Here is a 72,089-nt window from a genome sequence, read left to right on the forward strand (position 1 = left end):
AAGAGTGAAAGAAAGAAACTAGATGGTGATTTCGCTCCGGGTCTTCAAGAAAGCTTCCTCTCCTCCTTCATTCACTTTTCGGGGCCGATTTCTGATGCCCTTGGCAATCTGAGTCGAGTCCCTTATATAGGAATTAGGATTGTGCCTCAAATTGGAAAAATATCGGAATTAGGTCAAAAATCCAGTTTTCCGTACATGGTCGCGACCCACTAAATGGCTGGTCGCGACTACAGGCAAAACTCAAAAAATAGGCATTCTGCCAAATTCCTCAAGTCGCGACCAGATAAAAGGGTCGCGACTAGGCCTTGCCTTGGTCGCGACCACTGATCAAGTTTTGGCAGCTCCAGCCGATTTTTCACCAAATTGTCCCGTCTTTTCGCCAATTGACTGAATTTGAACTCCAATGCACCGGGAACCTGAAACAAGAAAAATCAAGCATAAAACCGCTCCAAAAAGGCTACAATACTGAGAAAATGCTTATTAATGTGACCCGGAACTTAAGCTAAAAATAGCCTAACAGTGACTTACATGAGGAAGTCTACATGGTTCCTCCTCATGGTATTCCTCATAAGCAAGGCGAGATTTGCAAGCTAAAAAAACCTTGTATGGTCTTAAATAAGCTCCCCGAGCATGGTTTCAAAAGTTCTCTAATGTTATTTTGTCTCTTAATTTTGTTTCAAGTGATCATAATTCGACATTATTTGTCAAGTGCACATCTTCAAGTCGTAATCTGCTTTCCTTATATGTTGATGATATGATTATTACAGGGGTTGATTTACAGGAAATTAAAATGTTAAAGTCAGAATTAGCTTCTCAGTTTGAGATGAAGGATTTGGGTTCTTTGTGCTATTTTCTGGGTATTGAAGTTGCCTTTTCTCTAAAAGGTTATCTTCTTTCTCAGTCAAAGTACGCTACCGACATTATTGAGCGTGCTCGCCTTACTAATACTAGAGTAGTTAACACTCTCTCTGAGTTGAATGTTCAATATTCTCCTTCTGATGGCTCTCCTTTGGAGGATCCTACTTTGTATTGCACCATTATTGGTAATCTGGTTTATCTGAGTTGAATGTTCAATATTCTCCAACATATGCACCAAACATTGTATATGTTGTTCATATTGTTAGTTAGTTTGCTGCTTCTTCTAATACTGTTCACTGGGCTGTTGTTCTTTGCATTCTACGGTATCTTCGGGGTATCATCTTTCAGAGCCTACTGCTGTCTTCCACCTCCTCTCTGGAGTTGCGAGCTTACTGTAATGCAGATCATGGTCATGATCCCACAAATCAAAAATCTGTCACTGGTTTCTGTATCTTTTTTGAAGATTCCTTATTTCTTAGAAGAGCAAGAAGTAGTCCATTGTTTCTAAATCTTCGACGAAAGCTGAGTATTGTGTCATAGCGTCTACTACTAAAGAGATTGTTTGGTTGAGATGGTGACTTGCAGATATGGGTTTTACTCACTCTTGTCCTACTCCTATGTATTGTGACAATCAAAGTGCAATTCAGATTGCCCATAACTCGGTTTTTATGAACGCACCAAGCATATGAGATTGATTGCTATTTTACTCGTCACAATCTGAAGTTGGGCACTATTACTTTGCCTTTTGTTCCTTTTTCGTTGTAGCTTGCTGACTTTTTTACTAAGTCGTATACGATTTCTCATTTTTGTTTTCTTTTAGACAAATTCTCGATGCTTCTTACAGCATCATTATGAGTTTGAGAGAATGTGTTAAATAGTTATTTAGGGTTATTTAGTCTTTTTTTTTTACTCTTTTATGTTAGTTGTTTATATAAGAATTTTTTATTAGTTGTATTCTTTTACTTTTTACTTTGCAATTGAATGAAACCTTAATTTTTCTGTATCTCTTTTATTCTTTTCTATGCACAAATAATTATCACCTAATTCCTCCTTATTATCACATTACATAACATAAGAAATGGAGGATGATAAATTTATGCAAAGCTTCATCTCTAGGTTTTCTTCTTTACAATTACTATAAAAGAACAACTTCTTTTTGTAATTGTGACCCTAAAAAATAATTAATTTAACAACTACCCATTTATCTTTTCTTTATATTATTTCACGTTACACCACTTTTTCTAGATCAATTGGAAATTAGTGTAATCAATATCTTGGCTTGGATATTCGATTTTTTTTTTTCTTAGATCAAAACTACTTTTGCAATCCTGGTAATAATATCAAGGTAGTTATTGTGGTTCTCAAAAGAAGAAAACGAAGGGTAAAAGGAATTATGTTTCTTTTACCACTAAATTTGACTAATTCACCTACTTTCCTACCCATTTTCCATTTTTTTTATGACTTGGATGTTAGATGCCAACATTAATTAAATTTTGTAACAGAAAAATAACTATTTTGGTTCGATCACTAAATGAGGTATGTTGGATAGATATGCATGTAAATTGTATAATTTAACTTTTTAATGTGTATGAACTGCATCTGCCTCACCATAATTGCAGGTTTCAAGAAAAACCCATGATCCAAATTCATGGAGCAAGACAGAAACCATAATTAAATGTCGACTTTTTTTTATTAATAATACAACTAATAAAATGTAGGTAATGAATGAAGCAGAATCTAAAATGTTTAAACCATGGTGAAAGAAACTTCGCATGTTTATAAACTATTGATGTTGTATGCCAATCAATACATGAATCTAAATTGGGGTCAATAAAATATGAATCTAAATCAAAACTCCAAAAGGGTACAACTACAACCCCAAAGGAACCAATCTTGATGTATTCCTACACATGTACGTAGCAAGCTGAATTCCAGGTACCCAATAAAAAAAAATTACAATCAAATAAGTAAACCTGCCAGTGCCACCACCCTCCACTCAAAGCTGGTTTTACTTTGCCGCGGTTCTAGCGCTCATGGATGAATGGTAATTGGTGCTTCTTTGTTTCCTGTAAGAAGTATAAACATCATCGTACTGACTTACTTCATTAGGATTAGCTGCAGCACCGAGCCCTAACCTTCCCGAGCTACCAAATCCAGGTTTACGATCTACACTTCCATCAGCATATGTCCCTGTCTCAGGGTCCAATTGCAGGTTTGGTGGTGGGGGAATGCAAGCCCCTCCCTTCCGTGAAGAAGCTTCTCTTTCGTACTCTCTCTCATACTCCTCATCAAAATCACCAGCATCAGATTTAAGGGGCCCTTCAGAAGGGTTAACTTCTCCAATCTCTTTAAAGAATTTGGACACTCTTTCAAGAACTTCTGATTGTGTAATACTGGATGGAGGTATGACAGTTGGGATGTCCAAAGGACTCATCGAAGAGTAAGGCACTCCACTGCCAATCTGCATCTTTCTGACCATTCCTGGAATTAGACCAGGCGGGAACAAAGGATATGGTGGTACCTTTTCACCGCTGTTAGCAGCTTGGCATGGCAATAAAGGGCCTGCAGCATGTTGACTTGCTGCTTGAATAGAGGTTGGTATGGGGATGGAGCCTGCAAAAGCACCAGGAGGGACTGAATTTGGAAGAAATTGCTGGGATGCAACCAATGATGGCATGTTTTGACCAGGGGCTGCATGTTTATCGTGCTCTTGGTCTCCTAAACCAGTAACGGAACCTGGCCGTTCAGGCTGCCATTGAGACAAGTTATGATTTGCCATCTGCTGTGGTAATCCTGTATCAGAAGTAAGAGACTAATCAGCATTTAATAACTAGATGTTACGATTCTAAAAAAGCCTCGAAAAAAATATGATAACACATTATGCTATAGAAAAACCCAAACCCACAGTAACCCTATCCAGAGCAGTCAGACAAATACCGGCCTGAATAATGCAAATACTTGCACCTTGATATAATAAGGACATGCATAATTCCACACAAACACTAGCAAAAGAACAATCAGTAGCCTACCAGAAGCTAAATCTGCAGCACTTGAGGATCCAGCAAAAGAATTGGCCGACTCTCCACCAATCATCTCATTTCGTAAGGCATTAATAGTATCTGGATCATAAATGTTATTGGACGCCCATAACTGTAAAAGCTGTTGTAACTTTGACTGGTTTTCCTCTTGAATTTGAGGATTATGGAAGATCCTTGCAAGCATGGGACCTAAGACAGGCTTGAATGCAAGTGCCTCATTATCAAGTTCATCACCAGTTCTTCGGTGCACACTGTTAATTTAAAAGAAAAAATGTCTTGTAAAGATCACACTAGTACTAAGAATAATTGAGCATCAAAGAATGCAAACACAACCAAGAAATGAACCTTCAGTTAATCTATCACCAATTATTAAAATATATCATAGACATAACAACTAAGCAGGAGAGAAAAGTGCCATGAGAAAAATTAAAATCAACTAGTAGACAAACAATCATCAAGTCCATTTCCAATGAGGTTCATCCTACAGCAAATAAGGCTAGTTATTTTATACAAAACAAGAACACCACCAATATATAATTTCTTTTACCCACATTTTTCATTACACTAACTAACATGTTTAAATTGAATATCAATTTGAAAACAGCTGCATTGATCAACAGAAGAATTGGTACTGTAAGTCTAAACATCAAAGAATACATACAGCAGGGTTGACGGAAACAAGTATTAATCAGTTGATGGGTGGCGTGGATAATAAAAGTAAAAGATTAAGACGGGTTTGCACATCTAAGCGAAACAACTGTAGCACACTACACAAATTCAAATACCTTAGAGAAATATAGTGCGGCATTGCAGATAGCTTTATAATGCATATGAATTTCTACTTACAACTTAGGCTAAGACTTTCCAATGGTCTAAAAAATACTTCCAGAGAGAGAGTTCTTCTAAACTAACCCTAACCCCCTTCCCCAAAAACTAAAAATCAGAAAATCATGTAGGTTTCTCTTCAGAGGTTATAAAAATAAATTTTAGGTTAGAAGCAAGCTAACTGCAAATGAATGAGGAAAATAATGGGGCATCTGAAATGGGGAAAAAAGGGAATCAAACTGTACTAGCTCTAGAAAGTTGAGCTTGAGTACTAGCAGTAAAGCCCCGTTTTGTCATTGTTAGTTGGTCCCTTGACCATAATATCCTTGATACTACTCTGCTCCTATCAACACACCAAAGCTCAAACTATCTATTCTTGAATCAACTAGTAACAATTTTTTAGTGTCTTGTAGTAGCACACTTTGAAGAGATGGTATATAGTATAATGCAAGAGAAACAAGTACGTATTAACTAGCAAAACTATTTTCAATCTCAAAGAATTCACCCAATTAAGTGCTAAAAAATGAAAAACAGATGACTGTATCAGCAAAAGGAATAAAGAGACATAGACAAATTAACATAATAATGACAAACAAAGTTTCAAGGAACAACCACATAGTAGCATTCAGATTTATAAGTTTTGCCCAGTTGAATAACATCGGAATAGTATTAGAAGAAGAGTGATTTAAAGAGTGTACCTTTCGAAAAGAATGTCATTAGCAAGGTAAATTATATGGAGTTGCCTTTCGGAATCGTCCACAGAGAATACTCTGTCTCTAAGTGCCTCAGCCAAAGCCGGTGCAAATATAGACCTCTGCATGAACCAAAACTTGGCACCTTTGATAGACTCTTTGGTGCCATTAAGAGTAATAAGCACATTACTTAACTCCACCGCAACATCGGAGGGTAGCGGACCCGAAAGCCCTTTAAAAGACTTGGAAGACTGATCATAGTCTGGTCTACCGTAAGAGCCAAAAGGCTGAGGATGTTGATGCTCATAGAAATACGGTGGTTGATGCATTTGGGGACCACCCATTATTGGAGGAGGTGCACTCAAGTGAGACGGGCTCAACATGGGATTCGGAGGAGGACGCATCATATGTATAGACGAAGGAGGAAACGGCGGATTGAATGACCCACCACCTGCGCCTCTTGTACATAGCCAAAGCTTATAACGGTAGTAACCATGGCCATCCCCACCAAACAGGAAACCGTAATCAGGATTATCTTGCTGCTTTTCCCGTATCATGGCTTCAAATTCAGGCCCATTCTTCGCAGCATACTCAGCCAATTTATCGATTCGCTTATGAAGCTCTGGGTCCGAAGGAGGAGCAGCTGGTAATGGTGGAGGCGGTGCACCCGCCCCGGCATCGTAAGAAGCGTGGAAAGGCGGAGGCACAAGCGGAGGGCCCATGAGGGAGGGATAAGCGGACGGGGGCTGCTGTTGGAGATGATGAAGGTGGGGATGGACTTGGTAAGGGAATTGCTGCATCGACGGGTGCGGGGGAATGAAAGGAGGGAACTGCTGCTGTTGTTGTTGCTGCTGCTGCTGAGGAGGAGGAGGGTATCCAAACCCTTGCTGTTGCTGCTGTGGATTTACCCCACGCTGCTGCTGGGCATAAGCCATGGCAGAGGCGGCGGCGTAATCGTGTGCTTGCCGATCCATCTCCGGCGTTACTCAGAGACGAATTGATCTGCAAAATCTCTGGTGCTTCACTGGGTTGGGTTTACAGACCTTTTTTATATCCCAAACCCAAAAGTAGCTACCATTGTTCCCTTTCTTAATTTTTTTGAAAAAAATAAATTAAATAATATTGGTTTTTTTATTTATACATTTTTTTAAAATATACTCTACAAATCACCAATAACATAAATGGCAACCTAATTTAAACCATAATCAATATAACAATTCAAATCATAACCTAATTTTTTATTTTGAAGATTGTCATTCTAATATAATTTTATTTTTTAGTTTGGTGTTGCAATATTTTTTTAAATTTGGCGACAACTATTATTAATGGGAAGGTATTCTTTCAATTTGATGAGACTCTATTTAAAGATGTTATATCTTTATTGTCTATATTTCTGAGGGTAGTTTTGTCTCATGTAGCTCGCGATTAGATTTTTGCAGCTCATAATTTGGCAAAACATACCTTTCAGTTAAACAATGAGCTATCTTGGTTCGAGGAGGTTCCACCGCCGATTGTAATTTGATGCATTGTTAATCATGTGTGACTCTGTTCACCACGTCAAAAAAAAAAATCACAACCAACAAAACAACCCAATAATATATGGAGTGATTTTCTAAATAATAATGGACTATTTTCTTTTTTTTTTATGAAAGAAATAATGGTCTATTTTCTAATTTACCTATTAATAAAAATTATCATTTTTTCTCTATAACATTTCAAATTAATTTAAAATAAATAATAAGATACATGTAGAATTAATTCAGGTAATAATTCTTATTATGAAAAAATAGCTCCAAACTATTTTATTGACCTCGCTTTTTTTTTTTTTTTTTTTTTTTGAAAAGCTTCAATCCATTAAACTGCCGAATCGGCAAGAATAAGAGTTTGAAGAGCAGCAGGCGCTGTCCCTTCTACAAAATTACAACCTGACCAAAAACAAGAGTTGCGGGCAATACAATGTGCAACTCATAGCGATCGCTTAACGAAACAAATTTTAACATTGACAAGAGAAAGTAAAAGAGTTTGACACTCAACAACCATTAAACCAAACACCGAAGGCATTCGAATAGAACTTTCCAACGCTTGGATCGAAAGTAGGCTATCCGATTCAATGACAACATTTTGAATACCTTTCCTCTTGACCCAACTTAGTGCTTCCTTGATTCCCATAATCTCGGCCAATTCCGGTTGAGTACCCCCAATCACGAAGCTAGCAGTAGCCTCAATAAACCGTCCACCATCATCACGAACAACCATCCCTGAACCATAAGCATTTTCGAAGAAACACGGCCCGTCGACGTTAATCTTAGTCATATTTGCATCCGGTTTCGACCAACGCTCGCTTCCTTCAAAAGTACCAGCCGGCACATGAAGGGGATCAAACTTCCTTGATTGAGCGTACTTCCATTGAGCAAGAATTAACTTCGCGGTACATACTACATCAGCTGCAGAACAATTTTTTTGGTTCCAAACGACATCGTTGCGGGACTTCCAAATAGACCAACACATCATTACTCCCTCTTCAATGATTTCTGGTGTTTGCCGACTGATTAGAGCATTAAACCAGTCCACAAAACTGACGTGTTGAGCTGGTGCGCTTCCCCACCCAGACCGAATCCAACAAGAAATGCTGAAATTGCAGAACAAGAGCACATGCTCAATTGTCTCTGCTGCATTATTACAAAATGGACACTCCAGCCCCACTAAAACATGTTTAGATTGTAATTGTGATTTAGTTGGTAAGCACCCAGAGAGAGCCTTCCAAATAAGGTGTAGAACCTTAGGTGGAACTTTGATTTTCCAAAGAGTCTTCCAAGCTAAATCCTCAGCTTCCAATCCCCACGCACCTTTAACTTCCTGTAGATACTGATATGCACTTTTAACAGTATAGAAACCAGTGGCATTCTTTTTCCAATACCACGTATCCTCCTCAGCATTATTACTAAGAGGGACACTTAAAATGAGGGCCTGATCCCTGGTATCAAAGAGATCCGAGACAACCTCCAAGTCCCACTCACGGCTAGAAATTTGCATTAGGCTTTGAACTTTAAAATTATTCAAACCTGGGTGTGTAGAAGCCACATACGGACTTGAATCATGAGGTAGCCAGGGAGTGTGCAGAATATCAGTCTTCATACCAACAATAGTAAGTTAAATTAAAGTGATTGAGAATAACTAAATAACATAAAGTAAATAATATAAAGTTAAGAAAATACCAGATTTTATAGAGGTTCGACCCTTTATAGATGGTAATAGCCTACTCCCATTATTGTTATATTAACTTATAAGAAAATGAATAAGAATGACTTATTCTCTCTCGAAAACTCTTACAATAATCTCTGATTATTTTACTCTTAGATTGAGATTTCTCTCTCTAAATAAATTTCACGTCTCTAAATAGTGAGATGAGTCCACTATTTATAGGGATTAATCACATGAAATTAGTTTCCCTAAATCAATAATCAATAAAATGGGAAACTAGTTTATTTTCATAATTACAATGAGGATAATAGGAAATATAGGTTGATTGCCTTTATTCTCTGACATGAATCTATCCCATGAATGTAGGGATTGTGTCGTGGCTTGCAAGCTTGGAGATATACGAGATATATCTAAAAAATTGCTAACTTGCATCCCCTGATCGGTGTATGCAAACTACCTTCTCGATGAAAGTTGGTCGGATGTTTATGCACACTCTGCTCGGATGCCAAAACTTCTGTTTGTGACTTTGAGAATCAATCCTTCCTATTCGGCTTACCAGGAGTAGAATCATCCGCCCATGTTATGAAATATGTTACAGGTGTCACCTAGATGGATGTCACGTCAAAGTACAAAAATTTAGATAACATTTGCCCATCAAGTCTCCGCGGGATCTTCTTGGTCGCGCGTGGACTTATCCGTATCTGGCCACAAAGCTGATCGGATGGGTGACGCGTGTCTAATTATCACCTTTGATCCGACAACGTGACCTGATCGAACGTCTTTTAAATGTCTGAGATATTTAATACATCTTGAACGTTGTACATCGAATCACGTACTAACGGTTATATGGTACAACATGCGTGATGTTTGGATTGTTGTAATGAGTGTTAATATTCCTTTTAAGGGGGAAACCCAAAAAATTTAAATTTTAAATCAATTAATTACCCCCATCAATTACCTATAAAAGGGGTTTAAACCTTTAGAGAGTCTCTTTTAGCCATTTTAGTTTTCAGAAAACCAGAGCAAAAAAAAATTTCTTTTCTCATTCTTGAATTTTTGAAGAAACCTTGCTAGAATCTCCATTGCTGAAACCCTCCGAGCACGTTCAAAAAGCTTCAAACAATGAGTAAGTTATCTTTCCCTTTTCTTTATGCAATTTATGTTGAATTCATGCATTATTTCTTGAATTTCTTGATGCAAAATTTATGTATTATTGAACTATTCTTGATTGATCATAGGGTAGAAGACATTAGAACTTTTAATTTCGACTAACATATGCTTAGGTCATCTAATTCTTTAATCTCGTCCCATTTTTGGCTTGAGATTATTCATATTCACCCATTCATTGGTTTCTAAAAATTTCCAGATATTCTTCATGACTTTGAATTTTTGGGTTTGAGAATTCCATTTTGAAATTAAATTCCTTCTTTTTCTATTTAAATTGGTGAGTCGACATATCAAACATGTTTTTCTCCTTTTCCCCCATCAAACTCTCACCCTTTGTCTCCCACCTCTGGTAGATGAACCCTGGTGAGTACTGGGGAGGTGATCATCATACCGACCAGGATCTTCTTCAACTCCTCTATGAGAATCATACTCAGCTAGGTGGGAACTCATCTTCGTCTAGTGATAGCCTTTCAAATTCCACTTTTGAAGATTGGAAGGTCATCAGCAATCATACAGAGTCCTCGAAGTCCGTGGTGTAACACTATCAATGACCAAATACATGGAGAGGGGTACGATCGTTTTATCTGTGAGCTGAAAAAAGGTTGGAGGCATTATCTTCCTGCTTCATGGATGTATAAGGTCCATCCTAGTGTTGTTGATACACTTCTATAAGGTTGAGCAACTTCGTCTACGAGTAACACTGTTGTAGCTAATATTGTTGTTACTGTTGCAAGACACACATCTAAATTGAAACCACTGCCCAGACATAGAATGATGGCACGAACCAAGTAAATTATGAGGAAGGCCTCGATATCTAATCCTCATCTTGCCCGACTGTTTGCAGCAGCTGAGGTTGAACAAGCTAGGCCTCTGAGGGAGGATGATGTAGTTGTTGAAGGGGACATTGAGGTCCAAGAGATTGACGACCAGGGTAATGCCCATCCTGCCAGTCCCTCCATGGTCGAAGGAGAAGAAGAAGAAGAAGAAGAAGAAGAAGAAGAAGAAGAAGAAGAAGAAGAAGAAGATGAAGAAGGGGAAGAGGTTCTAGAACTTCCTTTTGGCGACTACAATAAGGTCAGAGAACCTGTCTCCAATGTGGGAGATGTCTTGGTGGCAGGTTAAGATTATGTTGAGGAGGAATACATAGAGGCTTGGCCTCTAAACACTAAGGTATGAATGGTGCTCTGTGGGTCTCACCACCATCCGTGTTAACATCCAAGAGATTGACCAATCTCTTTGAAGAAGGCCTCCTCGGGAAGGTGGAGGCATTCCTACCTAGTCTTGGGTAACTTGCTACAAATCCTGGATGTGGATTTTGTGCATGGTCAGGGCCACATGCAAAACAAGGTGAAATGCTACCTTTGTATCCATACTTTAAAGAGATGGCCAACTATTACCACATATGTCTGACCCAATTCACTCCCAAAGGCATAAAGTACTTGGTCGCACTGTTCGTGTTGTATGCTACCCAAGGATGGGGCCAGCCGTCCACTCACGATACTAACTGGTTGTTCAACTTAAAATAGCCCCAAGCAGAACAAGTCTGGGTACTTCTACTTTTCCCAAAATGAGTGCAAATGGCTGACTAGCACCACGAACAAGGAAGTGACTAAGATTGATGGGTTTATCAAAGATTACTACTTTGTCAAGGACATGGGTACCAATCACATCTCCTTCCAACACATTATTTTTTTTCTGTCGTCCTACTTTTACTCTAGGTCTTAGGTCAAGAGCCCAAAAAATTCTTTAACTCCCGAAGTCGGCTCGGATCATTTCTCTTTTGGCCACTGAGAGTAATTTCATCAAGTATGGGCTCTACCCGTCTAATGAGGTTTAAGAGCCCAAATAAGTGACCAAGGAGGTTACAACTAAGTAAGAGGCTCCAAAGAAGAAGAAGAAGAAGGCTCCTTAAGGTGATCAAGTGCCAATTGAACGACCCATCAGGATTAGGGATGATCCCAAGGAGGTTGCTCGTCCTTCCTAGGGGTGAGCTTAAAATCCAGAATACCAAACAAACTGTTCAAAAAGACCTACTGAACACTCTTAGAACCGAAAACCGATAAAACTGAAAACTGAAAAAACCGCTAACGGTTAAAATTGCCATTGAACGGTCGATTTTTTTTGGGTAATAAACTGACCAAAAAAACCGAAACTGGCCGTTATACATATATATTAATTTATTAATTTTTTTTTCATGTATTATAGTTATTAATAATATATAAAAAATAATATATTATTTTTTATTAATATTAAGGTTAAAAGAATAAAATAATTAGTTTTTGAACAATTAATTTGTATATTTGTAGTTGTAAAATGTAGAATAATGTATTTATAGAATAAATTGGATTATTTTTTAAAAAAAAAGGTTCACTTTAAGCGGTTTAAACCGACCAAACCGAGGTTCTAAACGGTCGGTTTTAAGATAGGTTCTAGATTAGTCGGTCGATTTTCGGATTGCACCAATCCAAACCGAAGACCAAATTTTGGATTTTTATATAGAGAAAAAACCGACCAAACTGTCCGATGCTCAGCCCTAGTCCTTCCGACCAGGTGGTAGGGAAAGGGAAGGTTGTGGTGGTCAAGGAAGAAGATGATGATTCTTCTGATGAGGATGCCCCCTCATTACTTGTTCGGGAGGGTGCTCCCGCTGACGTACAATGTAGTTATTTTTCATTTAGCATTATTTGTCCTTGTTTGTTTATATTTTTAACAAGTGTTTTTCTTTTTATGCAGCCATGTCAGAGAGAATGTTACGTGCTTTGAGTAAGAGGTCGAGCGATGCTTTCGGTCAGAAGTCTTCGGTCAAACGTCCAAAGGTGGATGATGCTCTACTGAAGAGCATTGCACTGAACTCTAAGACTCCTCAGGTTAACACTGAGAAGAGTTTGGTTGTCGACTCTACGACGCTCCTAATGTTGTTCCTAATGTTGTCCCTTCAGCCAAGAAGAAGACAAAGTCTCAGGCTTCCACCACCTCGGCCAAAAATTCTAAGGGGCCCAACATTAAGGGGCCTAGAATACCAAGTCCATTGGCTACTCTGCCCGTATTCTAGCCAGAAACCAAGAAGGGCAAGGAGAGGCTTAACTTCTACCAAGATCATATGATGCCTGATGTGAATGAGCAGCAAACTAGGGCAGAGGAGATGTTAGCAGAGCTATTGGTTAGTGGAGTCTTGAAGGAGGCCACTCGAGTAAGTGCTTTGCCTTGGGATTGTTTTTATACATGTTTTGTTACGTACAAGTTTTAACTTTGTTTCACCGTGTAAGTTAATCTGAAGTTGGCATATACTTATTCTCGAGCAAAGTTTGCTACTATAAAGGCCATAACAACTACCAGTGAATTGAAGAAGGCACTGGAAGATGATAAAAAAGAGGATGAGCAAAAGAGTTTTCAGTTAGGCAAAGTAAACAAGCAAATTGTTGTTGCAAATAAGCTCATAGAAGATCTAAAGCAAGAGATTAAGGACATGTCGTCTACAACCAAGCTCGAGGAGGACCTTGAGGTGTTGTCTAAGGAGGTGAATAGTCTAAAGAATGAGAGGGAAAGTCTTCGTACCCAGCTTCAAAGCCGGAAAGCTAAAGTTATGGAGCTGGCTGAGAGAAAGCTGCCTTGTAGAGAACTTTTAATGTCGAGCGGGTAACTTTTGACACTAAACGAGAAAAACTTCAGAAGGAAGTTGAAGAGTTCAAAACAGTTGCCCTAGGTGTTTTTTACGAGTTCTAGAAGGAAAATCTAAAAGGCAATTATGAATATTTCAAAGGGGATCTCTGTACTATCTTTCTTGGCTTTTACGAGAAACAGAAAGTCGATGAAGAAGCAAGAAAAGTTGTTGAAGATTCTTCTATTATCCAGGAGCAAGAGAACCCTGCCGCCCAAGACTCAACTGTTGCTGCTCAAGATTCGTCCAATCAATACCAAGAGCCTGGGACTCTTTTGGAGTAAACTCTTTAAACTTTTTTTGTCTGTTCGGCCTGCATGACTTTTCTTTGATACAATATGGCTGACCAAACGACTTTTAAACTTGGAAAACATTTTTATTTTTTTTAAGACAATGACTAGCCACACAACTTTTAATCCCATACTTATCTTGTTTTAATATCTTAATATGAATATTTTCCTTTAAGTCTGAATTTTGTTTTTTGCTTGAGCTTGTTTTCTACCAATGCGTGTACGGGTATAGTTGCCCTTAAGTGACCGAGCAGACTTTTTACTCTTGGTTACTTGCATTTCACAAATTTTATTTTGTCTGTCCAGCTTTTAAGTTTAGGCAAACCCTTTGTACATATTTTAGGTAATCAAATAACTTGCTATAATTTTGCAAAAAAGTATAAAATTGACACAATTTGAATAATAATTTATATCTTTATTCATTTATTGGTCGATATGTGTTGTTTTCGTGGTAACGTACATTTATTGAATTATCAAAAGTTATTTTATGATTTGTCTGATTTTTAGCTAATTAAAACATAGACATTTGAATGGTATATTCTGCCTAAAGACATCGCTCAGGAGTAATGATTTTGAACTAACTATACTTTGAAAGTGGTCACATGACCTTAGTGCCAGTCGTTTTTCTGAACCTTTGATCGAGGTCCGCTCAGAAGGCCACCACTTAAGAGTTTGAGCATTGTGTAACTTGTGTGGTCCCTAGACCTTTTGCACTTATTGGTAGTATTTTTTTAGGTGTTCACCATTCCAGTACATTGGTACTAGAACTAGTTCCATATTTTTATCATACCAACCAAGTTTATACGCTCAATGTAATGACTGTTATACATAGACATGAGATTAGTAGAACACTTAGCACTAATTAATCTAACTATGTGATTATTTATGCATTTTATGCTTTATAGATCCTATTTTTATGAAAATATGTGTTATGATTATTATTTCTCAATTTCAGAGATTTTATTGAATTATAGGTGTGATATGCATGCTATATGTAAATTTTCATATTTTCACATTTTTATGCCTAATAATAGTAGAAATGGGTCGGATGGCAATTTTTGTCACATGGATACAAATTTGTATCAAGTATTTTACGGGGCAATATTATTAGATATCTTAAAATATTAGGGTTTAACAAAATAATGAAATTGGACCATTTTACTCCTAGGGTTACAAGATAACTTAGCGGGGAAGTAAGGGCATTTTAGTCTTTTTGCACAATTTTACACGTGGACTACGAGTTGGGCTGTGAATTGGGCCTTAACATCCTAATAAAGTAGTTAAAAATATCTATGTTTAAGGGCATTTTAGTCTTTTTTAATTAATCAATTTAATATACAAACATCTATTTATTTTATGTTAAATTAGGGTCTAGGCTCTCATATATAAAGGGCCTTAACTCAACCCTAGAAGACCTAAGTCATTAAGTGCCTAGCCTCATTCTAAGCCTAAATCTCTAAGTCTGATATCTCTCTCTCATCTACACGCCCATATAGCATTCTCAACACTTGAGATTTGCCATCTTTGATTCCTACTTTGTATCCTTAAGGGAGCTATATCAGATCCCACCTATAGTGATATGAATAGTATTATCCCTCGGTATCAATACAACTAAAAGGGGAGTAGGTCATTACTCACTAATTAAGGGGGCCAAAGCTCTATAAAATTCTTTACGTTGTTTACTTTTGAGTTCTAATTGTGTAACATGTGGCAAATATCAAATTCATACGACCTCGTTGTCGGTTGGCCACTTTTCGAGGTCAACAATGGGCATGTCACTCTTTAAGGAATTATGACTATTTGGGACGAGGGATTTCATCTATAAATTGAAGATAAAAGGGAATTTTTGGGTTAGATCACATTAAATATAAAAGTACGATTAAAGAGAGACAGAAAGATGACACTTACCAACTACGTTGAAGTCTAATGTAGGTGTTGGATGCCTCCTTAAAGGAAATCTAGAAGTGAAAAATCAATACTCCCTCATATCGGGAGGATGGCGCCACGAGCTAGTCAAACATTTCACTTTGGAGTGCTTCTTCAAAAGATAAAAGGCCACCTTGGTGCTGTAACGTCCTGTCTCTTAGGGACGCCACATGTGTGCTTTTGTAAATTTATTTATAATCTAATTTATTAATCTAAGAAAAGTGCAGTGAAATTAAAAACTTTTTATTAAAGATAAAACATAACTTTTATAAAATATAACCACTGTTAAGTATGGGGATCCCCTGTGTAAAGCTTTTACAGTCTATTTCAACATTAGTATTACATCAAAGGGTTATAATTCAAAATACAGCCAAAAGGGTGGATCCTGTCCACTGGTAGCCGAGGCCCCGCAGTTGATATGTACACTGCTGGAAAACCTCTGACTCATGGTTGATCCGCTTTACCCTTCCCTTTACCTGCACCACGAAGCACTCGTGAGTCGCGGAGACTGCAAGAAAAGCTATCAAATCACACTTAATGTAAAAATGCAAGTAACCACAACATGACATAATAAACATACTCATTATTCAACACATAATCAGCAATGCATAATTAATTAAATGTCTATAAGATGAGACAATCTCAGTGCCTCATAAAGCACCCCTACCACTCGTTATCCACTAGCTACATATGTCACTATCGTTGCCCATAAAGTAAACGATAAGTAAGAAACCTATCTGCAGTTTTAAGTGAGTAATTACTCATAACAGTAATGACCGTATCTATCCCACGATCATAATTGAGTCACAACAACAACAATCATTACCTTAATCATAATCGAGGCACCAATGATAATAATCATTTCTTACCAACATGCTTAACGATGCTTAAAGCTTTTCTTACCTCAGTCTAGTAATTAGGTGTGCGCCGACCTGAATGGAAACAAAGCTCGACGATTTCGGGTCCTATGTCACGACAACAAAACTCAATAAATAACTTAGTCAAAAATATAGGAACAAATCCTAATTCTTGTAACTAGACAAACCTAACTCCCCATTGATCCAAACTAACTCAAACATCACTAAAATACCCAAACCTAAGCTTTGAAAAACACCCCAAACAAAATTGGTTTTGAAGCCAAAATTAGGGTTTCCCCTTGCTGGCAAAACTGGTTGACCGGTTTCTATACCTGTGAAACCGGTTAACTGGTTTTCCTACAGGAAAAGGGAAACTCTGGTTTTGCGCTAAAAATCCAACCAAATTGCCTCTAAACCTGCTTAAACTTCCCAGAATAATTCAATACCATAAATACATTGCATTCAGAGTACCGATTCATAACAATTCATCCATTTGAGCAAAATAGCATAATCAAGTGAAATCAAACTCATTAAACTTCATCTAAACCAATTCAAGTCAAACAACCACTAAATTCACTCAATATAAACTCAAACAAACCCCAAATTAGATCTAAAAACACATCCTAAACTCAATCTAACTTCGCAACCCTAAAATCCAAAGAACCCTAGCCTAAACTTAATCCAAACTCAGGAAATAAAGAAGAATTTGCCTCAAACTTGTAGAACAACTTAGGTTAATTAGCTCAACCTAGAATTGGTTAAAATTGAAGATAACTTTGCTTGACTCCTGCTGCCTCCTAGGGTTTCGAAGGAAGAGAAAGGAAGAAGGAAATGTGTAGGTCTTTCTTGATTTTTTTTCTAAGTTACTAAGCTTTTATCTATCTAGCTAACAACTAAAATAGTATAAACCTAAAATTAACTTCTATTTCAGCACACATTAATCACAAAAGGACAAAATCCCATCTAAGAAAAGACTAATTTGCCATTTTTCTAATCACTTAATAAGTTAAGGCTTAGGGGCATTTCGGTCCTTTCTAGCTAATCTCGCCAAACCGACAACTTAAAATCTAAAGTAGTTCGGTATGATTCTAATTCAGTTCACCTTTTATTGTCGTGATACTTCCGACCACACCGTCGAGTTTCTACAGTCCCCGAACCCAAAAAATATTTTATTTTAAAAATGGTATCTACTATACCCACTTAATCTAATAAAATTTTCGTAATTAATAAATTACGCTTTGTTTAATCATTTATTAAATTTACACTAATTATCACACAATTAACTTAAGTAAGATCATAATCTTACCCCATTATAAATATAATCACATAGTTAATAAAATATACCCAATTAAATGTTACAATATTTTTTGGGATATTACAGGTGCGATCTTTCTTCGTTGGATTTGACTTTAAGTTGTAGAAGTAGAGGATCTCTTTCGGAGTAGGAACCTCAATCTCACGCTCCTTGCAGAAAATATACCATCCTGTCATAAGCTTGTAGCTTTGCGACATCAGTTGGAAATTGGTTATTCCTACTGCAGTCATGAAGTGGGTGAAATAGTCCCTCAATGGGCTCCAACTGTAACGTGGCTCCAGCTCCAAGTGCCAAAGTCGTCGATGAATGACCTTGCCTTCCAGTCCTTCAAGGAAAGCCTATTCCAGAATAGGAAAGGGATGCTCTGAAGGCCACATTCCTTCTCAAAGCTTTTCAGCATGTGATAGTTCCGAAATTTGTTAGGAATGTGATCAATTTCCCATGGTGACAAATTGCCTTCCTCTAGTGTCAAGTCCTCCATGTTGGGAACTTGTTCCGCGTCTTGATCATTTAGTATTTGCTCGGTAAACATATCTTCATCGACCATCATGAAAGTTAAAAGATAAGAAAACCAAGCAGTTAGTATCCCACAATAAGACATGTATAAAGGGTACGAGATAGTCCTTTCTCGATAACTACTCGGAGAGGTCCCTAACGAACCTTACATCCAGGAGCAAATTTCTCAAGGAACCTTGCTCCTGTACGATAGACCGGGAACACAAGAAGGAAGCAAAAAGGGACTAAACGACCATATTGTTCGACACCATAAGGGTCCCGAACAAGAAAAACCAGTCATTATAACACATACAAAGACCTTGTCAAACCTCACAAAATTGACAAATAGTGCAAAAAATAGAAAATACAAAATTCTCATAGCATCAATTTTCCTAAGGCATGGCAAAGTTTCTAAGTTCAAGTGTTCTTATCGATTCTTAAGGTCTTCGACAAACAAGTAACATAAAAACCACCCTACAAGGCGAAACATGCAACAAATTATCACCATAAAATCCATAAAAACCCCAAAATGCATGACATCACAACCTATAAACACTACCCAAAACCTATCTACCCCACAAATAACTACATTAAAAGCACAAGACAAAGGTACTTACGTGTCAAAGTCGGGACTGAGGTGTCGAGTTCTGGGTTGCAAGATGAAGCCTTGCCTGAAAGCCTTTAAAATGCTCTATCAATTCGTCGGTGTTTGCCTGGAAGTCTGACGATAACAACATAGAGGGGAGACTTGTCTCTGAGAATGTGGTCATGCTCGGGAAAAGTCTTGACTAGAGTTAGAGAAGACGGTTGTGAAGCTCTGTATCGATATCAGACATACACCAATTTTGTTGGGATCTTAGTTTGGTTTTCTCTCTCTGAAATATGGGTGAAAAAATTGAAATGGCTAAAAATGGTGACGGGCTATCCTCTCTCTCATTTATATGCAAAGTGGTGATCCGCATACTTTTGATCCAATGACCTAGATCAAATATGAGAAAATGCAATCCTCAAGATCCAACAATCCAGGAATACCAAAAGTTGCCATTAAATGCAGAGTATATAATTAAGGTGCAATAATGATGACATTCACCTAAAAAATCTCGATGACATAACCAGTCGTCAGTTTACAACCTGATACCTCACGCGCTCCCACAAATCATGTGGTACACACGAACCAAGGAACCAATGACACTTGTACTCCACTCATAGAATATGAAAGGTCCACAAACTTTTACGTCCTTCCACCTTGAAATTTTAAAGGGCCTGAACAACTCATGGCCCCGCATACCGCAACGAATCTAGATAGTGGTTGCAAGCCTTTACGACTCCTAACCCAAGGCTTATGAGGTAAATATTATTCGAGTTTCTAGATAGGTGACACATGTGCTTTTAGAGTCCTAAATCAACTCACGGGTTCATTCACCAAGCCCAAACCAACTAATGGGTCAGCCCACAAATAGAGTCAAATTAAAGCTTCGGGTTCAACTGTAACCCTACATCGACGAACCCAGACCTTTTGGTCCTGGAAGGATGACTTTCGCTTAGAGAAGTGAAGACTCAAAGAAACACAGTCGAGGGTAATCTCAGAAGAGTAGTCGAAGAGGCATCCAGGAGCAAGAAAGTGTCTGGGAACAGTCCTATGTGGCACCCCTCTGACACTAAATCTAACAAAATTAGGGGTTTGTCCCCTGTGTCAGACTTGAGAAAGGCACACAGCAAAAAAGCAAAACACCTTTTGTCCAGCATCCACTACTCTGACATTTATTGTACACGATCGGTGGCGCATGGCCACCTGTCAACATCAGACTGTACGAACCCGTACGAACAACGGAAAACCCTCTAATTTGGGCCTCACTTACCCGACCCAATGTCAATATTATAATATTATTACCCCATCAGTGAGCTTATTCAACATGCAAACTCTAACGAGTCTATGTTCACTCGAAAACCCAACTCTAGCCTATAAATAGGCATTCACCCTTCATGCAAGGGGTTATAATTTTTGGTTGTAAACACTGATTAAAAATTTGGCAAGAACACTTTTATGTAAAATACTTCATACCAAAGAGCTCAATAATATTGACTTGTGGACTAAGACTCATTAACGATCCAATCACGTAAAACGCATTGTCTTCGTTATCTTTAATTATTTTCTTTAAGCTTAATCTATTTTTTAATTGGTTTCCAAAAAACTAAGTAAACAAGTATATTTTAGCATATGTATTTATATTTTATTTTTTTAAAATAGTGTTCTAAAAAATATATGACTCATGCTAAAAATTGTATTAAATTTAATACACAGTAAATTTCATTTTAATATTTACTATAATGTCACTATTTATTATTACTATAAAATTTATTAAAATGAAAAGATAAAAAAATGAATATTTTTTATATTCTTTATAGATTCATAGTGAAATTGTTAGAAATAAATAAGATAAGAATATGAAAAAGTTGGGTGAGAGAAATTTTATTTTATTTATTTATTTATTTTTTTGAGATAAGTGGAGAGACAAGATTTAGGAGGTACAGTATAAAATTGAAAATGAAAAAAATGGAATCATGGAACTGTTCTTTTTTTACAACTAAAAATAATAATCAATTAAAATAAAAATAAAAATAAAAATAAAATAAAAATAATGAAGAAAATGTGTTTACAACACATCCAAAACCCTTTCTTCCAGAAGGAAAAACCCTTGCCATACAGAGCCACCCTACCCTACCCTACTCTCTCTTCTCCATTTCCATCTCCAGCTCCAGCTCCAGTTCTAGTTCCATCTCTTTCTAGATACTCAACTGTATACATATATCATCACAAATTTATATCTTAAATCAAAACCATGAAACTTTAATGGCTATGATTCAGCTTCAGAGGGGTTTGTGTTCGGCCACCTCAACCACAACCACAACCACAGTTTCTGCTTCTTTCTCGAACCCTTCTACTTCATCAGCTCTGCAACTCCGCCCTCTCATGGCTAAGGTTCTTAATCTCCATTTCATTATCTTCTTCCTGCTTTCTTAAATTTATTATGGTTTTCATTATTATATTAAACTTCTTCTCTTCAATACTTAGCTATAACAATTTTTTTTTTCGGCTGCTGTCGTAACACTCCTCTAATGAGGAACTTTACATCAATTTTGAGTCTTTTATCTTTTTGCTTTTGTGTTTACCAATAATATACTAGGTAGGTTAATTTAGCCGTAAGAAAAATTGTTTCATGTTAAAAACAATGAAGTCTCAAATCATTTTGAGCTATTTATGTTAGTTATATATTCTCATTTGTTTGTTTCTTGGATTTTACTTTTAAATTCAATATCTTGATTTACTCTGTTTTGTTTCTGAGTTTAGTTTATAGTATACAATATTTTTTTGATGTTGTTGGATGTATTGGTGTTTCAGCTCCAGTGCAATGCAATATGTAAATACCCGGTTACTTGTTTACCATGTTCATCTTTTGGGACAAGTGACAGAGGTAGAAAATCTTCTCTGATTAGGTTTAAAAAAGTCAAATTGTCTAGCATAATCTCGACCAATCAGGCGAAAATTGGACAAAATTTTCATCTTATCAGAAGTTGTGGAGATGGATCCCATTGTGCTCTTACCTCAAACTCTCGGTTAGGACTTGGCTTCCTAAGTTCTTTTGGACTTGTCAATAATTTTAGTAATGCATCCTTTTATAAAGGTATTAATTCAAGCATACCTACTTATGGAACTTTTACCAAGAGATTTTTTTCCCAAGTCAAAACCATGACAAGTAAACTTGACAATGTGGGTAAACAAGATGGAAAAAGTGGTGGAAGTACTTTTGGGTTACAAGGGGTTAATAATAAACACAGGAATCGGGCACTGGCATTGGCTGCTAAACGCAAAAACAGTGTAGTCGGTTCTAGTACCTCCAAAGATATTAACGTAGAGGCTTCAAGTGAAGTGCTAGTTGGTGGCAAAAAGGATAATATAAACCCGGGATTGTCTGATTCAAGCTCACCCATCAGCAATAGTATTGAGGCCTCTAAAGTCAGTGGAAAGAAGAAGTCGAGAACCAAAAAAAATACAGAACAAACTGGGGATACATTGATTAAAGTTGATACTGCAGAAGGAGCCAAAGGTACTTCTCGAGCAATGAAATCAGGTAAGAGCAAGACTGGCCACGATCAGGCTTCAAAGGTGAGCAAATACTGATTACAGAGAAAAAAAAAACATTAGTGCTTTCTCTTTATAATATTATTCAACTAACACCAGTTTTTCAGTTGAAGGAAAATAAGAAAAGACCTGAGGAAGTGGTCAGGAGTTCTTCAACAAAACCATCATCTGATAAGAAAAGTGGGAAGTCCAGTAGAAAGGGAAAAACTGTGAAAGCAGCTAATAGTTTGCAACAGAAACAAAAAGCACAACAGGTGGGGCCAATAAAACCTCAGGGACAAATGAACCTGAAGCAGTTGTACCCCCCAACTGGAAAATCTGTCGTAGTGGTGGAGTCTGTTACAAAGGCAAAGGTCATTCAGGGATATCTAGGCGATATGTTTGAAGTTCTGCCCAGTTATGGTCATGTCCGAGATTTGGCTGCTAGGTCGGGATCTGTTAGACCTGATGATGAATTTAGTATGGTGTGGGAAGTACCTTCTGCTGCCTGGACTCATCTTAAGAGCATAAAGGTTGCGCTAAGTGGGTATGATTTTCATCTTTTTGTGAGATTAATCAACCTAAGTGACAGTTAAGATGTTATGTTTGTGGTATAATGGAGACCTTTTAGAAATTCGGCTCATTTTAGTTGTGGAAAATATTGTCTTTTTGTTGAATTCGTCAATGGGTTGCTGATCATGCTAAAACTAAGTAATTCTACTCTCCTTAAATGGTAAATGGGAATAAAACCAATACTCACAGAAAGAGATCATCCAAAACTTTGGGATGTGTTCTAACTAATGTGGGACAATTAACTTCTCTTTTGGTAATTTTAAGAAAAACTACTATATACTGACAGTTGACCAACATTTTTTTTTCTTCAATGTACTTTTATTTCTCTGATCAATTTTAATGAAATGTTTCTGAATATTCTCATTCTTCTTTCTTTGCCTTTCTCATCAGAGCAGAAAATCTTATTCTTGCATCAGATCCTGACCGAGAAGGAGAGGCTATTGCTTGGCACATATTTGAGATGTTGCAACAACAGGATGCCTTACGTGAAGATATTACAGTATCACGAGTTGTTTTTCATGAAATAACTGAGCCATCCATAAAAAAAGCATTGTTGTCTCCAAGGGAAATTGATGTAAACTTGGTTCATGCCTACCTTGCACGGCGGGCTCTTGATTATCTAATTGGATTTAATATTTCACCATTATTATGGCGGAAATTACCAGGTTGCCAGTCTGCCGGGCGAGTCCAATCTGCAGCTTTGGGTCTCATATGTGACAGAGAAATGGAAATAGACCAGTTTAAACCACAGGAATATTGGACTGTTAAGATTGAATTGAGCAAGAATGAATTGAATTCGGTGGACAATGTTGTTTCCTTCCCAGCACACTTGACTAATTATGACTCCAAAAAGTTGAATCAGCTATCTATTAGCTCTCACACAGAGGCAAAAGAGATTGAAAATAAGATCAATTCAGTTAATCTCATGGTGGTCAGGCATAAAGTAAATCAAATACGGAAAAACCCTCCAACACCATACATAACATCAACGCTTCAGCAGGATGCTGCTAATAAATTGCATTTTTCATCAACACATACTATGAAGGTTTGGGGAGTTTATGTTATTAATTTGTCTTTGTATATCTTTCCACTATGCCTGTTAAATTGGTTTTCCGATTGCTTTAACATTTTTTCCATTTGGTGCAGTAAGCAGATGACTGTCAGTGGTTATTTTTTGACAACCTTTATGTATGTGTTTTGCTAATAGAATTTACTAATTGTCAATGCAGCTTGCACAGAAACTTTATGAGGGGGTTCAGTTGTCTGATGGCAAAGCAACAGGTTTGATAACATATACTCGGACAGATGGACTACATGTATGTATGACTTTGTACAGGAATATTTTCTTGCATTGATGTTTACATGTAATGTTTTATAGTGGTGATACTATTTTTTTTCTAATACTTTTTGCTATGTATTTTAGATTTCTGACGAAGCTGTCAAGGACATACGCTCATTGGTAACTGAAAGGTGATACAAAGAAATATCCATTTTTAAATATTATTTAAGTTATGGTTTGATAGAAGTACTGCTTCTGCTGAAGTTAAGACCTAGTTTTGTGCTACTTATTGCCCTTCTATTTTCAGTTTTAGTACAAATCATGTTTTACATTATTAAATAAAATTCTATATATGTCAGCAAAAGTTAGGTTGGATGCATTTGAAGTTAAGAGAACTTATATCTATTCATGTGAGGATGGCGTTGGTAGCTGGCTGGAGAAATTTTGTGGTACTAATAGAGGTTCTCGTCTTAATTTTAAAGACAGCCAGATATAGGGAGGGGATTGGGATAGATGAATATTTAATATAAGTGAATTCATATGAAGTCATATGAGGTTTGACAATAGAAGCCCATTATTTCTAAAGACAGACAGATGCTTACTAGTTTCTTCTCTTTCAAGAATTGTTTACTTGTATGCCTGTCATTTGTGCACCTTAATGTTTATTGAAATGCAGATTATGTGATTTGCTACTGTTGAACTAGCTATATCTTTTATTTTATTAGTTAATAAGGTCATTTTCTGCAGGTATGGGAAAGGTTTTGCATCTGTAGGTGCTCAGAAATATTTTAAGAAAGTGAAGAATGCTCAAGAGGCTCATGAAGCTATTAGACCCACTGATATTTCAAGATTGCCATGTAAGTATATATATTTTGTGTATTATATGATGCTTGCTATATGTTTTCTTTATTCCTGAACATTTTCCTTTCCTTGAGTCTCTTGTTTTTATTCTGAATTTGTTATCAATATCTTTTTGATCTTTATATGACTATTAATCGTAAATTGTTTGATATCCACCTGTAGCAACACTTCAAGGAACACTTGACGAAGATTCCTTGAAGTTGTATACTCTTATCTGGTCCCGCACAATGGCATGTCAAATGGAACCTGCTACCATTAAGCAGGTTGGCATAAGAATTTCCTTACTATTATTGTAGGTCGAAAGTAAAACATAGCTATTCTATTTAGAGGATGCCTGAAGGGTGGCAATTTTATCTTTTTGTAGACAACTATACTTTTTTTGTGTACTCAAAAAGTTCCTCCTGTTAAGGTGGTGCATGGAAAAATTTATGATCTGCATGCTGATATATTTATTTAATTCAACCAGATACAACTTGATATTGGAAATGCCGATGAGTTCATTATTTTCCGATCCACAAGCTCAAGGGTTGAGTTCCTTGGATATCAAGCAGCTTTCAAGGTACCACCCATTTTCTTCTCTTTGCTTGTTTTACATGTGCCTCTATGTCGTTACCAGATGTAATCATGCTCGTCACTTTGTCTTTTGAGTACATTTTTGTTCTTCCAAATTACTATTGTATACTGCACTGCTCTGTGTTGTGTTTTAGAAAAATGATCTAAATCACCTTGCATATTCTATTTGACTTTTCAATTCTCATTTATAAGAAAACTAGTTATATTGAAGAGTCGCATACAACCTTTCTCCATAGTCATGAATAATTTTGGAAAACTTGAGGGATTATGCATTCTAATAGGACGCCAGCCTTAAAAATTATAGGAAAAATATGCATTCCTTAATCCTTACAATTTTGGACAAAGTTGCTTCTCCCATTCAAACACCCTCTCTCTTTAAACATCCATTGTTTCTCAATTACCCTCACAAATTCGATCCACCCTAACAACACTGCTACTTACCACCACCATGGAAGCGCCTACAATATTTTTGTGAGTAATGCTACATACACATTCAAATTACACACTAATTATACACAATGATGTGTATTAAATATTAGCTATTTATATTTTATATCATTTTTAATTTTATGGTTAACATTAATTACACAACATTGTGTGTAGAAAGTGTGTGTAATTTGAGTGTATCCAAATCATTATTCTGTTTTTATTGTTTTGGTAATGTTAATAATTATAATCTAATCCAAAACTTGCAACCAATAAAATATTGACTTAAGACGCTAATTTGGATTTTGAACAATTCTGTACAAGATATTTTTTTTTGTTTGCGTTTCTCAGTAATGACTAATGATGACGCCAAACGATATTTTGAGGCACAATGCTTCGGCGATGCTCTTATGATGGTTCAGCGATAATCCCTTGATATTTTTGTAGTAAAAAAAATGATGCGCCATCGATGCTACAACAATGGTCCTTTGATTTTTTATTTAACCAAAAATGATGCTCCAGCTATGCTACAACAAGAGTCTTAAAAACTTGGTGTTTGAGGTAGAAACGATGCACCTGCGATGCTCACTGCATCGTTTTGATCTCAAAAATCAAGTTTTTTTTATGGAAACATTGCTGGAGTTTTTGGCCTAAAAATTAATCAAATTTGCAAGGAACCATTGCTGGGCATTGGTTTTGGTCTCAAAAATTTTCAATGTGTGTCGTTGTAGCATCGCTGGAGTATTTTTTTGCATCCAAAATCAAGTTTTCAAGAGTCCATTGCTGTATAATTGTTTTTTGCCTCAAACATCAAGTTTCCAAAGGAACATTGCTGGAGCATCGTTTGTGGCCTCAAAATTATGTTTTCAAAGGACCATCGTGGGAGCATCGTTTGTTTAAAATTTGCAGAATTGGAAGAAAAAATAAGTGTACAAAACCACAAATTTTGTTCAGATTTCTTCAAAATCTTTAAATTAGTGTCTTGTCATGTGTGATTATTTTATTTGGCTGAAGTTTTGTATTGGATTGTTAATGATTAAAACATTAAAAAATATCGTGGGTGCTTCCGTTGTGAGGGTGGCTGCCAAACAATGGATGTTTAGAGAAGTGAGAAATGAGAGAGAGATGTAGGGTGTTTGAATGGGAGAGGCAACTTTGTCAAAATAATTTAATGAGGGCATATTTTGCCTATAATTTTTAAGATTGTCTGCTAAAACTAATTTTCCCCTATTAGGACACATAATCTTTCATTTTTAAAAGGTTGCTTAGAGCCTTTTTAGCTTGTTTTGTGCAGCCGAGGTGTGTCAAGGCATTGACCCAGAGGACTACTTTGGGGCATGTGCATTTTAAAAACGACACAGATTGTGAATGGCTGTTAACTAACTTCATTATTTTGTTCTATCCTGACCAAAATAAATTTTGAGAAGTCTATGCCTTGACACCTCCCTTGACTGCCTCATTCGTTTTAAAAACAACAGACTAAGTGTGCGAATTTTATTTTGGGAGTTTGTCCGCAACCTCTACACAAGACACATACATCTTCTACATGAGACATGCTGAGCTATATCATTACGGTTGAATCCACCTGAGTTACTGTGCAATAATCCTTAAAAATCCAAAAAAATTGTATGTTTGTGGTATTTAGATGAATGAGAAAGCTTTAAGTTTATTTAAATAAATGAAGAAAAAAGCGAGATGATTTTATTGAAAACATGATTTCTTTAGGTCTAAGTTGTGGTATGAATCTTGATGTTTTCAATTTCATACCTTTGCCCCCATTTTCTTTCTCCTAAGTACATATTTCTTATTTTTTTCTTTTAGGAACAAACCTTGTAAGTACATCTTGGCACTTCTGTCTGTCCATGTAATTTCAAATATTGCTATGCTCTAAAAATCTTGTTTTTGGTTTTGGGAAATTATTTTTTATGGGTAGTTTGAGAAGATTAATTGTAAAGTTCTACACTTCCCAAAATGAGGTAATTTTTTTTCAATTGTGCAATTCCATAGTTGGGATCTAGGAGGGACATCTGCCTCTTTTTTAGTTTTATGTTCCACCCCTCCTCTTTTTTATTGTCTTTCAAATTGCATGTGTTGCTAGTGTTTTGCACTTATCCCCGATTTTGTAATTTCTGGATCTGTTTTATTTTAGGACATGGAAGCTGCGGAAGTCAGATATAAAGAAAATGAAGGAATTGATCGCAATGAAATGTTTGCAACTCTTGATTCATTGAAGGTAACAAGACAAAGTTACTTTTTCTTAGTTTGTGTCTTGTTTCCGTTTTCCTTTTCCCCGAGTGTGCACATATGCCAGGTCTAGGCAATCTGCAATTCCCCCTTTTATTTTTATGGCAATGATGTTAATTGTTTAATTTTATCAGCTATAAAATATTTAGATGTTATTAGCAAGGAAGACTACCATTTGGATTCTAAAATAAGTCTCAGACCTCAATTGTGCTCAGTTAATATAGTTTCAATGCACATGGTTTGAAGTGGTCATCTTGCATAAATTTGCTGAACCTTCTCATTTTTTTTTTCGGTAGTCTGGAGACCCATTATATTTGCGTGAAGTGGAACTCAAGCAGCATCATACCCAGCCTCCTTTGCGGTACTCTGAGGGGTCATTGGTAGGAATTTGTGATTTTTCATTTTACTATATTATAGATGTTGGCTATATATTTGGGAAATAGGAAGCTACACCAAATAATTAACAGAGCAGAAACATCCTTCCTTTTACTGTGCAATTCATCGCAACTTCTTTTGCTGTCCTTTCCAGGTTAAGAAAATGGAGGAGCTTGGGATAGGAAGGCCTTCAACCTATGCATCTACATTGAAAGTTTTACAGGTAATGATGAGCTTCAAACAATTGAAACTTTTAGGCTCTCTCATGTTAATATAAGTTTCATGTGTTGTTCTGCATTTATTTTGGAATCATGGATGGAGCTTGGTTTAACAGTGAGCCCTTGTTTAATTTTGTCTTATTGAGGAGTCCAAGCTCAATCCTATAATGAAGGTTTTTCTTGAACGAGCATAGCTTTTGGCACCTTGGTGCCCAACACCACTTAATGAAGTAAACTATGTCTTCATGGACAGGGCTTGTGAATTGTTCTGACACACACACACACATATCTAGGGGCCCCATTTGGCCTATCACTACAACTAATCTTAGCTTTGATTAACTTGTTGTAAATAATCCTATTCTTTTCATGAGGCGGAATTTTGACTTCTTATTTAATGATGATACCAGGATAGGAATTATGTGACAGTGAAAAGCCGTGTTCTACACCCAGAATTTCGTGGTCGCATGGTATGTTTTGCATCATCATCATCATCATCATCATTATTATTATCTACTGGGAATCTACTCTTCTATCAATCATCTTCTGAGTGAAATCAAGAACTATGATATGCTTTTGGACAATATTTTCTTAGTGATATGATACACAAGGTGTCGATTTATTTGAGAAACCAAGTAATCTCATAGCATTGTTATTTTCAATATATAACAAAAAGTGGTTGGGTTTTTTATTTGTCTTTTCTGCTTTCACTTTGATATGTTGCCTCATTGTTTTTTTTTTTTTTTCATTTTGTCTGGTATACTATATTATTATTTTTAGGTTTCTGCGTTTCTCAGTCACCATTTTTCTGAGGTTACCGACTACAGTTTTACTGCTGATATGGAGACTGAGGTACTTATCCTGTTATTAGATTACGTTGACTTGGAAATTTTCACAGACTACTTTTGGCTTCATGATGACGATCTTTCTGCATAACGTCACCAATCACTATTCTGCAATTGTTATAATATTACTTATTATAGTTACTGCTGTTTTTGTTGTTATTGTTACTATAAATAGTTATCTTAAAGAAAAAACAAGACAGCAGAATAATTATTTATCTTATGTGGTTATTCATATTCATTCTTTCTCCTTTGCTTCAGCTTGATAATGTTTCTGCTGGTTTAACTGAATGGAAAGGTCTCTTGGGAGACTATTGGACACGATTTAGCTCTTATTGTGAAAGCACATCCAATGTTCACATCCATCAGGTAAATTTTTTTTTCTTCGTAATCGCTACTATAAGTGTATTTTCTTATGATTTCCTACGTTACATTACTGGTTTGATTTTTCAGGTGGAGAAGATGTTGGAGAAAAAATTTGGGGATTCCTTGTTTGCTTCTTTACCCGACAGTAGCAGGACATGTCCAAGGTATGGCTGTACTGTAAATTCTATTGCAATCTTACTTGTAGAAAATAATTATAACTTGCTTTATCTTGCTCTAAGGACTCTGGATGTAGCAACTGGCAGCTACTATTAACTGATACAAATATCCTTCACATGCTCACTTACAATTTTCACTAGTTTGCATGTGTTTTGATGAGTAAAGACTTTTCTTTGTAAGGGATGAGGTGCAAAAACTGAAGTGTATACAATCGATGAATTTTAGGGAATGAGGACTGAATACGTTTTGATGTGTTATTGACTGGTGCTCTAAAAACATGAGCCTGGAAATTGATGATTAAGTAATAGCAAAATGTATTGTGTTTATTGTCCTCTATTTAATATTTCTGACATGCATTTCATAACTTCTGCTTTTATTTTTCCTTCTTCGCATTGTGTATGATTTCTATTATTCCTCTTTAATGGAGAATGTCTATGCTGCCTAATGTGATGCTTATTTATTTATTACATTTTAATTATTCTATTTCATGGTTTGTTCCTTAGCTGTTTTGAGGGCACACTGGTTTTTAAAGTCAGTCGGTTCGGAGCTGGCTACTTTATTGGCTGCGATCAACACCCAAAGTGCAAGTAAGTTTGGAGTTTTTTTACTGTGATAATATTTTTTTTGGCTCCTTTTGTGTGCATATATTTTTTGCTTTATGCTCATGGCATGTAGTTTCCAGTCACTTGAAGCTTAGTATAGTGTCTGGTGCAATTTTATAGATTAGTATTTTTTTTAACAGAGTATGTTTTCTTTAATACATACAAATTCTCCAAATTATATCGTTAAAAGGAGAATAAATAATAAAACAAATGATAAGAGGAACAAAACTAAGATTACAACGAGTAAAGTCAGTGAGGACTGGTTAGGGAAGGAAACACAAAAACATTGTTGAATCAACTCCTCTGAGAAACAAACGAATAACAAGAGATTATAGCTTAAGCCGCTTATAGCTTAGTCCTATAAAATAGGAGTTCATAAAAGAGAAACAACTTGACAACATGGGTCGTAAACTAATTGGATAAAGCTTCTAAACTAAGTCAACCAAATTTTAAGATTAACAAATTAAACAGCAACTAATTTTGATAACTTGATTGTTCAATTATTTTTTTTTTTTTTGGATAATTGGATTTCTTATAAATCCCATTTTTTTCTACAGTAAGTTGCTTCTTTTATTTTTAACTCAAGAAAATGGAAACCATAGAAAAGGAACACAAGTAATTCTATGGTTATCCTTTGACTTACATTGTATGAGCTAAGATTGTTATGATATCTGGTTAATATAAACCAAATTACTGTCTCTTTCTCTCTCAAGACTCAGTTTTCAAAACTTTTTTTAAATTAGAGAGGAATTGCACAACTGTAGAGAAGACAAGAAAGAAACTACTGATATATTTTTGCATCGATTTTGTTGAGCTGAAAATAATTTAGATATTTTTATATTATGAAAGCAAGAGCACATTTCATGCCAAAATTTTCACTCCAATTTTCTTGCTACAACAATAATTCAAGAGCTAAATTTGTTGGTTGTTTGCTTGCTTGGGAGTAAGGTACATTGCTAAGACATTATATGGTGAAGATGATGACGAGGATGAAACACCTCAAAACAACCTCGTTATAGAGGAGCCAAAGTTACTAGGGCTCAATCCAGCTTCCCAAGAAAAAGTAGAGTTTTTATCTTTGTATATCAGCTAATATGAAGCCTTTTGTTTCAAATTTTGCATGATTATGTCAATATATTCTGTGCATGAGTTGACATTACACACTTTTTCTGCAGATTCTTTTGAAGAGCGGTCCTTATGGATTTTATGTACAGCTTGGTGAGGATAGGAAGGGCTTCTTGCCTAAAAGAGCTTCCCTTTCCCATGTATGTAAAGCAGAATACATATTGAATTGTTTCTTACCTGAATTCTTATGTATTTGATTTGATTTTGGCCTTGTTTAATTTTTTGTGGGGAAATTAATTCCTTCTTTCAGATAAAAGACGTTCAATCTGTTAAGCTTGAAGATGCCCTCGAGTTGCTTCGCTATCCAGTTACACTGGTTAGTTTTTCTCTCTTAAACTTTGTCATGTTTTATGTTCTGTCTCAATGCATCTCTAATTTCCTTTTCTTGTAATCTCCTACTAGGGTACCCATCCGGCCGATGGACAGCCGGTGGTATTAAAATTGGCAAAGGGCGGGCCTGTTGTAAAATATAGAAGAAGTTTTGTTACAGTTCCTAAGGTATCTTTTCATTCATCAGTCTTCTCTTGTATTGTGTTCTTCCTACATTTTTTCAGATTTAGACCAAGTTGGATGTGTTGGTGACATGAGATAATCAAATGCAGAATGTGAAACCAAATGAAGTCGACCTAGAGAAAGCATTAAAGTATTTAAATGGTCCCGATGTAAGACAATCTGGTCGACCGAAGGCCAAATCGAAGGCTGATGCAGCCGTTGAGGCATTGTAGTCATCCACGCGAGTTGCATAGGGAAGGAAGTGCAAACTTTTCTGATACCTGTGACCAATTATCATCACAAACTATTCAGGGGTGGGAGTGAGCTTGCAATGCAACTTTTCTTATTGGCAGTGAGTTGACTATGCTATACAAGAGAACTAGATCACTTTATATGCTTGAGATTCTTTTTCACAGCTAGAAGGGGTATAGGACAAAACAATTCTTTTGTAACATTATATGTTTATTTATTTATATAGATATCATTTTGTGTAGGTGATTTTTTGTTTTTTTACTATTTAATGAGCCTTTTCCGGGTGATGTAAGGCTCAGATGTGAGATGATATCCTCACAACTTTGAGTCATTTCCGGAAGATGTTAATAAATATTTACATTAGCAAGTTAAACTGTGAACAAGAGTAGTGTAACTATATATCTAATATTTATACTGGTGTCTGTATCGCTGTGATACTGTACTTTATTATTCTATGACCACAGATAGTGAAATTGCTTGATTCTAGTTCATTTCCATATTCAAAATGAAAATTGTTGCAGCCTTCAAACAGAGCTCAGATTTTTATGTTTTCTAATTTAATTTTAAAAAAGGCCCTGTAAATATACATACTTGGCAGCACAAAGAATATTCGGCTGTTAACTTGTTTATGATTATGAACAGAACAACTCTAGGCTATAGTCTATACCTGAAATGACACCATTCAGGCCAAGCTAATTGAAAATCTGTGCCTAAAAAGTACAAACTTGTTTAGTTAGTTCCATTCCAGGTCCAGCATCTCTGGCAGCATGGTATGGTGCCTTGCTTTGTTTGTAGCATAGTTTACTTTGGTCAAAACTCAAAAATGGCGGTGTTATGTAATCGGGGACATAACCAAATTAAATGTTAAGGAAGGGAGGGCACATATTCACATGTGTCCATGACCATTGCCATGGAAATCTTGTAAGCATATCAACGTACAACTATAATAATATGAACTCAAATGTATTAAACTCACCTATCTAACAAAATTACCCTTTCATCATGTGTTGTTACAAGCCTTTGGTAGTTACATATTTTCGGTTTCTTTTTTGGCTATGAAACAATACTGGATGATGGTGTTCTTGAGCTAGCAAGTGAGCTTGTATATGAATTACTATCCTGCATTAAAAGGCATATAATATTATCATGTAAGTTTGAAAAATAATAAATTGCTTGGACAGAAAATGGTTGTTTGTGCAAAAAATGGAGATTTAGACATGCTTTGATTTGAAGAATTATATAATCATTTCACATTTTGGTCATGGCTTCAACCTATCCTGGAAAACTACAATGCAAGTGCTACTCTATAACCACTTAATTTCCATCACTAAAACTGTCTGCAAGTTTCAAGTTACTGACTCAAAACATTCTGAACTTTCAAAATCTTGTCTTCTAGCCAACATGTGTCAAGATATGCTTACTGACAAGTGTAGTTGAAAGAAAGTAAGAGCCTTTTATGCTTAGAATTTGGGTTATTATTCCTAGCCCCAAGAAGTAAATTAGAAGTTTTTTCTTAAGAGTGACTAGTGTTCCTGGTGGTTTTATGGTAGCTAATGATAAGGAAAAAGAGATTGAAGGAGACAGGCTGGTTGTGGTGGTGATTTATAAACAGAGAAGTAACAAAGGTTGAGAACAATGTTAATTAAACTTACAACAGAGACTTGGCTGTAGTTAAATGGGGGACTTTCATCGCCAGGGGACAATGTGAGCTGCATATTTTCTTCAGCAAGTGCTCTCAATCTGTTGAGTTCTGGGAGGATAACGCTGCCAAGGTCGGGTCTATCTTTTCGTCTTAGCTCTGCACACTTGAGAGCCAGTTTAGCAAAGCTCAAAGCTTCGTCATAGGGCCAGTCTAGCACAGCTGGATCCAACATCTCAGCAAAAGTCCCTTTCTCTATAGCCCTTTCCACATGATGAGTCAATCCCATTGCTGATTTTGCTGTTATAAGTTGTAAAAACATGATTCCCAAGGAGTAAATATCAGACTTAACACCAAGCATTCCAGTTTGCTGATATTCTGGATCAATATAGCAGAAAGTTCCTGCAGTGGATGTCATGCGGTATTGGGTGACATGATCAGCAACAGATGGGGGCACTAGCCTGGCCAGTCCAACATCACTAATCTTACTAACGAAGTTTCTATCAAGCAGGATATTTGCTGGTTTAAGGTCGCGGTGCACAAGTGGCTCTGGCTTTGTTTGGTGGAGAAACAATAAGCCAGTCCCAATTTCAGCTGCAATTCTAAACCTGAGTTGCCAAGAAAGAGGAGCGGTGTTTCCTCGACAGAAGAGACGGTCTTCCAAACTCCCATTAGCCATGAACTCATAAACCAAGCACCCATATTCTGGACAAGCTCCTAGAAGGAGCACCATGTTAGGATGCCTTATGCAGCTCAGAACTTCAACCTACATCATCATATTTTTCTATTACAACTTAAGTAGAAGAAGAAGAAGAAAAATGAGATTAATTTGTATGCCTAGTCCTACCTCTTGCTGAAACTGTGATCTTCCTTGAGCTGCATCTGGACGAAGAACCTTAATAGCTGCAGGTGTATGGTCAAGATAACATTTGTACACAGGCCCATAACCTCCTTCTCCAATCTTGCGGGACTTATCGAAAAACCCTGTTGCAGCCTCTATCTCTTCAATTGAGTACCTTCTGTACCTTAGATCTGTTCTTGACAGAGCATCCATTGCTTTCCTCCTCTCTTCTGATTCTTTGATTGCTTTCAATTCTGCATTAACTCTTTTTTGTGCTTCAAGGTCTGCAATCCTCTTAGCAGCTTCTGCAGCCTCAATGGCTGCTTTGGACTTAGCTCTCTCCTTTTCCACTATTGCCACTGCAGCTTCCTCAGCAAATCTTGCCTCTTCCAATCTCCTCTCTTCATCATTTTTCCAGCGTTGGAGTTCTATGGCCTATATATACACATACATTTATAGAAATAGATTAAAAACACAATCCTCATGATGAATCACGAATCATACTGGTTAGTGGGTACCTTCTGTTTAGCTGAGAGTGCTTCCTTGCATGCAGTACTATACATTTCCATTGTTTGCTTAAGTTCAAGCCTTAGCCTCCTCATTTCAGCCTCCACATCTTCCTGTGATTTCGAAATTTAACAGACAAACAAAAAAACAAACAAACAGAGAAGCAAAGTAAAGATGATATTATTATTACTTACCATAGCTGGTGATGAAGATGATAATAAGTCAGTACTGTCTTGTGAAAATGTTGAAGAGAAGTCAGATGGAGATATTGTATCCACCGATCTTCGTCCATTAGGCAAAGACTCAAAGCTGTACTGGTTAAAGTCAATGTCTGTACCATTTGACATCCGAGGTGAGGTCTTTGCTGAGTCAATAATGTTGTCATGGAATAAGGACAGAGGTTGTTGTGATTGGTGTTGGTGTTGGTGTTGTTGTTGTAGTATTATACGGTCAAGACTTGATCTTCCAGAGCTTGGCCTTCCAGAGCTGACAAAAGATATGTCACCACTGTCTGACATAGTAGGAAGTTCTCCATATGACTTTCCATTTGGCCCTCTTCTGCTAGTAAATGGTGACCTGAAGTATTCAAGTTCATCATAAGATCTTCTTGGTGGTTTTTCAAAAACAGAAGCAGCTGATGGGTGAGATGGGGATAGGGATAAGGAAACTTTTGCATTATTATTAGCTGGTTGTGGTTGTGGCTCATCATCAGATTGTTTCATTATTTCAGCTCGTAAGGCAGAGTTGGCCGGAGCTGGGCGCTGTGCAGATCTCATTGACTGAATCTTTCCCTTTGATATCACATACACATTGCAAAAATCAGGTGCCCCTTTTCCCACACTACCAGGAATATCACTCATCTTGAATCTACATAGTGAATTGACACTAATATTGAGTTTGTTCTTATAAATTATTATTAAATTTATTAACCCAATCAATCAAAATTAATGCTTTCTTTACCTAAGGAAGCCGGTTTTAACGGAAGCACCAAGAACCAAATTTTCGATTGCAGCCTGGGAAACGTACTCAATCAATGCTTTAGCTACATCTACATCTTCTAACATGATGTCTTTGCATTGTATCTGTAATGTATATTTATAATATAAGAAAAAACAATAATAATCTGATACTATAATTAATTTGATTTGATTTGATTGTGACTTACATCTTTACGGGAACAAAAACAACGAAAAGGGAGGAGCAACTCCCTGGTCTGGGCATCAGGTTCTTTGGAAAGTGAACTATCCTCTGCCACCTCTGTATACAATATAATTAGAAAGGTTAAGAAAAACCCATTGAGATGTATATATATATATATATAATAAGAGTGAATGAGTGACTTACGTACTTGTAGAAAAAGAAGAATTGGAGTTTTGTTTGAGCTTGACATGAATAAGAACAACAGTTTGGCCTCTTTGGAGAATATTGTCAATAGCCCATTTAAGGGCATTTTGGCTGTTCTTGTCTTTGTCTATGGCCACTGCCACCAATCCATTCCCTCCTTTTCTCTCTGAATGGTGCTTTGGAAACCACATTATTATTTTTATTTCTTATTAATTAAGTTGTTGTTTACTTTCTCAAACAACAACCTAAACCCAAAAGACAAGATCAAATCTTCTTTTTTTCTTTTTCTTGGAGAGAGAGAGAAAGAGAAAGAAAATGAACTATTTTTGTCTTGTCTTGTTGTCTTGTGGCTATTAATAATAATAAAAAAAATAACCAGGCATAGGTAGGTATATGCATGCATGCATGGCTTTGTTTTATTTTGTCTTGACTATATATAATCCTTGTTTTGGGTTTTCTGACTATATAAAGAAAGAACCATGTTTGTGGCATAAATAAGCACTAGTTTTGACTATATATAATATAAACCTGTTTTGACTATTTTACAATCTGTGTCTCCACTAAATATAACCTCCCTGGAATCGGATCTAATACATATTTTATTATTATTATTATTATTATATATCATCACTACGTATATACCTTGATCAATTTTAGTGTAGTTTCCCCTTTTTCTAAGGCATGTTTGACCACTCTTTTATTTATTTATCTTTTTATTTTAAACCTGTGTCAGCTAATTTTACTATATATAGGTTCTTAGAAATTTATTTTTCTAATTCGGCCACAATAAAACAAAAACAACATATCATATGTAATATCTTTCTATTATAATTAATTATGAGTTATATTTTGTGACAAAGTTATTGTTGTCAAAATTTTTAAAGGTATTTCTTTCTCATGCTAGTCACAATTTTAATACTTGCAGCTTATGGATTTGCTAACATCCTCTTAGGCTAACCGATGTGTTTTTTTTGGTAAGAAGTAATTCCTCATCCTATATGTAAACTCTATTTTATTGTAATTTCAATAAAACATCATATATTTGAAAGAAAAGAAAAATCTATGTATTATTTATACATATAATAATGTATTAAGAGGAGGCGTTGCCTTTCGTGAGGGTAGGAGATGGAGCACAACCTTGATGGCAAAGTTTATTTGGACTATTTCGAGCAAACAGGATAACCTTTGGGTTCGGTGAATAAATGCTATTTACTTAAAAGGAAATGACTTTTGGCAGGTTGAGTTTAAACATGATGCGAGCTAGTATTTCATGAAATTATTACGACTGAGAAATTCTATTGATAGGTTACATGTTGTTAATGCTAGTAAGAATGGTAAGTTCAAAGCCAATATGTTTTACATATCTGTTAATCATATGCCAAAAATTGAATATGCTAATCAAATCTGGCATAAAATGAGTATTTCGAAACATAGATTCATTGGATGGCAAGCGATCAATAATCCGCTCTTGACTAGAGACCACATCAGCAGGTTTATGCTGATTGATGATCTTTGTCCGATTTGTGAAACTGACAAAGAGTCTCATGGTCACATCTTTATGGAATGCCCGTTTACTTTAAAGGTTGTGTCAGAAGTTAGCAATTGGTTAGGGAGATTAGATTGGCCGAAAAGCTTCAAGGATTGGTATGATTGACTTTCTAAACCCATCAAAAACTTACAGAGAAAATTGCTCAATGCAGTTTGCTTTATTATCCATAATATTTGAGTGAATAGGAACAATTATATTTTTGATCTTAGTTACAAAACTATCTCTCGTATTAGTTTGGATATTAAGAATGCTATCAAATACATATGTTTGAGTTGTATAAGTAGTAGCAAGAGCAAGTTTGATCTCCATTTATGTAAGATTATAACTAGCTCGTAGTGCTGTTGGTCCCGGCCAGCTTTGCAGCTGTTGTTTGTATTGTGTTTCTTCGTTGGTTTCTTTGAATAAAGTCTTCTCTTATTCAAAAAAAAAAAATGTATTAAGAATGTAAATTGAGTCATTGTTGTTGCCTTCACTTACCCTTGAAGGCTCAAGAAAGTGATACGGTGCCTTCACTTGTTGCTGGACAGCTGTTAGGGCTATTAGGGCCATGTGCCGTTGGAATTCGATTGCCATTCAGGCTATTGGTTGCCATTACAGTCAGTTTTTGGTATTAGTTGTGCAAGAATGTAAACTGTTATTGGGAGGTTTAAAAGAGGTTTCTCTCATTTTTATTAAACGATATGCAAATATGAATATGTTGGCTATCTTTCTAGTCAACACTTTTTGTGCTTTCATTGAGAGCTTTAACTTTCTTACAAAGATCTCATCTCTTTTCACCTGGTAATCAGGATGATCCTGACAAGGAAAAACGTGTCCACTGAAACCCAGGATTCGATGGCTGTGAATCTCAATGTCTATGTTCCACTAACTAGTGACAATTCGGCCAACCCTGCCCAGCCACCTCGGGCAAACCCATCTGCAGGGTTCCAACAGGTAAGCCCAGTTAATGTCAGGCAAGACTTGACAAATGTCAGGCAGGTCCCGATCAATGCTGGACAACCTGCCCAAAGTACCACAGGGGTTCCTTTAACAAGGGCTACCCCCAGGTATACGCTGGAGAAACTAGATTTGGATTTGGCCAACCTAGTGTCAACGAACCCCATGTTGACTTGGGGGATGATTTTGAGTTGGCCAGACTAAGAGAGGTCGTAGGGCAAGTCTAGGATCATACGAACATCCTCCATCATGAATAAGAAGAAACATGCACTGCTGTGAGCAATGCTTTAGCCTAGCAGAGATGCAAATTCTAAGAATGGATGGATTGGCAGACTACGATCCTCCAATCCCATCAGGCAAAATTAAACTGCCCCAATAGGGCGGCAAATGACCTGATTAGGAGGTTCAACGAAAGAGTTGGGTCTAGAGTGGAAGAACCACCACTCATAAGGGACCCCCTTTGGGGGAAAAGGTCTTTATGTCATGGAGAAAACTCAATGCCTTAGGGACTATGGGGGAACTTCGCATCCAGTGAGCCCAACTGTTTCCCAAATAAGGCCGCCTCCCAATCGACCCAATGATGAACAAATCTCGCCTTAAAGGGCATACAGTTGAATTGACCAGTTCTAAGACTTTCTTAGAGAAGAAAGAAAGAGGGAAGATATCCTACCTAAGTAGGGCCAAAGTAGGTCCCACTAATCTTACCCCTACCTCAATGAGGATGGTTCCATTAGCCACCCTCTTGATGGGCGCACTAACCAAAGAACTCATAATAACACCAGGCACAATAATGATGTTCCTTCCCGATATGCTCAAACGTAGTCTGACCTGAGGCCCAAGGACTTTGTGTTTGATAGAATGAGTCCCCGAGTGGGAGAAGACCTTCGGAATAACTTAAACCGAAGAAGAAATAATCAGGATGGACAAATTCCACCCCAAAATGATCCACTAAGGGGACAAGATATCCTGCTGACCCATATGATCAACCTCTTGTCAACCCAAGAGAAGAGTTGGCTGGACAAAGGACGACTAGAGTTGATTCTGTAGTACAAGCATAATTGGATCAACTCAAGAGCCTTGTACAAGGACTATCCGACCCAAAGCTTTTCGACATGGAACTTGATTGGGCTTGAGGATTACCTTTCTCTGCACACATTAACGCGTTGCCCCTACCAACCAAGTTCATGATGCCAACCTAGAAAATGTACATTGGAAAAGAAGATCCTTTGGCCCATATCAAATACTTTGAGATTCAAATGGATCTGGAAGGGGTGATAGATGATGTTCATTGTAGAATTTTTCCAGCAACCTTGTCTGACACCGCACAATAGTATTATTTTAAACTGTCCCTAGGGAGATTTGATTCCTGGGATGCTTGCACCACTGAGTTTATACACATTTCCATCCTCTAGACTGATACCATCTCAATTTGAGGACCTGATTGAAATAAAACAAAGGTCGGGGAACTTTTGAAAGACTATATCTAAAGGTTCATGATCGAAGCCACAAAAATCAAAGGTTTAATAGAAGAAGGATGGTATGCAACCATTTTAGGAGGAATCCTACCTCTGAGTGACCTTTGTAGGGACATCAAAAAAATATCAACTAACAGTATGAGAGAGTTTTTAGACCGAACAGTTTCATAAAACTTGAAGAGGTTGTCCGCCAAGTGAAAATTGGCGGGCAGAAAATAGCTACCCCCAACAATACACCTGCCACAGCTGGGGCCAATAATATTGCCCAACCCCAAAGTAACAACAATAACAGAGGGAAATAAAACAACATTGGTTCCGACCAAGGAAATGGTAAGAAAGGGAAATTCAATAATCCCCTTACACAACAACATCCTCGGGAAAAGGAGGAGAAGTTCACATGCTTCACCGTCCTCACAGACACTCCTAGGACAATCCTAATGGCCACCCACGCCAATGTTCCATACAAGAAGCCCCCTTCGATGAAGAAAGACATTAGTAAGAAGCCTCGATTTTACTTGTTACAGTGGTCGTGACCACAAGCCTTCTAGTCGCGACGAATTATGTTGTCGCGATGAGGCTTCTAAGTGGTCGTGACCACGAATTTTACAGAAAGCCTTTTATTTTCAGCCTCGCAATGGTTGCGACCATGGATTAGCTAGTCGCAACCAGGAGACCCACGCAGCCTATAAAGACCCACTTCGGGCCAAAACAATTCTAAACCTAATTTTATCATCCCATTTGAGTTTTCACTTTCTCTCAACCGAAAACACCCAATCTCTCCTACAAATCCTTGATTTCTTCATTTCCATCACTTCTAATCACTTCTAAACACATTATCCTTCATTAATCTTTCTTTTTCCCCGAAAATCAAACCCTAAATCACTCATTCTCACCCAAATCCAAGAATTTCACTATTCATCATCTTCAAACTCAAATTTTCAAGATTTTTCAACAATGGTGGTTCATTGATAGTGTCCTCATTAGTAAGTCTCATTCTTCATGATTGTTCAAATGAATTAGTGAGTTTTCCATTATTTTGAAAGCTTTTGAAGATTGTATCTGGGATTTGTGGATTTTCTTGAGAATTTTTGAGTTGTATTGGATTATTGGTCTCATTGGGTATTAGAGCTGTGATTTTTGTGAAATTTTGTTGTAGGGAAAGTGAAGAAATTAAGGGGAGGTGTTGTCGAAATTTCTCAAGAAATTTTGGTGAGTGTAAAAGTTGATTTTTTTTGGTTGATCATGGGCCCAAAGCGAACAAGAGTGAATGAGGTAGGTGCCTCCTCATCGAATCCTCCATGTATTGCCTTAAGGCCTTCATTTGATAAGACTCGGTTTGTAAGTGAAGAAGCCCAAGATCAGTTTCTTATATTAAAAAATAAGTCGTATATCAACGACTAGGGGATTGATTATAACACTTTCTCGTTGAACAACCAACCCCAGTTTGAGAGGATAAGGCATCAAGTTCAAACCGAAATTAGGGTTCGTTTGTCAATGTCCACAAAAGAGCCAATGTCACCATGGCTTGTGAATTCTTGGCCTACTAGCCTGAAATAAAGAATGGGCTAGTAAAAGTACGAACAAAGAATGTCCTTGCTACTACAGAAGCAATCAACCTGTTATGAAATGCTTGGGTTTGATCGAGAGCAACAAAGATTGAGAATAATTGAGGAATATGAAGAGCTTGATTAAGAGGACATTGCAGAAAATGTAGGCTTCCTGGGGTTGAGGTTTCATGAACTAGATGGATCGTCAAACCTCTTGTATAGATGTGAACTGAACCTAGTGGCTAAGACTTGGTTATACATTGTCAGTGCACATTTGGTGCCAAGTAAGTACTTTTTTTTATGTGTAAATCGACTGTCTCAAGTATGTGTATGCCATCATGAAGGGCTACAATCTTAATGTGGGTGAAATCATTCGCCAAAGCTTTGAGACGATGGTTCAAGGCGCCACGAGTGGGGGAATTAGTTTGGTCGGGGTTATCACCGATCTTTGTGGATCTTACGACATCAAACAACTTGGGAGGTGTTGGGCAGAATACATGAAAGGAGAAGTCACCCAGCATCAGGTGTAAGCTGGACGGAGCCTACCAACCATTACTCTAAACAGTTAGGAAGACACATCCCGAACGGATGTCCAGCCAACAAACTCATAGAGGAAATGTCTAGATTCATCCCAACTGCCTAATTCCCTACAAAATAGGTCAATCAGGGTTCCTAGAAGTGTGGGATTGCGATAATCAAGGGTATTGAGGATATTGTGGGATTGACTCAATCAAATCCTTAATTATTTATTCTGTAATTAAATGTAAATATTTTGCATTTTAATGAATTATATTCACTATCCAGAGACTAAATTCTATATTCTCAAAAGAGCCATTACGCTGCCAATTACTTGTAACTTTTACAGAAGTGATAGCAAGAAACTCACTTGAACTTCATGTGATCTTGTTATTTCTTAGAAAATTACAATAAAAAGAGAGTAGACTATTACTGAATCCGGGAACGAATCTCTATACATCTTTGCATCGTTTATAATTCTTCATTATTCTCATTATTCAAACACTTTTATTATAGTTTTATTGATCTTGCGTCGTTGACTAGAAACGTGGTCAACACATAAATAAGTAAATATATATGACAATAAAATTAAATAATATATCATACTCTAAAATAATAAAATAAAAGTATTTTAATGATTAAAAAAATATGTATGTTAAGCAATATTTTAGACTAGTCATTTAATTAGTTTTAAAAAATATTAATTTATTAAATATTTATAATAATTCAAAGATAACATACTATATAATATTATATTATTTTTTATAATAAATTAAAAGTTATTATTTTTAGATAGAGATTTAATGTAATGTAATACAAATATTTATTTCTTAAATAAAAAAAAAAGTTAACAGAAGTATAATTGTAAGTATATTTATCTATATTTTAAAAAATTACACCCACTTCACATATATATTATATAAATAAATAAATGGAGAAGAATATATATCAAGAGGTAGGGTTATCCATTTCCACACAAGTGGGGTGAAGATCATAATCACAAACATCACAAGAGAATGCCCAAAATCTCCCTCCTCCTTTACAACAATCACAAACATACCCTCTAGCCATATCCAATTTCAGCTCGTGCTCATGTTTCCGATCTTTTACACGTCCCGGCAAAGCCTCCCCTTCTTTCCTCAGCGCCGCCTCCACTTCCCCGATCCTCGACTCCGTGAACGGGAAAGCCCTAGCTCCGTACAAGGAGATCACAGTCTTCCCATCAGCCGGCACGGGTCTCCCGTCGGGTCCGATCAGAACTAGAGCCGGAATCTCCTTCACGTCGAAGATCCGACAGAGGTCTTGCCGTGCTTTTCGGTCGTGGTAAGGGATTGCAAGCCAGGGCATCAGCTCGAGATTAAGTTCGAACTCGTTCAGGTCTCGGTCTGTGGAGACGAACACGATTTCGAATTCGAAGGACGACGAAGACGATGATGATGATGAGCTGCAAACGGCGTCGTATGTCTCTTTCAGCTTTGATGTAAATGATCTGCACGGTGGGCTCCAGTGGGCCCCGAAGTATAGCCCAATTGTCTTTCCCACCAGATTTTGGACCTGAGTCTGCAATGGGCTTATTATTTGATAATGCTAAAATTAATTTGAATTTTATGGTATTTTTGTAAAAAAGAGAAATTAGTACCTGAGTTCCATCTCTTGAAATAAGATAGTTACGTTGTTCATGTGACAAAAGTAGTTCCAATTTACCTCCATGAAGCTTAGCCTTATCAATGGCCTTTAATTCTTCCCTTCTCTCCCTAGTGAATGGAAACGCTTCAGCACCATAGTCTTCAATCAATCCAATTAGATCCTCTTCAATTGAAACACCATTATCATCTGAACTCAATAATGGATTAATAAGAGATGGAATACGATCCACTTTGAATTTCTCACTTAATCTTCTGTGCACATCTAAATGAAATGGCACAGCCAACCAAGGCATACACTTGAAATGCTCTTCAAATTTAGTGTTGTCGCGGTCGAAAGAGATGAAGATGATCTCTAATTCTTTCCCTCCATTTTTCAGGGAATTGTAAAGCTGAACCAATTTTGGAGTGAAAGCTTTGCAAGGCCTACACCAATATGCTGAGAAATATAGGCAAATTTTCTTGCCATGGCATGAGGACAATGGTACCTGCTACTCTCACAAAATAATAATAGAAAAAACAAGAGATTCAGTACAAGCTACTGTAAATTCAGCAAGAGACAATAATTATCTAAACTAACTAACTACCTCTCCTTCACTTGACAGAAGGAATTCAACCCCTTCAGATGATAAGATATCAGCCATATCAGTAGACTTAGCTTGGTAGTTAAGTGCTGCCATTTTTAGCTACAAAAGCCACAGAAAAATGGTTTAATCTGGTTTCTCACAAGAAAACTTGTGGTCAATATATAAACAAACAAAAAGAGTGACATTCACAAAAGAGAGAATTTTATTTTTGGCCAATGACTCTTTAAAAGGTGCACCTCAGCTTTATTATGCATAATATGTATATATAAATATGTATCCAGCTTGCATTTTCCTAAGTTTGGGAATTTAATTTGCAAACATATTCTTCAAGAGAATTTAGATTACCAACTTGAAGTCAAAAGATTTATATTCTGATCCTTAACAGAGAGTGACAATAATTAAAAAAAATGATGCCTTGAATTGAACCCATCATTTAAAATTAATAATAAATAAATGTACAACCGCTATTACTACTGTTGCAAGAAATTAGAATAATAAACAAATAATCCAACATAATTAATTTCTTATTGAAATAAGAAAGAAAGATGAACACGCTATGCTACGCAACACAAGAAAAAAAAAGGTCAATCTTTAGATTAGATTAGATTAGATATATTATTTTATTCCTTTTAGAAAAGGTAAAGGGACCAGCCATATTGTTCACACAGCTTTTGGTCTCATTATCCATTCGATTCTTTTTATTTATTTATTTATTTTTTATCAATCGGAAGGCACAGAGTCCAGAAATAAGGATTCCTTACATATTAACTCACCTCCAAATCCAATCTACAATTTGTCAATATAGTATCTAAACACATCATCAATGATCCCAATTGAGGTAGGAAGGAACTATTATATTCTCTATGAAACACTTTATTGGGATCGAGTTATGTAATTAAGAATCTAAACAACACAACTAGAATAGAATAATAACCATGAACATAGAACTAGAACCTCTGTGAGGAAACAACAAAATTTCAAGTGGGATTGGTCCAGTCATCAAAGTTCCTTAGCTTTATTATATACATATATCAAAATAAGAAAAAGAAAGAAAGAAAAAGCGAGAAAAGAGAATTACCTTACCTATTTGGTTATGGAATGGTTATAATCTCCCCTGTTTTTCTTTTGCTAAGAACTTCTCTTAAAGCTAGCCCAAAGGAGTAGGACCACCAGACCAAGGTTTATGGATAAGTGCCCAACAGGCACAGAGCCAAAGACTGAGGTTATCTCTATCGATATAAAGAGACCCTTATATTAGATATGATATAATGAATGCCAAAGATAAAGGGAGTAAAACTTAAACTATTGAGTTAGTTATGAATTAATTTAGTGATGATGTTATCTTGAATTAATGGTATATCCATATTGAACATTAAAGATCCCTTTAAGCTCTTCACACTTGCACCCAATCGGGTTGGTCCATGAGTCATGACAATGATGAGTTTGGTTTTCAAATCAATTCGAATTTAAAGGAATTGGTAGTATGTACTGTTTGCATGTTATTTATGACAAAATTAAAAACATGTGTGTGATTAGCAGCATGGTGAATTTAATCAACTGTTTTTTTTATTTAATTGATAATAATCAAATTCTTTAAAAATAAGATAAAATAAAATGTAACATGATACATTTTAGCTCTATGAACTAATTCAATAACAACTATGGCTAAATCAATATATATGAAATAAGTTTTAATGATTATATCGAATATAACTATAATGGTTATATTTAATTTTAGTTATTGGATCATTATTAGACGGTTGTAATTAATTTAAAAATTTATCAAAAATAATTTATAAATTAATGTAACCTAGTACTAACATGATTTTATTTATTTTAAAATAAAAAAAAATTAATTTATTTCAAGTATGTAATTAATTTAAGTCTAAAAATAGAAATTGTACCTGATTATACATATATAAAGGAATGTTCAAGGAAGACTATCATGTGACATTCTACATTTCTTTTAGCCTAACTTATCTATTTTATACACCGTGCCCACCCAACAAGCTAGGTTGCTTGCAATACAATAATTTCATATTTTCTTTGAAAAAAAAAATACACATATAGTTATGTTATGAATTACTCGATCAAGAACACAAACAAATACAAAACCGAGAAAATAGTTAAAAACAAAACTGAACATAACACAAAACAAATAATTTAGACTAATATAATCAAGCATAAAACAATGTAAATGAAAGAGATATTATGTGGTTCGAACAAGGAATAACAATGTGTTATCCTGCCTACCCCACGGCCAGAAACAATCCTTAGGGCCTTTGATCTTTATTGAATGAAAGTCACTAAAGATTACACCAAAAGGAAATGTTAAGAACAGTTCAGCACACTCAAATGAAGCTTTGTTTCAATTACAATGATTCTCAGAATTCTCTCAACTCTGGTTTCTCTCTCATTCCTCTCTCTCAATTCTTTCTCTGAATCGTGGTCTAGATTTTGGTGTATTTAGCTCGATTGATGAGGACTCCTTTTATAAGCCCTGGACTAGTTTTCAAATAGCATAACTGTCATAACAGAATATTAAGTAATTCTATTATGACATTAGCCGAGCTAGTGAGATAGTACCAAAAACTAGGTACCTCAAATGTGTAGCCAAACATAACAAATCATCCACCTTAGGTTTTACATTTGAGTTGTAGTCACCCTGTTGAGAAAGAGCTATTCTGGGCTTGATAAACTCAACAATCAAGTATGCTTAGCAAGTTCAGATAAAGTCTGAACTTTGTTAAAGGAACATACTTTGTTAGCTTATCTGTTGGGTTTTCTTTAGTTCCTCCAATCTTCTTCACTTGAACTTCTCCTTTTGCAATCATATCCATGATGAAGTGTAGCTTAATGTCTATATATTTTGATCTTTCATGAAACATAGGATTTTTCATCAAGTGCAGTGCACTTTGATTGTCACAAGGCACTACAATATCTTATGAATTGAAGCCTAATTCAGATGAAACCCCTTAGCCAAATTGCCTCCTTGATTGCTTCTGTGGCAACCATGTATTCAACTTTTGTTGAAGATAGTGCCACTACCTTTTGAAAATTAGATTTCCAACTAACACATCCACCCGAAACAGTGAATGCAAACCCTGTTATAGAACTCCTGGTATCAATGCTTCCAACATAATCTGAGTCTACAAACCATGCAACTTCAGTGTTTATCTTATTGTTATTGCTGTAAACTAATTCCAAATCCATTGTACCTTTTAGATACCTTAAGATCCATTTGACAGCAGACCAATGTTCATTACCAGGATCTAAAATGAACCTACTCACCATGCTTAGACTGTATGCAAGGTAAGGTCTTGTACGCACCATACAGTACATCAAACTTCCCACACAAGAGGCATATGGAACTGTGTCCATTTGAGCCTTATCCTCTTCTGACTTTGGGCCTGGGATTGAGAAAGTTTAAAGTGAGGGGCTAAATGTGTGGTGACTGGTTTTGACTCATTCATGCAGAACTTATCCAATACCTTCTGAATGTAATATCTTTGAGATAAGGATATTCTAGTAGGTCTTTCTCCCTTGATATCAATTTTTAGGATTCTCTTAGCTTTTCCCATATTTTTCATTTCAAATTTTGCACTAAGTTGCTGTTTCTCCTTGTTAATCTCTTGTCTTTATTTTCTAATGATGAGAATATCATTTACATATAATAGCAACTAGATCTGTATGCTATTATAGTACACACAAGGATCATAGTTGCTTCTTGTATAACTAGTTTTTGTTATGAACTCATGGAATCTTAGATTCCATTGTCTAGGAGCTTGTTTGAGCCCATATAAGGACTTCTTCAAGAGGCATGCTTGATTTGGCTTGTCACATTTGTAGCCATCTGGTTCAGCCATATAGATTTCTTCCTTAAGCTTTACATGCAAGAAAGCTGTTTTTACATCCATTTGATCTATTTTTAGATCAAATTTTGCTACTTTGGCCATCGTGATTCTAATAGAGGTATGTTTTACCACTAGAGAGAATATGTCGTTGAAATCTATGCATTCTCTTTGACTGAAGCCTTTTGCTACCAATCTTACACTTGTACTTAATTTATTTACAACCAATTAGTTTATGTCCTGGATGGTCTTATAACAATCTTGTTTTTTTTTTTTTGTTTAGTGTGTATAAAGTTCCTTTTTGTTTTTTTATCAACTTAACCTTACTTTTGAGACAAAAGTCTCTCTCTCTTTATTTTATTTTATTTTTTTTTTGCTGTATCTTTTTGGGAATACCATTGTTGACAAAAGTTGTGTTAATTTGGAGATCCATTGAATAACTAAAGAGTTGATCTAAAAAGATTTCAAATTGAAGTTGTTGAAGGGAATTCAAAGAATAGCTCAAGAGGATCTTGGGCTAAGAATAAAATATTATTTGACTAAGTACTTAAGGGGACTTGAAACCAATTTCTTGGGAGGAACTCAAGTGTGGGTATTACTTTTTACTTAGTTGTATCAATGAAATTAAATTACTAGTTTGTAATCAGTGGATAAGTGTTTCTAATTTTGACATTCTCAGTTGCAAAGAATAGCTGGTCGAAAGGTTATGGTTTGATGTTTCTTGAATCTTTAATTTGTTAGATTAGATAGATACTGAAATATATAGTAATAGGTTTAATAACTTTCAATTTTAGTTTAATTTGCAACAAAAGTGGATCCAAACTAACACAATCATTAGTTTCTCCATAAAAGAAAGAAAAAGAGATTAATGCTTAAGTGAGAATGAAAAAGCATCATCAGCACTCAAAACATCCCAATCAGTGACATAAGATGAATAATCTTCATCTTCTGAATCTCTCTCCCTCAGCTCCTCAATTCTCTCCGCTGCCTCCTTCCAATCCAACCGTCGCTCAACCCTCATCTCGCTGCAACTCATTCCGATCTTCAACAGCTTCAACATTTCCCCTTCCCCATGTCCTGATCTCACCATCTCTTTATCGAACACCTCACCCGTCCACTCCTCCCGCACAACTGAGTTCACCCACGCCGCTAGATCACCCGTAGAGGACGACAACGACGTCTTCTTCTTATTATTATTATTATTCCCCTGATCCACATAATTCTCAGGGAATTTCCCTGTCAGAATCTCAAGAATCAGAATCCCTAGGCTCCAGATGTCCGTCTTTCTGGAGATTCGACGATTTTTATTATTATTATTATTGGAGGAGAATTCTGGGGACTTGAAAGCAGCCATGAATCGATGTGCATGGTCCTTGTTGGTGAGAGGGACGAGGGCGTATTCAGTGAGGATTGGGGAGAATTTCTGATCGAGGAGTACATTTGAAGATTTGAGGTGGCCATGTGGAAGGGTTACGTCTGGAAACTCCTTATACAAGTATGTTAACCCTCTTGAAATTCCTTTGATTATGCTCAGACGAGTAGCCCAATCTAGCCCAACTCCTCTTTTATTACCTGATGGTCATGGTGAATCAAATAATTAATTAATTAGTAGAAATTATTATTAATATATATATTAATTAATTAATTACCATGGAGATGACTGGCCAAGCTTTGATTGTCAACAAAATCAGATATCAAAAGCTTCTCTTCTTTCCTGTAATAGTATGCAACAAGAGGTAGTAGATTAGGGTGTGACAACCTTCCAAGCTTGGCCATATAATCATGGAAGTACTCCTCTCTCCCAACATTGTTCATGTGACTAAACCTCTTCACAACCATGGCAGGTCCATTTAGAAGAAGTGCTTTATAAGATGACCCAAAACTACCACTTCCCAAAACCTCAGCTGATGCCCTAAGAAGGTCTTCCAACTCGAACCTCTCTCTATCTTTCATCACAAATTGCAAGCTACCTCTTTTTTTGTAGCCTTGGCTGCTGCGCATCATGTCATGATCAACAGTACTATTCATATTATTATGTGATGAGTATTGATCATAATGATAATTAGCCCTTTTTACAGCACCAAACTGCTCGTAATTAACTACTTTTGGGGGAGTTGAGCCATGTTTATTGGGTTGTAGGAGTAGTAGTGGTGGAGATGTAGTGGCAGTTTTGGTTCGAGCTCGGCGGAAGCATAGGAACACAATTGAGGCGATTACAGCTACTACTAACGTAACTAATATCACCATTATTATGATGTGCTTCTTTTTCTTGTTTGATGATGTTGAGGACTTGCATGTTGACCCAAGAGGCGGTCCACACAACTCCTTGTTCCCTATATTTATATAATTAAATATATAATCTGAATGTATAATTGAGAGAAATGCTAAAAGTATATTGGGTTTATTATTGGTATAATTAAATACTAAATTTCATATATATTTAATGTAATGACATCTATTGTTAAGCATCACCCTTATAGTGGTGCTAGTTACAATGCTCATGCTCTATATATATAAAGGCCAAGGTTTGACATAGTTATATGAGATGAATATTGAATACATAATAATATAATATATTTTGTTAATAATTTTTTACATACAATTACATAAATTACATATGATGATATAATTTTTGTCCACCAGTATATATAACATTACATTTTAGGAATATGAATAATTATGTGTACTGGATGTATGTAGATAGGCGAGTCAACAATACTTATTATCACTCATATCAAATATAACGTGCGTCCTACCAATACTATCTACAAAAATATTGCTGTATATTAATATTAACACTATTACTTATTATTCCATATTTTTGTCATATATTAATTGTTTAGATATTATCGATATTCTATCTAAAATATTTTTTCAAGTTCATTGCTAAAAGTTAAAATAATTAATTAAGGACAATAGTTTATCCTTTATCGTTATAAACCACAACAACACACTACCAAATAATAATAATAATAATAATAATAATAATAATTATTATAATAATAATAACAGCAAATTAAAACCTTTTGTTTTTTTTTTTACTTGTATAATTATCTATTCATTTCACGATATTATTCAAGTATATGCATCATTTAATTTTGTGAATCATTATAAACAGTACTGTGTAATTATTATCAATGATTACTCATATCACAAAATTTGCAGTTAATAAAATTAATATATGCATACATTTTACGTACCTAAGAAGGCGGTTACATTAGCATTGCTAAGGGTGGAGGGTATTGGTCCCTGAAATTGATTATTAGCAAAGCTCAAGAATTTCCAATCCTGGCGTGGAAACTCTGGTATCCTCCCTACAAACCGGTTACTCTCAACGTTTAACTCCACAAGCTTAGTCAACCTCACAATGGAGTTGGGCAATCTCCCATCAAACTCATTTCTGTCCAAGTAAACTTTCTTCAAGTAAACCATTCCTTCAAAACTATCGTCCGGTATGTCCCCTGAAAAATCATTGTACGACAAGTACAAGGCTCTCAACCCTCGAAGCACTTTGAATTCAGGTATTCCACCCCCAAAGTGGTTGCCTATCACGCTGAGGCTGCGCAGAGTGGTTGGGAGCTTGGACAATGTGTAGACATCGATGGTGCCACCTAGTCCCATGTTTTCAAGTCTTAATCCGTAAAGGCTTCCATTCACGCATGTCAACCCTTTCCAGTTACTGTCGTTTGTGTTGGGAATGCATAAGGGAATGGAAGTGCTCCAATTGGCCAGCTCTGTGTCATTGCTTAATGATTTCTTGAATTGGAGGAGTGTTTCACCGTCTGTTACATCCCCGGCGGCTTCTTCTACTATTACTACTAATAATGTTATTATCAATAGGGAAACGAGATCATAGCTATTAACATTTTTATTATTATTATTATGAGCCATGTATATATGTATATATATATATATATATGTCTAATCAGCTAGCTAGCTATAATACTGTTTTGATGAGTAGTGTTTTACATAATATAATGAAATTATGGAGAAAAGGGTTGGATAAAAAGAAGGAAATGGAAGAAGAAAGTTCGAAAATAAATGTGACAAGAGAGGTTGGTGGAGTCTGAAGATATATCGATGAGATTCACAAGGTAATTAATAATAAGAGTACTAGTTATACTAAATGTATATATGAAGAAATATGAGCTGTGGTTTGTTGATGATGATCATGGGGCTGGCCGGCCTCAAATTAATTAATTAATTATATATAATTTAATAAAAGTGTATAGTGAAAAAATTATTATTTGGATATTACCTCTTGGCTCTTTATTTATTAATTCTAATTATGTGTATATATGCTGTGCCCTTTAGTTTCTTGTTTAGTAGATTTTTGGTGTCGTTCAGCCGTCTCTATATAATATAATACTATACATATATACAATCATTCTATATATGTGTGTTCATGATTCATGATATCATTTTCATATCTGATATTGCTAAGTGCTTGCCATTTCGTTCAGTTGAGTCATATATATGTTATATATGCTAGCTGGATTTTTTTAATTTATTCGCTTCACATGGAATATATAATAAAATATTCATACAAAAGAAGAAAAATGGAGCATTGATATATACTATACATATTTGCTGGGCTTTGTTTGTAGTTATAAGAGTAAATTTATAAACTCTGATTAAAGTGCATAGATTAGTCAATTAATATTTTGCGTGATCAACCATTATTTTTAACGTATAATTATGTGACGTAATATCCAAAGTAATTTGACAAATCGTACCTAAAACGACACATACATGCAACTATAGAAGTCAAGTAATTAATCCTAATCTATATATATTTAAATAAAGAAAAATTATATAAGAGGTAACATCCAACAATTTTTTTCATCCATTATATTTATTTCATTAGAATTTTTATAATTAAATTTAGTTTATTTTATAGATTTGTATGAGAAACATGACATTTTATAGTTAGTTTTTTTTTTTTTTTTCTGTAAAAATTCTATACTTCTAAACTATAAATAATGTATTTTTATTTGTCCAAAATTATATGTGTGATTAATAAAATAATCTTACCTATTACATTTTTTGTTGTTAAGTTTATCATCAAATCAAATTATATAAATATCTAAGTATATTTATAAATTTAGAAAGTGGAATAATATTATTTTTTAATAATATATTTATATTATTTAGTGATTTATAAATTACATGCTTTATAAATTTTTTCAACTATTTTATAATTTTAATAGAATTTTGTTGATTTTAGTTTTTTCTCTTTTTTTTCCATAAAAGAATTTATTTCTTTTTATAAATTTGTACGTGGATGTTGAGAAATAAATTTATTTCTTATAAATTTATGGATTGTATACTTGTAAAATATCAAACAATTGATAACTTAGTTATGCCCTATTAAGAGTTTATCATCAAATTAAATATATTTATGTCTAATATATTTATATTCATAATTTTTAAAAGTGAATTAATATTTTTTTTTCAATAATATATGTAAATTATTTCTTTTAAAAAATAATATATCTATATATTTTTTTTAATGTACGTAAAAATTAAAAAAAAAAGTAATATACGTATATTATTTAGTGATTTATTAATTAAATAAATAATGTTATAATTTCGATATCTATATATATAAAATATAAAAGAAAGCACGAGCCTAACTTACATTTTACATTTTTTTAAAATTTGTGACATTTTCTTATTTTGTCTAGAAAAAAACTACTACACATATAAACTAAAAGTTTCACATGGTTTAGAAACCACTTAAGTGTTACTTATGTAAGTTATAAACAATACTTATATTATGTTAATTTCTTTTGTCCATGAAACATTTATTTTTATGGGTGATTGATTTATTTCTTATCGGATAAATTTTAAGTTTTTATTTAATATATACTGTAAGAGAGTCCTACATTGATAATATGTGAGAACTAAATATCATACATAAGATGCATGAGTTATTCCTCTCATTACTAATTAATTTTAAGATAGAACCTCATAATTCTTAATATGGTATCAGAGTCAAACTAAACACTAATGAGTAACCGATCAAAATCCAAAACCTATCCAAAAAAAGACTAGTCAAAAGAGTCGTTTGTGATTCGGAGATAGTGAGCTAAAAAGAGCCACTTGTGATCGAGTTGTGTAAGATTGGTAAATATAAAAATAACCATCATTTTGAGGGGGATGTTAGAGAGTCCTACATTGATAATTTGTGGAAACTAAATATCATACATAAGATGCATGTACTACTCCTCTCACTACTAGTAGGGTGTTCATTGGATCACATCCAATATTTTTAGGCCCATCCAGATCCGATCCAATTATATATTGGATGTTAGATTTTACCATCCGATCCGATCCAATTGATTTCAGTCATCCAATCGATCCAACATCCATTGGATGTTGGATTAGATCGGTTCTATTCATTGGATATATTTCATATATATTTATTGGTTCAATTTGAATTTAATCAATATTTTAGACTAGTATTTTTGGATCGGATCGGATCCATCCAATATTTTAGGTCCAATATGTACTAGATTAGACTGGATCCATGCAATCCAAGAAAAAAAGAGTAAAATTTTAATGTTAATTTTTATGTATACATATATATTTTACGTATAACATTATAAAATTTAATTACTCATCCAAACTAAATGAAAATACTAATTAGTTTAATTGGATGTTGGATGTATTAGATTTTTAAACACTCCATCCAACATCTGATCCGATCCAATTGGATATTCATAAATAACATCCAATCTGATCCGATCACAATTGCATATCTAATATTTGGCGGTCAGTTGTGATTGAATCGGTCGGTTGTCATTGGATTGGATCGATTTATGCATACCCCTACTCATTAGTCATTACCAATTGAGGAACCCCGTGATTCTTAACCTATACTAATAAATAATCAATTATATATATAGAAGTAATAATTTTCTTTTTATATAATCTATATCTACATATAAATATAAAGGGAAGCACAAAAAAAGTCTAGGCGACATTCTAGATTTTTCATTGTATTTTTAAAATTTTATAATGTTTTCATATATTTTCTTAAGAAAAAACTACTACACATACAAATTTAAAGTCCCGCATAATTTAGAAACCATTAAAGTGTCATCCACGTAGGTTATAAATTACACTTTTGCTATGCTACTTTCCTTTGCTTAAAAAATAGTTTTCTTTAAAGGGTGATTGATTTATGTCTTACCCAATAAATTTTAAGTTTTATTTAATATATATATATAAATAATTTATTATTCATATTTTGATAAATAATTATATATTTTTAATAATTAATCTTTTTACAAATTATATATGGTTTGTCTTTATTTATAATTTTTCTTTAAAATTTACAAAGACGCACATGTATACATAATAATATATTTTTTTATAATACAATATGAACTATAACTATTTTAATATTTTTTATACATATAAATATATTACTATTTTTAATATGTTATTTATACAATTTTTTAAATTTATATATATATATTTAAATTTGTAAATAAAAATATTTTTATAATTTACCAAAATAAATGTATCACATTGTTTAAATACTCTTTTAGGTGTTGTACATATAAAGTATAAATAACATTTTTATTTTGTCACAATATTTTTTAATATGTAAGTGATTTACTAATATCTTAACTAATATTTTTTTAACATAAAGAGTTTAGGTGGAATTTTACATTTTTCCATTCTATTTTAAAAAATTTGTGAGGTTTTTCAATTTGTTTAAAGGAACACTATAAGTTTTATTTGTAAAATTAAATAAATAAGCAAAAAATAAATAAATAAATAAACTACAAGTATAAAACTATGTATTATTTTTTCTACAAATAACTTAAATTTAAAAGGCTCGCATGGTTTAAAAATTATTTTAAATGCTATCATGTAGGTTACGAATAATGTTTTTATTATGTCATTTTAATCCGTCAAAAAATAGTATTTTTTTATGGGTAATTGATTAATATTTTATCTAATAAGAATTTTTTGTTTAAAAAAATATAATAACATATAACATATTATTTATACTATTAGAAGTAATAAATTTTTTAAAATTATATCTACTTAGAATAAATTTATTTATAAATAAATATTAATTATCTTATTATTATTTATATATTTATAGATTAAATTTCTTTTAAGATTATTTTTTCTATTTTACAATATATCTTTTTAATTTCAAAAATTACAAACAATTTTTTAAAATTAAATTATTTAAGTAAATCTATATATATATATATATATATATATAAGTGTTTTTTTTTTCTAAATTTTATTTGTCCAGAAGTTGAAAATATTTTTTATTTTATTTATAAAAAGTAATCAGATAAAAAATAAATAATTGAATGAATATATGTATATGTATGTGTTGGGTTTTGTGCCCTAAATAAAACCCATTTCAATATAATCAGATTTACTTATTAATAAAGATCTGAAATAACATTTTATGTTGCATGGTTCACAAGATTTATTTCACATGATTTATTTCATGATTATATATATAATGTATGAATTCCATTTAAATCCAGAACATATGAATTTGTTAATGATTATAGTGTTGTCAGCACAGTGGAATATAATCTTAATTATATGTTCGAAATTTTATTCCCTGATTTGTGAGAACACTGGATTTAAACTGACATGGTGTAATCAGCGATAGGTATTCTTACACCTTGGAAAAGTGTTATGACCTTTCCAGGACATTGGCAAAGTTTACCAGTATCGGATGTATGGAGTATACATCGGAAGGGAACGATATTGAACTTTGATTAGATATATTAAAATTTACCGTAAAATCTATTCAATTCAATATCACCAGTTGATCCTAGATCAAATGATCTTAATCCTGATATGATTAGGTTCAATCTCAAGAGTGTTATTCGTGTTCTTTGATTTGTTAGTTAAGCTTACTTTTGGGTCAGGGTGATACGTACATTTTGGGAACACGGTAGTGCAATTGAGTGGGAGCGCTAACATAAATATGGAATCTATAGCTTCTATCTGGCGAATAGAAAGTAAAGGATGATTTCCTTCAAGCTTAACCAAACGAAAATAAATGGTGGAGTACTCATTTCACTTAGCTGAAATATCATTTATACAGGGTTAAGTGTTTTAAGGATAAAATACATTGTAGGGTGTTACGGTAATTTAATCCCTTTACAGTGTAAATCATCTATATAGAGGATCATTGATCAAATTAGGATTATAACAATGGATAACTAATGATGTATCTATATCGTGGAACATATAGAGCGTTCTATATGACTGAGAGTGCAATTCCAAGTTCTAAGAGTGGATTCAATAAGGAATAAATAAGTTAGGGAATTTACTTGGTAAATTCAGTTCGACTTATTGGAAGCTCGTTTATATAGTCCCATGGTCCCCATTGTATCACCCTAACTAGCATAATAATATTCATACATAAATCCCGGTCATGATCAGACGCCCATACCCCTGATCATAACCCTAACTGTCGTGTCCACCACGATACTGAGTCCCCTTAACTGCCGTGTCCAACACGGTACTGAGTTCTGAACGTTCATAGGGACGGTACTATTGACAAGTAACAGCCTGATCGGTCGAACCGGTCATACTCCGCCGTCAGGTCATACTCCAGCCTGTACCGACGTGTTACAGTATCAGCCTGATCGGTCGAACCGGTCATACTCCGGCTGCTGGTCATACTCCAGCCTGTACCGACGTGATACGTCAAATAGTACGGAACCACCAACCTAGGTGTCAGCCTGATCGGTCGAACCAGTCATACTCCGGCTGCTGGTCATACTCCAGCCTGTACCGACGTGACACAGTTGGATGGTTCGAAGCCAACATACATAACTAATGTAATCTAACATGCTTCCTACATGCACGCTAAACATGTAATCTACATATGCATACTGTTATACTAATCTTACCTGGATTCCGAATTCAGGTGTGCCGGTCAACCTGACTGGAACTATCTGCGCGGCGGATTACAGGCTCCTAAACCATAAAAATCACAACACTATAAGTGATACGCTAAATCACTTCCCGGGGACTTAAACTAGGAACTAAAAGTTTCCCTATCGATAAAAAGCATGGCAATACCCCAAAAAACATAAAATCGAGAAAAACTAGGGTTTCTGAAATTTCCCCAACCGGTAGACCGGTTGCCCAACCGGAATTCCGGTTCTGGGAATTTTCGAAGCCCATCCGGAATTCCGGATGCACAACCGGAATTCCGGTTCCTCGCAGGCAGAATTCAAAATTTCGTAACTCATTTAAATCCAACCCAAACCACACCAAAACTTCCAAACCTGTTCTAAACAACCTATAGAACAATTCCAAAGCAACAAAACCACCCAGAACTCACAGAATCAAAAATCACCATTGGAGGTTCAAGATTGAGTTCAAAACTCAAAACTTGACTAATCCCTCCAAACAGCCACTAAAACATGCATAATTCAACATATTTCAACATCAATTAACACCAGAAAACACTACCTAGTCATAACAGCAACCATAGCAACGAAAATCAAGAATTTGCTTTGAAAACCAAACTTTTGAGCTAAAAATCACACAACTTAAACAAGATAGCAAGCATGCATTATAACATAGTTAATCCATTCATTTTAGACATAATTAAGCTTCTGAAAATATAATCAAAACCTAGCAACACTACAGCCACAAAACTCAAAACATGCAATGATCATACATTCACCAAAACTTCAAAAAAACTTAAAGAAAGTTAAAGGAAACATACCAACAACTTGCTAATACTAAATCTGAACAAAGTGTGCTTGAAATCCAAGAGAAAATAGCAAGAATCCTTGTTGCACAAGGGGGCCGAAAGAGGGAGGAAAAGAGAGAGCTTGAGAGTTTTTTGTAATTTTTTTTCCAAACTTAGAATTTTGAATAAATGAGAAACATGCAAAATCCTACTCTTTATTTCAGCCAACACTTAAAATCAAATAACATTTATTTTTTCAATTATTAAGTCACAAAAAGACAAACTAACAATGGGGCAAAATGACCATTTTGCCCATTCACACTAAAATCACATAAATAACACTAAAGGGGTATTTTTTAGAAATTCTAAATTCCCGGCTATTCCCGACATTCCCAATGTCTAATAAACCATCCCAAACTACTAACATACTAAGTTGTGATTTTTACTGAGCCAAACACCGAGTTCCAAAATACCGGGCACCGGAAATGCAAAATTATGAAAACTACTACATGACATAAAAATGCATCTCTGAATTCAATAATAATAGTATAATAAATTATTTAAATAGCTATAAATAATTTCATAATTAAACGTGATTAACTACAAATTTCCAAATTAAACTAAGCGGTCTTTACACCCATACTAGTTGAGACCATAATGCTTGTAAGACTCAGTTAATTGATTTTAATTAATCAATTATAATTCTAAAGTTGGACTATGTCTACTTTATGAATTTTCACTAAGCAAGGGCGAAATTGTAAAGAAAAGAGATTCTAGGTTTATTTATTAATTAAGATACTTTATATGTCTAAATTAATAAATATATTAAATGACAATATTATTTAATAATTATTTTTAAGTTATTAAATAATTAGAATTGACATTTAAAAGGTTAAATTGGAAAATTGGCATTTTTGAGAAAATGGGAATGAAAAATAACAAAATGGGAAAGTTGCAAAGTGAGGCCCAATTTCCTATTCTGGCTGCCCACTATGCATAGGCTTTTACCATTTATTTTTTCATTATTTAATGCCATACAATTCTAACCTAAACCTAGAGGGCATTCTATAAATAGAAAGTAATGGCTTCAGGAAACAACACACAATTGCATCTCATTCTTTTCAGAGAGAATTCCTGAGCCGCCACTTTCCTTACTCTTTTCTTCTCTTCAAAATTTCGAAATTTCCTTGAGTGATAGAGTAGTGCCCACACACATCAAGTGGTACCTGAATCATAGTATGTAAGACTGTGAAAAATCAACATCAAAGGAAGGAGAGAAAGAGATCCAGATTCAGATCTTGATAATGCTCTGCTACAGAAAGGAATCAAGGGCTAGAGATCTGAATGGAAGGAGTCATTATATTCCTCTGCACCCAATGTAAGGTTTTCTTAAACTCTTATGTGTTTATTTCATTGTTTTAGAATTCATATAAGGATGTTAATGAAACATACTTGGTAGTAAATCTAGATCCTGGTAAAATATTTTCAACAGTATGAAGGTATAGGCTTATAGGTTATCCTATATATTCTAATATTTGAGCATTTTTTATTTTTTTTAATGTTTCAATCTTTCTTATTTTTTCTTTATTTTTTAAATTTTAAAAAATATAGTATCACTATTTTTATAAATTTATATGTCTTTTTAAATATTTTTATTATTATTGTAGTTTTTCATAAATTTAGTCTTCATTTTTTAAATAGTCAAAATGGGGAATTAAGCATTTTTTTTTTCACTTTTAGATATCGATTTTTTGTATTTTCAGATCATCTCCAATGGTTACACCAATTTAGTGTAGAATCTACATCAATTTATTGTAGAATCTTTTACTTTTAGTGCAACAACTCTAATAATTTACACTAAATATCACTCCAAATATTCTACCAAATAAATATATTTTACTTAAAAAATTTCATATTTTATACTATTTACATTAATAATCTAAAATAATTAATTTGTGATATAATTATATTATGTCTACTAGTAAGAATTTAAAATCTTAAAATAATTTAATAAAATAAAATATTTATTAAATCAATTAAGCATTACACATTTTTTTTTTAAAAAAAAAAGCTTAAAGAAAATAACACCTACATAGTTTAATTTTCTAAATTATTATGGTGTTCCCACATATGATGATCAATTAATGCATTTCGAAGGACATAGTGAGCATCCATATTCTTGATTTGTATTTTTCAAGATGTTAGTGTTTTAATTAAATTAATAATTATTATTTTGTGATAAATTTTTATTTGAGGACTAAAATGTAAGAATATTTTTTTAAAATAAATTAAAATAAAGGTTAGAATGCAAAAACACCAAATTGGTGTTGATTCAAATCTAATATCATTAATGGTATAGAATTTGGTATACACTAATTTGGTGTACAATTTGGTGTGCCATTAAAGTGAAATGATGTGAAGATTCTATACTAATTTAGTAAAATGGTATACCATTAGAGATGCTCTCACATAATAAATTCATGATAAAAATATAAAATTTAAAATTGTTAATAAAATCGTTAAATTCTAGCGCCAAACTATTTCTTATTCATTGCCACTTTAAAATTAACACAAAAGTTAATGTAACTTTTATAATATAATAAATAGATATAGATATTTAGGCATAATTTAATATCACCACAATAAAAACTTCTACTTTTAGTGACAAGTTTTTAGTCACAATATAATTTTTTTGTGACTAAATGTGACTTTTAGTCACAACAAAAAATTATTTGTAATTAAAATATAGCATTTAAACACAAATTGTCACTAATTTAGTTTTAGTCACAATAAGTATTGTGACTAAAAACACATTTAGTCACAACAAATTATAATTTTTGTGACTAATACTTTTAGCCACAGACCTTTTAGTTAGGAATATAGAATTAATAATTTATAATTAATCACAACTTTTTTATTTTTAATCACAAATTTTGTTATAACTAAAAATAAGATTTTTTTTTGTAATTTATTGTGGGGTTAAGCACAATTATATTGCCTAATTAATAATAACCACCACTCTAGAAAGGACACTCAAATTAATGATCAGGTTTTGTTCCTACAATTTTGAGGTAAATAGCAATTACAATTGTTAATAGTTTATGATCTCCAAATATTGATAAAAATAATTAAATAAAGAAATAACCTCTTTTAAAATTGCATGTCTGGCTTTGGTATACTTTCCACGTCTTAATTTCTATTTTTTTTTTTTTTAAATGTCTTAATTTCAAATTTCACTGCTAAAAAACTGAAGATTTAGCATTAGAAGAAAATTGACTAGAAAAAAAAAACAACATTAATTGGTAGCCCTATGATGCCAAATTCAACGACGCAATTGACATCCTCTATTGACATCATGTACGTCAATTGACACGCACGAAAAGACTCTAAACATTTAATGTTAGTGTCCTATAATTTCCATCATTTTTTTAAAATATTCTTGACGTATAATAACGTGCTAAATGTGACTAGATAAACATGTAGTCACACGTTTAGCGCGTCACTATATTATAACATAAATTTAATTAAAATAATAATAAACATATATATACTAAAAAAATAACTTAATATATATATATTTGAAAAAGATGATATATATATTAAATTGGTATTTTTATTTTTAAAAAAACAAAAATAATTAATGCTCATTAAAGAGCACGTACAGTGCAATTTTCAAAGAAAAAAATATATTAATTTTGATACTCAAACAACTCAATAGAAAACCCTAAATTTCTCTTTTTCCACTCCTCTCTATTTTTCACTCTAGCAAAAGACATCCCTAAATTTTCTGAGCCTAACCCGACCATTTCTCCTCCCTTCACTTCAATCTCTTACGTGCAGTTGTTTAGCCCAGCTCCAGTGGAGCTCTCTCCATCGTTAACCGCATCATCCTCCTCTCTCAATCGCCATCTCTCTCTTTACGCACGAGCCTCCGCTCCAGATGGAAATTTTCGTCCCCGAAGACCCAGATGAAGACCAACAACAGTCCCTTCATCTTCTTTGAGATCCATCTGTTGGTTTTTGTGCTTATTCGTTTCATCTTTTTTATCACAATCTATCTTTCCTTTTATGTGCAGGTCGTAGCAGTTGGGGTTCAGGCTTGCATCGGGCTTGCGCCATCGGGGTTCGGGTTCATCTGGGATGGTTGTGTCGTCGACAGTTGAGGTTTGTATTGGGATTCCGTTTGGGTGTGGGCTTTCACAGATGCAATGGAATTGCAATAAGCAATCCAAGATATGGTCGGAGCTTGTCGATGGAGTTGGGATTTGACTGCATTTTCTAAGTTTCATTTTAGTTTCACATTTATTTCTTTACTTCATTTTGAATTTTTTTTTGTGGATTTTTTTCTCTGTAAAATGTACAATATTGTTGTTTATATAATTTTTCTTATTTAAATCAATATTTTTTTTTGAGATATATCTAAATTAATATTAATGCTTATATAGCATTGTTGTAATTATCTTATTATGAAAAAAATTGTTTAGACTTTTATAGCTCCAGATATATATTTTTTTTTGGGTAAATCATTAAGTATATATATATATATATATATATATATATATATTTCTAGTGTACAAATATACCAATATCAAGAACCAATTAACATTATTCGACTCAAAATATTATTCAGCTCAAAAAAAAAACCAATTAATATTATTAATATTATTTATTTGGCCAAAATAATAATAATAATAAAAGAAATAATGTACATATAGTGACATGCTGGAAGGGTCACTATTATTTTTATAGTCTGACAAAGTTTGACTCTACAGTTACGTGCTGGGAGAGAAGCTAAAAAGGTAGTGCCCTACCCTGAAGTGTCACTAAATATTACTTTTGCAGTCACCTACATTAGTAACGCGCAGTGAAGTGTCACTAAATGATTTTAAAGTGACTCAATACAAGTCATTGAAGCCAATTTTTGTAATAGTGAATACTAGAAACATATATTGACGCTAATAAGCTCGAATCACTATATGGTCGTAGGTCATTGACAATTCTTAGGGCCAAACCATTATAATTTCTTGTGTCTTTTAATTTTTCTATTTAACTTTCGTTTATACGTTTACTCATCATTGACAATAGTAGATCGAGGGCAAACTGATAGCTTCTACATAATGAAGTACCCTAGATTCCATTTTTGAGCCAAATCCGATTAGTAATTATTACTTTAAGCATTGTGTAATTAAGTACTAGTCATTTCACCCGTTCTCTCTTTTTTGTTTCATAATTATTCATAATTAAGTACACAATTTCATTCTCCATGGACAAAGTTCTACGTACGTATCTCACTTAATTGCTTGAAAATTTAAAAGACGTATTATTGATCGATCACGGGTATTATATACGTACATATTTACTTTTTTGTTAACTAAACAATGACTAAGTTACGTAAAAGAAATGACTAAGTTTTATAAAAATTTATTAATTAGTAAATATTTTTTCTAGTCATTGTTTGAGAATATATATTTTGCTGAATGGGCAATGTTGCACCATCTTAACAAATTATCATGAATCAATATCTTAAATGGTGTAGCAGTAATTACATTTAAAACATCTATATATCCACCCAAAAAAATTAAAATAAAAAATTAATAAAGTAATAATTACAACATAACATGTCAATCATAATAAAATATGATTATAAATTTTCATGATATATATCACTTTTGATTAAGAACTACTTTGCATTATATATGCTGATTTTATGAAACAACACGAAATTGATAAAAACAACTGCAATTTCCCGTTATGCCACAATTGTATATATGCGTCGATTATAGAATGACGATGTTAATCTCAAAATCATCCATTTATATATAATCAACAAGTTTGAGTTTCCAATTTTCTAAGCCTTAGTATTGATTATAGATCCATGTCTTATAACCAAAGCTAATATAATAAATTTAGCAATTTAATATGATGGCCCTTATTAGCTTCAGTTATATAGACCTTAAATCCAATTTTTGGTATTACACTCGCATATTGCTCAATATCTTATATGGGATGCCAAGCATATTAGTCAACCCTTTAGTTAGATTAGGATGTTTATCGCTATTTTATGACAATTGCTAAAAGACATCTTTAATATTTTTTTTGGTGTCATACTCGTATAATTAAGTATTAAATCTTATATATAACTTAAGAAAATAATTTTTAAAGAACATCGCTAACCAATCATGGAGCGCCACTCATGTGAAAAGTGTTGGACACTACTGAAACTCAATAACAATACTCCTATTATATATAACGGGATACAAATGCCTGTGTTGTTTTAACTAAAAAATAAGTACATGTCATCATTAATTCACTAATAATATAATTTTAGTCTAACATCATATATATATATATATATAACTATAAATTAATTACACGTGTCTAAAATAATTTTAATAATAACAAAATTGTAACTAATACTTAAAGTACTTACGTCACTATCGATCTTTGAGCATATTTAGTGTTATTTTCTGTTTTTTGTTTTTAAAATTGTATTTTAAATGAAAACAAAAACAATTTTTGAAGTTTAGAACATAAATTGCATTTAGTTAATATTTTCAAAAAATAATCTTTATTTTATTTTATTTTTAGAAAAAAACACTTCAATACTTTGAGCCCCCAATATATATGAAGAAGACTTGACCAGAATTTGGACCCTGGCCCCGGCCCTGACCTCGAACCTAGACTCAAACCCCAGACCCAAACTCAAATCCAGACCTAACTTGCCCAAGACCCCAACCCCAGCCCCGGTCTGGAGCCTAAATCCAAAATTGTAACCCAGCCCCGATCCCACGAACTCGAACCCTAAACTTCAAATTCAGACCCTGCTCTGGACCTAGACACTACCCCAATACCCGAACCCTGACCTTGATGAGAGAAAAAGTGGTGAGAGAGAAAGTGATAAGAGAAAAAGCAATTAGAGAGAAAATAAGGAGAAAGAAAGTGAAGAGAGAAAAAATAATGTGAGAAAGTGATGAGAGAGAAAGCGATGATAAAGAAAAAAATAATGTGATATAAAGTGGAGGAAAAAATATTGACAAAAAGTGAATTGTACTTTTTTTAAAATAGAAAAAAAATATTTTGTTGTTCTCAAAATAAGAATTTGGGTCCTGACCTGGACCTTGGACCCCGACCCCAACCTAGACCTTAGACCTAGACTCGTACCCGAACCTTGACCCTAGACCTAGATCCCATACCTAGACCTCATACTCAGGCTGAGTTAGGTTAGGATTTGGGTCCAGGGTTTGGGGTTCAGGGTCCGAAGTCTAGGTCTCGAGTCTGGGGTACGGGTCCAGGATCTGACTTTGGATTTGGGTCCAGGGTGCAAGTCTGAGTCTGACATCCATGTCCAGGTTTGTGAGCAAAAAAGTGAAAAAAAATAATATGTTAGATAAAAAAATTATTTTTGAAAATAGAAAATAAATTTTTATTTTTTCTATTTTCTAGTTTTTTAAAACTCACCAGAGGCTGTTTGGCTGTGTTTTTAGTTTTTAGTTTTCAAAAGTGAGAATAGATTATAACTTTTGTCATTTTAAAAATTTAATGGTATTTGGCTCAAGTTTTTTAAAATTATTTTTAGATTTTTTTTAGTAAAAAAAATTCAATATTCTACAACATACTATATCATGAATCCATCCTACCCCAGACCATAACCTAGACCTAGACCCAAACCAAGACCTAACCCGAACCCAGACCTGAACCCTGGACCCCGAACCCAACAAAGGACCTTGGACGTAGCACAGGACCTCAGACCCGGACCCCAGACCCAACACAAGATCTCGAACCTAGGCCCGAGTTTAGGGTCTGGGTTCGGGTCCAGGTCCAGCTCCGGGTTTGGGTTAGGGTAAGGGTCCGAGTTCGAGTCCAAGTCGGGTAAGGAACTTGGGTTGGGGTTAGGGTTCGAGTTTGGGTTTAGGTCGGGGTCGGGGTACACGTTCGGGTCAGGTCGGGGTCGGGGTCTGGGTCGTGGTCGGGGTCGGGGTCAAGGTTCGGGATTTGGGTTCGGGTTTGGGTCCAGGTTTGGGGTCCAAGTTTGGATTCAGGATCTGGGTTCGGGTATGTGAGCAAAACTATAAAATATAATATGTTAGACAAAAAAAGAAATATTTTTGAAGATAAAAAATAGTATTTTGATGTTTTATGTTTTCTAGTTTTTAAAACTCAATTTTTAAAAGACTATTTTTAATATTTTTTATCAAACAATCCCTATTAGTTTTTAAAAATTATTAAAAGTTTTTAAAATTTAAAAACATTAAAGTTATAATGCCAAACAATCTCTCAATTTTCAAAAAGATATTTTAAAAAATTTGGCCATATGCCCTCTATTAGTTTTTAAAAGTTTTTTATTTTTAAAAATTGAAAATAATTATTAAGTTATGAAGTCAAATAATTTGTTTTGTGAAAAATCTTTTTTTTTTTTTAAATGGCCAAAAGATGCCTAATTATTCTCAAAAAGTAGTTCTTTTTTTTAAAAAAAAAAAATAAATAAAACACAATTTTTTAATTATGATGTCAAACATGCACTTTATTTTTGAGTCACAATTTAATACTGCATAGTGTTTGTTTTAGGATTTTATTTTTATTTTAAAGATTAAAATAATAAATAATTTAAATTATATCGTTGAATTTTACTTTTTTATTTTTTATTTTTTAAATTTACCTCAAACTTTTATCATATATTACCTTCTTTACATTATAAAAATCCTCACTTTCTTTAATTTTTCTGAAATATTTCGTTCGTTTCGAACATATTCATATATCCACACTAAAATCTAACGCATTTAATAAAATATATTTAGCTGTTATTTTAAAACAAAAAATATAATATTTTTAGAGTACTAAATATTATTTTATAAATGTAAAATATAAATAATAAATATAGAAAAGCATTAAAATGAAGAAGTAATATAAAGTTTATTTTACATCACCTACTATAATTGGAATTTTTTTTTTTTTTGAAAAGATAACTTTGTTATTATAAATTAATGAGGATAGTCATTTACAATAACAAAGTAAATTGAAAGAGGAAAGTTCTCCATCCAAGAGATAGTCTCATCCAACCCTAGAGCATATTTTGCTAAACAATCAGCAACTGCATTTGCAGTTCGCTTAACATGATCGAGTAACAGATATGTTAGGGAAAGAAATGTCTAATATTAAATCATTAAAAGAGGAAACATCCATCATATTTGAGTTTAAGGCATCCGAGACTGTTAGAATTTGAGGATAAGATGAATGAGGTTCCATCCCAAAACCAATTGGCAATGGGAGGAGTAGTCCATTCATCTTATATATCACAATTCATTTCCACACATTAGCAATGTGGGACTAACTCTAATACACCCTCCTCACGTTTGGACCTGGAAAGTGTGGGTATAACGAACGACCTTTAAGAAACCACAGGGCCGAACGTGACATTTGAAAGAATCCCACAAGGCCAAATATCGGGAAATTTGTGGGTGTACAAGTCGGGAAATTTGTGGATTTTGAAACAGGTCAAAGACCCCAACACTGGAAATTGGCACACATTGGCCGAAAGGTCCCAAGTGGAGGTTAAAGGGGAGACAGCGGAAGTATCTGTTTGGACCGGCGGCACTTTGGCTCACAACGGATCCAAAACGGCTTTTTGGACCGGTGGCAATTTGGGCTCACAACGGATCACAAGTGGCTCTGATACCATGTTAGAATTTGAGGATAAGATGAATGAGATTCCATCCCAAAACCAATTGGCAATGGGAGGAGTAGCCCATTCATCTTATATATCACAATTCATTTCCACACATTAGCAATGTGGGACTAACTCTAATAGAGACCATAAGTGCATCTGTTTTCACAATTGATATTGGCAGCTGCAATTGAAGAACCCAATTAAGGCTGAGAAACATAGCTTTAGCATCCATTTCATGTGATGAAAAATCACCAACAGTAGGCATTGAGAAGGCAGCAACAACATGACCTGAGAAATTTCTTACAACAACCCCAACACTTATAATATGCCTAGTTTCATCAATAGCAGCATCAACATGAAGTTTCAAATGTCCTGAGGGTGTTGGCTGCCATATAGCAGGAGCAGGAGCAGGAGCAGGTGTAGGAGCTGAGGCCGAAGGCAGAGAAGAGATTGCCTTAGGTTTCCTGTATTTCTGCTGGGCTGCACGATAATTGTGCAAGTACGTAGTTGGAAGAGAAGGCAGCAAGTGATGCAGCAGTTCTTGCCGATATTCCATGAACCACTTGGTTTCGCTCTGTCCAAATGCACCAAAGAGTACGAAAGATGTGCTCCATTTCAGATTTCGAGTGTGTAGAAGAGAGATGTTTCAGGTAGTCTCCTTTATATAAAGCAGCAGCCATGTTCCAATCGAAAGTTAAATGAGCACAACGCCAAACAACCCTTGCATATCGACACCGAAAAAATACATGTCCAATTGACTCCCAAGCATTTCGACAAACGGAGCAAGTGGCATCTGTGATGATCTTCTAATTTTGACCAAAGATGTAGCCACGGGGAGTGCATCATGGATAACGCGCCAAACAAAAATCTTAACCTTTTCTGGTAATTGCAGGGACCAAAAGAATTTCCACCAGGATGTAGTGTCATTTGTTGAGCTTGATGATAGGTTCTGGTCTGTTAGTTTTGTTGTTAAGTGGTAGCCCGATTGCACCGAATACATGCCATTAGTACTATGGTACTGCCAGATCAGTCTGTCGTTACTAGGGAAGAAATTTAATGGAATGGTAAGAATCCTTTCGACATCAGCATGGTGGAAGTATTGTTATAATTGGAAAAATCTTTAGTATTCCCTTTAATCTACGAATACACTATTTAGAAGAATTTTTTAATATTTTTTTAATATATATAATTGTATAAGTTGTAGTTATATTTAAAATTATTATATTTTAAAAAATTTTAAATAATATATATTGTAGAAAATAAAATGTATATATTTTGTTGTAAGTACATATATATTTATTTTGTTATATGCATGTGTGGTAAATAATTTTTTAAATTAAATTTTATTTTCAATACTGTTAAATTATTTAGAATTTTTTAAAAAAATTATCAGTGTTACTAATAATTAAAACATATACAATTATAAACAGGGCCGGCCCTGAAAATATATGGGCCCAAGACGAAATAAATTTTGGGGCCCTCAATGACCTTACACATTATGGCTTCCACCTCAACCAACTAAGCTATGAATATTTATTATTTATAATACACTTAATTTTATTTAAATAAAACCCTAATAATTTTTTTTTATTTTTTTATTTTGGGCCCCCGAAAAGTGTGGGCCCTAGGCACGGGCCTAGCCCGCCTATGCCTAGGGCCGGCCCTGATTATAAATATAAATTTAACTAAAAACATTTTTTGAATAGAAAAATAAATAAAGAATGTATATAAAAGATGGGAAGAATAGTATATAAAAAGGAAAGATAAAAATTAAAAAGAATTACTAAATGATACTTATGGTGTGTAATATGTTTGTGGGTAAAATATATAATAAGATTTATAAGTGGTGCTTGCTAGCATGCCCATAGCAATGCTTAAAAATTAATTAGTCTATTCCTCTGCGTGTCAACGTTCTAGACTGTGGTACAAAAACACAGCACACATTCTGTGTTTTGCTATTGAATTTTGTAAAGGAAAAAATATGTACATAAAAAGAAGTTCACGTTTGAGAGTGTTGAGACCACCAGTTTATACTAACTTCCGTGATATATGTATAGGTGTGGCCAAGCTAGCCCTCCCACCACCGTCAATCCCTCCACGTGTCGTTATCTTGTCAATTATTTTGTCAACCACAACCTGGGACTTTTCTTTTCTTTTCTTTTCTTCTTTAATTTGAGGGTAAATACCATTTTAGACCTTGTGTTTTGCAAAATTTACAGATTGGATCCTGTGTTTTGTTAAACGAAAAAATGGACCCTGTATTTTATAAAATAGTAAAAATAAGACCCTAAGCTTAATTTTTGACAATTTTTTTTTAATACAACCAACTTGAAGACAATGCTTAATACGAACAGATACAATAAATGTAAACAGTTTTGTCATAGTATTTTTAAATCGGATTATAATTAAACTTTATTTTGACAAAAAATTAATTCAGT

The 72,089-nt window shown here is 34.4% G+C and overlaps 5 protein-coding genes across 9 annotated transcripts; 1 reads left to right on the forward strand and 4 right to left on the reverse strand.

Annotated features, from left to right (window-relative positions):
- Nucleotides 1-2,615: 2,615 nt before the first annotated feature.
- LOC115700197 (uncharacterized) lies at nt 2,616-6,507 on the reverse strand. Its single transcript, XM_030627763.2, has 3 exons — nt 5,420-6,507; nt 3,888-4,147; nt 2,616-3,651 (listed from the first exon to the last, which is right to left on the reverse strand). Exons 1-3 carry the CDS (start codon nt 6,385-6,387, stop codon nt 2,867-2,869), a joined length of 2,013 nt encoding a protein of 670 aa, XP_030483623.1. The 5' UTR covers nt 6,388-6,507; the 3' UTR covers nt 2,616-2,866.
- Nucleotides 6,508-20,961: 14,454 nt separating this feature from the next.
- On the forward strand, nt 20,962-33,335 carry LOC115700204 (uncharacterized). Its single transcript, XM_030627769.2, has 22 exons — nt 20,962-21,302; nt 21,723-22,487; nt 22,571-22,989; nt 23,406-24,060; nt 24,245-24,331; nt 24,439-24,485; nt 25,042-25,151; nt 25,318-25,418; nt 25,622-25,714; nt 28,304-28,387; nt 28,695-28,778; nt 28,928-28,996; nt 29,399-29,458; nt 29,769-29,840; nt 30,092-30,199; nt 30,284-30,360; nt 30,877-30,960; nt 31,924-32,038; nt 32,151-32,240; nt 32,351-32,416; nt 32,503-32,598; nt 32,703-33,335. The coding sequence occupies exons 1-22, from the start codon at nt 21,174-21,176 to the stop codon at nt 32,823-32,825; spliced, it is 3,534 nt and encodes a 1,177-aa protein (XP_030483629.2). The 5' UTR covers nt 20,962-21,173; the 3' UTR covers nt 32,826-33,335.
- A 369-nt stretch (nt 33,336-33,704) lies between these two features.
- LOC115700209 (U-box domain-containing protein 52) lies at nt 33,705-37,879 on the reverse strand. 2 transcript variants are annotated; one of them, XM_030627773.2, is made up of 8 exons: nt 37,180-37,879; nt 36,997-37,088; nt 36,792-36,913; nt 36,026-36,698; nt 35,843-35,944; nt 35,331-35,759; nt 34,497-35,249; nt 33,705-33,963 (listed from the first exon to the last, which is right to left on the reverse strand). In XM_030627773.2, the coding sequence occupies exons 1-8, from the start codon at nt 37,364-37,366 to the stop codon at nt 33,898-33,900; spliced, it is 2,424 nt and encodes an 807-aa protein (XP_030483633.2). In that variant the 5' UTR covers nt 37,367-37,879; the 3' UTR covers nt 33,705-33,897. The 2 variants fall into 2 exon arrangements, with proteins under 2 accessions (XP_030483633.2, XP_060962759.1); XM_061106776.1 differs by lacking the exon at nt 33,705-33,963 and having other exon boundaries at nt 34,102-35,249.
- A 6,172-nt stretch (nt 37,880-44,051) lies between these two features.
- LOC115700219 (probable nucleoredoxin 3) lies at nt 44,052-46,754 on the reverse strand. Of its 4 annotated transcripts, none has more exons than XM_030627801.2 (4): nt 46,512-46,754; nt 45,429-45,527; nt 44,838-45,329; nt 44,052-44,758 (listed from the first exon to the last, which is right to left on the reverse strand). In XM_030627801.2, the coding sequence occupies exons 2-4, from the start codon at nt 45,519-45,521 to the stop codon at nt 44,147-44,149; spliced, it is 1,197 nt and encodes a 398-aa protein (XP_030483661.1). In that variant the 5' UTR covers nt 45,522-45,527; nt 46,512-46,754; the 3' UTR covers nt 44,052-44,146. The 4 variants fall into 4 exon arrangements, with proteins under 4 accessions (XP_030483661.1, XP_030483656.1, XP_030483646.1 ...); XM_030627796.2 differs by having other exon boundaries at nt 46,507-46,754; XM_030627786.2 differs by having other exon boundaries at nt 44,838-45,332; nt 46,512-46,753.
- Nucleotides 46,755-50,048: 3,294 nt separating this feature from the next.
- On the reverse strand, nt 50,049-53,292 carry LOC115696506 (probable LRR receptor-like serine/threonine-protein kinase At4g31250). The gene is made up of 3 exons (XM_030623407.2): nt 52,480-53,292; nt 50,929-51,612; nt 50,049-50,851 (listed from the first exon to the last, which is right to left on the reverse strand). The coding sequence occupies exons 1-3, from the start codon at nt 53,168-53,170 to the stop codon at nt 50,145-50,147; spliced, it is 2,082 nt and encodes a 693-aa protein (XP_030479267.2). The 5' UTR covers nt 53,171-53,292; the 3' UTR covers nt 50,049-50,144.
- Nucleotides 53,293-72,089: the final 18,797 nt, after the last annotated feature.

Source organism: Cannabis sativa, chromosome X (genome assembly GCF_029168945.1).
Source record: "Cannabis sativa cultivar Pink pepper isolate KNU-18-1 chromosome X, ASM2916894v1, whole genome shotgun sequence".
Taxonomy (NCBI): Eukaryota; Viridiplantae; Streptophyta; class Magnoliopsida; order Rosales; family Cannabaceae; genus Cannabis; species Cannabis sativa.

Coding starts and splice junctions, on each gene's coding strand:
- LOC115700197 (XM_030627763.2), bottom strand. CDS start 6,387: ATGGATCGGCAAGCACACGATTACGCCGCCGCCTCTGCCATGGCTTAT. Junction 4,148..5,419: donor AATGACATTCTTTTCGAAAG/GTACACTCTTTA, acceptor TTAAATTAACAG/TGTGCACCGAAGAACTGGTG. Junction 3,652..3,887: donor TGCTGCAGATTTAGCTTCTG/GTAGGCTACTGA, acceptor CTTCTGATACAG/GATTACCACAGCAGATGGCA.
- LOC115700204 (XM_030627769.2), top strand. CDS start 21,174: ATGGCTATGATTCAGCTTCAGAGGGGTTTGTGTTCGGCCACCTCAACC. Junction 24,061..24,244: donor CATCAACACATACTATGAAG/GTTTGGGGAGTT, acceptor TTGTCAATGCAG/CTTGCACAGAAACTTTATGA. Junction 25,715..28,303: donor GATATCAAGCAGCTTTCAAG/GTACCACCCATT, acceptor GTTTTATTTTAG/GACATGGAAGCTGCGGAAGT.
- LOC115700209 (XM_061106776.1), bottom strand. CDS start 37,366: ATGTGGTTTCCAAAGCACCATTCAGAGAGAAAAGGAGGGAATGGATTG. Junction 37,089..37,179: donor CAATTCTTCTTTTTCTACAA/GTACGTAAGTCA, acceptor TATTGTATACAG/AGGTGGCAGAGGATAGTTCA. Junction 36,699..36,791: donor GTTAAAACCGGCTTCCTTAG/GTAAAGAAAGCA, acceptor TTCACTATGTAG/ATTCAAGATGAGTGATATTC.
- LOC115700219 (XM_030627786.2), bottom strand. CDS start 45,521: ATGGCAGCACTTAACTACCAAGCTAAGTCTACTGATATGGCTGATATC. Junction 45,333..45,428: donor TTCTGTCAAGTGAAGGAGAG/GTAGTTAGTTAG, acceptor TTGTGAGAGTAG/CAGGTACCATTGTCCTCATG. Junction 44,759..44,837: donor TTTCAAGAGATGGAACTCAG/GTACTAATTTCT, acceptor AGCCCATTGCAG/ACTCAGGTCCAAAATCTGGT.
- LOC115696506 (XM_030623407.2), bottom strand. CDS start 53,170: ATGGCTCATAATAATAATAATAAAAATGTTAATAGCTATGATCTCGTT. Junction 51,613..52,479: donor TAATGTAACCGCCTTCTTAG/GTACGTAAAATG, acceptor ATATAAATATAG/GGAACAAGGAGTTGTGTGGA. Junction 50,852..50,928: donor CTTGGCCAGTCATCTCCATG/GTAATTAATTAA, acceptor CATGACCATCAG/GTAATAAAAGAGGAGTTGGG.